Here is a 71,699-nt window from a genome sequence, read left to right as displayed (position 1 = left end):
TTTGCTTTTTCTTTTCTTGAGACAGAGCCTTGATCTGTCGCCCAGACAGGAGTGCAGTGGTATGATCTTGGCTCACTGCAGCCTCTGCCTCCCGTGTTCAAGTGATTCTCCTGCCTCAGCCTCCCGAGTAGCTGGGATTACAGGCTCAGGCCAGGTAGGGAGAGAGATGCTACATGCCCACTGGCATAAAATATCACATATGTCCCTCAAAAAGAAAAATGATAATCTGTTAGTTTGGGGACTTAAAAAAACAACCTGACATCACTGTGTATTACCAAATCATGAGATGAGTTATACATTAAGCTACAGAGAATCATATGCCAAATGTTATTCAGGTAAAGTTTTATTTTGAAATAATTTTAGACTCACAGAAAAGTTGCAGATTTTACAGAAAGTTCCATATACCCCTCACCCAGTTCCCTTTATAATAACATCTTATATTACCATGGGACATTTGTCAAAACTAAGAAACCAGCTCTGGTATGTTCCTTGTAACTAAACCTAAGACTATTTAGATTTTCACCTATGTCCCTTTTCTGGTCCAAGATGCAATCCAGTATACTACATTGCATCTAAGTAATCATCTCCTTAGTGTCCTCTGAACTTTGACAGTTTTTTGGTCTTTTTCATGACCTTGACAATTTTGAGGAGTAATAATGGGACATTTTGTAGAATGTCTTGTCAGTTTGTATTTGTCTGGTGTTTTTCTCATGATTAAAGTGGGGTTATGTATTTTAGATAAAAATAACTGTATATTTTAATCCCAGCTCTTTGGGAAACCAAGGCAGGAGGATTACTTGAAGCTAGGAGTTTGAGACCAGCCTGGGCAATATAGGGAGACCACCCCCATCTCTACAAAAATACTTAAAAGTTAGCCGGGCGTGGTGATGCACACCCGTAGTCCCAGCTGCTCGGGAAGCTAAGGCAGGAGAATCACTTGAGCCCAGGAGATCAAGGCTGCAGTGAGCTATGATCATGCCACGGTATTTCAGCTTGGGTAGTAGAATGAGACCCTGTCTCTAAAAAATAGAAACACAAATACCATATAAATGAAGCTCTCTTCTCATCTATCAGCAGGTACAAGATACTCACTTAACTTTACTTAGTTAAGTTGGTGTTTGCCAGGTTTCTCCACTCTATAGTTAACTTTTCTTTTCCCCCTTTCTTACTCTAGTCTGTTTGAAAGCCAGTCACTAAATCCAGCCCACACTTGGGAAGAGAGGTGGGAGTAGGAGAGAATTAAGCTTCACTTCCTTTCTAGAGTGGGAAGCGTCTACTTACATTATTTGGAATTTTCCCACAAGGAAGATGTCTCTCTTCTCCATTTGTTTATTTAGTCACTCATATGTATTTATATGTATGTATAAATGTACACACGTGGCTATGTATCTGTCAGTATGGACTTGTGTATATTTCACACTTTGAATTATAACCCAATAGTACATGATTTTATTGTTCAGATTGTTCCAGCTTTAGCCATTAGGGGCTCTTTCAAGTTGGCTTGTGTGTCCCTTGACATTCCCTGATAGTTTTGTTTTTTAGAGCATGTACTTTCTGACATCACATGATGCCACAGACATACCTTATATTTTCCCTGCCTCAGTCCTAGAATCAGCCATTTCTACAAGAATCCCTGGTTTCTTTTAGGAGAATAGGATTTAGAAACCAAGATTTTACTCACTGGGTTTGCATGTTGCTATTGGGGCATCTCAGCCTGTTGGTCTGCCAACATTTTAAACTTCATTTTTTTGCCAGGTGAGTAAGCTGCTTTCACATGGAGCACTATGACCTTTAGAAAACATAGTTCTGGGCTGGGCACGGTAGCTCACCTCTGTAATCCCAGTACTTTGGGAGGCCATGATGGGTGGATCACGAGGTCAGTAGATCGAGACCATCCTGGCCAACATGCTGAAACACCGTCTCTGCTAAAAATACAAAAGTTAACTGTGTGTGGTGACACATGCCTGTAATCCCAGCTAGTTGGGAGGCTGAGGCAGGAGAATCATTTGAACTAAGGAGTCGAAGGTTTCAGTGAGCCAAGATCGCGCCACAGCACTCCAACCTGATGACAGAGCAAGACTCTGTCTCAAAAAAAAGAAAACATAGTTCTGGTGTGTGTGTGTGTGTGTGTGTATTACTCTGGGCCGAACGCAGTGGCTCACACCTGTAATCCTAGCACTTTGGGAGGCCAGGGTGGGTAGATCACATGTCAGGAGTTTGAGACCAGCCTGTCCAACATGGTGAAACCCCATCTCTACTACAAACATACAAAATTAGCTGGGTGTGGTGGCGGGCACCTGTAGTCCCAGATACTCGGGAGGCTGACGTAGGAGAACTGCTTGACTCCGGGAGGCAGAGGTTGCAGTGAGCCAAGATCCTGCCATTGCACTCCAGCTTGGGTAACAGAGCAAGACTCTGTCTAAAAAATAATAATAATAAGATAAAATACTTTGGTACCCAAAAGACTCAAGCCTATAGATACCTCATTCATTTTCTGCTCATCTTACAGGAGAAGAAAATAGAGGGCCAGCCACTGGGGCTCATACCTGTAATCCCAGCACTTTTGGGAGGCCATGGTGGGCAGATCACTTGAGGCCAGGAGTTCAAAACCAGCCTGGCCAACATGGCAAGACTCTGTCTCTACTAAAAGAATACAAAAATTAGCTGGGCGTGGTGGCACATGCCTGTAATTCCAGCTACCCAGAAGGTTGAGGCACAAGACTTGAACCTGGGAGGCGGAGGTTGCAGTGAACCAAGATAGGGCCACTGCACTCCAGCCTGGGTGACAGAGTGAGACTCTGTCTCAAATAAATAAATATTGAACTGTTTCTTTCCCCATTGTCATGATTTGTTTTAATTTCCCTTAGTAACATTTAGAGTCTACTAAGGTGCGAATACAGAGCAGTGTTAAAACGTTAACTCGGTTAAATAATAATGGAAATTGTGAAATAATGAAAAGTTAACTGATGATAAAAGCACTGCATGTCAAAACTTGAGATAAACGTAAAGTAAGCCCAAGAGTTTGAGGTTACAGTGAGCTTTGATTGTGCCACTGCATTCCAGCCTGGGTGACAAGAGTTGAGACCCTGTCTCTTAAAGCAAAAAAGCTGAGTAATACTTTTAGGTAAATGTAAAACCTTTAAATACATCTATTTAGAAACCATACAAGTTTAAAGTAGATGAGTTAGGGTATCAGAAGAACCAACGGGGGGTGGGGAGATGCCAGCTAAGTGAATATCAAGAGTTCACTCTTCTTTCTGTAGGAAGAAGTTGTGTGCTGTAGTGGAAGGAGGTATAGACTAGAATTGGGAGATCTGTGTTCTAATGCTAACACTGCTGTTCACTGAATATTTGACCACCCGCTTGGTATGGGCCTTCCTGTCTTCTCTAGAAAGGGTTCACTCTTGCCAACCATATGAGCACCTCCAGAATCACCTTAAATACTGCCTACCAAGCTTAACAAAGATACAAGGTTTTGGTAATAATAGGATATTACCAGCTTTTCAATGAAATAAAAATATCAAGAATTTCTGAAATTTCAAATCCCCATGAGTTGAACTTGTACTATCAGTATTCCTTTTCAATCCTCCTGTCATATTTACCTCTTGTTGGTAAATACATGTCCTCTGACCTGAAGTCCTAGGAAACGATCTTGGCCAAATTTCAAAAAGCCACCCTGCCATAGCTGCTTCCTACAGTGTGGAATAAATAGTGCTCGCCATCGGCTGCATGTTAGAAGTACCTGGAAAACTTTCAAAAATACCAATCCTGGAGCCCCACCTCAGACTCATTATTTCAGAATCTCTGGGGACGAGACCTGGGCATCTCTTTCTCTTTTTTTTTTTCTTTAAATTCCCTAGGTGATCATAATATGACCCAGGGTTGAGACGACATTGGAATGGTGAAAATAACCTGATTCAGCTAACAATATAGAGAACGATTTCTATTTTCAGGTATTTCAGAAATATATTTTAACTGCAATGTGTTGGACAAACAAATGGACTTACATATGGCACATATTTTGAAAATACAGTGTTAGGAGAGCATATAATGGGGACCCTGTATGCACTAGGGGATTAGGGAATGCTGCCCTTAGGAGGAGAATTTTAAACAAAAATCTGGAGAATCAAATAGTTAAGGGGGTCTAGTCAAGTAGAGGAGATCTTGTTTGCAAAGTCCATGGTTGGGTGATGCATGGTGTATTTGAGAATGAAGAAAGGGTGACAGTATGGCAACAGTTCATTCTCACATGCAAAAGTCGAATCTGAACGTGCCCAGTGACAAATTAATCCAGACAAACTTTTTCTGGACAAATAGAGGGAAAGAACCTTTTTTTTTTTTTTTTTTTTTTTTGAGACAGAGTCTCGCTCTATCACCCAGGCTGGAGTGCAATGGCACAATCTCAGCTCACTGCAACCTCCACCTCTCAGGTTCAAGTGATTCTCCTGCCTCAGCCTTCCAGGTAACTGGGACTACAGGCACACACCACCACGCCTGGCTAATTTTTGTATTTTTAGTAGAGACGGGGTTTCACCATTTGACCAGGCTAGTCTTGAACTCCTAACCTCAGGTGATCCACCCGCCTCGGCCTCCCAACGTGCTGGGATTACAGGCATGAGCTACCGCGCCCGGTCATGGAAAGAACTTTTGAAAGTTGCCCTAAACTTTCACTTAGCAGAATTCACTGGAAATGAACTTTAGTTGGTTTTTTAATAGTTACTCAGCAAAAGGAATAACAATGCTTTCAGCCTTTTCCAGTTCACAGTTAGCCACACAGCATGTTGGAATAACTGTCGTCTCTTTGGAGTAATCAGTTATATCTAACCTCAGGGTGAGTGAAAGTGTGGGCCTTGGACTAGCAGCATCAGCATCACCTGCGAGCTTATTAGAATGCAAATTCACAGGCCCCAGCCTACTAAAACAGAATCTGAAGAGATGGAAGGATCCCAAGAAATCGCTATTAAGCTCTTCAGATGATTCTTAGGCACACTGAAGTTTAAGAACCACTGCCTAGGAGTATTTCACATCTCTGCCAGAGTATAATCCTCTTCAAAAAGCTAACACAAAACAAGTTATATGCTGCTTTTAGAACCTTTAGGCTTGTACTTTCGCATCTACAATACAGAAACCCTTCCTGTATCACAGTATCAGGGAAATGATACATGTTAAAACTAATTTCTGTAGTAAACGAATAGTAAATTAATTTCCTAGGCAATGCAGGATGGCATCTAATTGGTCTTCATACTAGGCTTCTGACATGTAAGGTGGTACTGCTTCCTTTTACCAGGTAGGGAACTGAGTACCACAGAAGTCATGTACCTAGCAAGTGTCAGAAGCAGGACTGGCACTTGTTTTCTCGGAGGCACTATTGTCCAAAAAATAACTCTCACCACCAAGAGCTTTCTTTTGGGGAAAATGATACAGTGGATATAGTTTGGAGTATTGGCATTGGAAAAATAGGGGCATTAGTATAGCCTGCCGGGGTTGCTGAAACCTCGGTTTCCTCTTATGTATGTATGTATGCATGTATTTTTGAGACAGGGTCTCACTCTGTCGCCCAGGCTGGAGCTTAGTGCTGTGATCTCAGCTCATTGCAACCTCTGTCTCCTGGGCTCGAGGGAGCCTCCAGAGTAGCTGGGACTGTGGCTAATTTTTGTATTTTTTGTAGAGATGGGTTTTCACCATGTTGCCCAGGCTGGTCTCAAACACCTGAGCTCAAGTCATCAACCCACCTTAGCCTCCCAATGTACTGGGGTTGCAGGCATGAGTTACTGCACCTGGCCAGTTGCCTCATCTATAAAACAAAAGTAACATTATCCACTTCGTGGGGTTGTCTTGAGGAATTAAAGGAGATCGGCTAAAGTGCCCAGCATTCTGCCTGAAATACCTAGGGCCCTACCGGTCTGTGTCCAGTGTTCTTTTTCTGCCACACTCTACTACCTTGGTCATAATCAGTTAGATACAGTTAGGCTACACCATCTTCAGAACTGTAGGAGATTATAGTTTACCTATCCACATTTCTTTTTTATTTTTCATTTTTCTTTTGAGACGGAGTCTCACTCTGTCACCCAGGCTGGAGTGCAGTGGCACGATCTCGGCTGAATGCAACCTCCGCCTCCACAGTTAAAGCGATTCTCCTGCCTCAGCCTCCCGAGCAGCTGGGACTACAAGCATGCATCACCACGCCTGGCTAATTTTTTTGTATTTTCAATAGAGATGGGATTTCATCATATTTGCCAGGCTGGTCTCGAACTCCTGACCTCAGGTGATCTGCCTGCCTCAGCCTCCCAAAGTGCTGGGATTACAGGCGTGAGCCACCATGCCCGGCCCACATTTCTATTGATCAAATTTTTAAATTTGTTTTACTTTCCCTAGAAAATACTATGAAGTCTTAACTGTCTATCCCTACTGCTAACAGACCTGGGAATAGAGGCTTTTAGCTCCCACTTTTCCAGGGATTCAGTAGAACATTGCAAAATCCTGGGGGTTTTTTGTTTTTGTTTTTTAACACAAGGATCAATGCTTAGTGTCCTTTTCAAGTTGTTTATTGCCCTACCTAGAAAGAAAATGACTATTTTCCTACAAAATCATAATGAACTCCCAAAAATACCAGGTAGTTACAAATGCATGTTCTGTCACATCCAGCTCTGGCTTTGTTCCTAATTTAGGGGATGCCAACTACTTTGGGCAAAGAGAGAGCTATATCAACCAAGCCTGCTGGCTGCTTAGAATACATTCCAGGCTGGGCGCGGTGGCTCATGCCTATAATCCCAGCACTTTGAGAGGCCAAGGCAGACAGATCATGAGGTCAGGAGATCAAGACCATCCTGGCTAACACGGTGAAACCCTGTCTCTACTAAAAATACAAAAAATTAGCCAGGCACAGTGGTACGCAACTGTAGTCCCAGCTACTCGGGAGGCTGAGGCAGGAGAACTGCTTGAACCTGGGAGGTGGAGGTTGCAGTGAGCTGAGATCACACCACTGCACTCCAGCCTGGGCGACAGAGTGAGACTCCATCAAATAAATAATAAATAAATAAATAAATAAATTCTGGCTTTTTCTTATTAAGTGTCATAGACTTAACCAGCAGAGTGTAAAACAGACACAAAGATTAGGATAAATTTGAATATAATCGTGGGGTTTTTTCTTGCTCAAAATGTTTTTATCTTTTGAGAAGAGCAGGAATATCACCAATGAAATGTCAGTTTTTAAAGCTGAACAACCCTGGGTCTTGATATATATGGTTCTTAAGAATTAGGCTACTAATTCCAAAGTTTGGATGGTTGAAACTTTTACAGCCTTGTGCAAGTATATTAAGAAAACTCAGAGCCAGCAGGGTGCGCTGGCTAACGCCAGTAATCCCAACACTTTGGGGGACTGAGGTAGGCGGATCACGAGGTTAAGAGATCAAGACCATCCTGGCCAGTGTGGTGAAACCCCGTCTCTACTAAAAGTACAAAAATTAGCTGGGCGTGGTGGCATGCGCCTATAGTCCCAGCTACTCAAGAGGCTGAGGCAGGAGAATCCCTTGAACCCGGGAGGCAGAGGTTGCAGTGAGCCGAGATCTCGCCACTGCATTCCAGCCTGGCGAGAGAGCGAGACTTGTCTCAAAAAAAACGAAACAAAACAAAACGCAGAGCCAGTATGTATTGGTTTCTTGAAAGTTTGCATTTTCTCATCACCATGCAGTTGCGTTTTGATTTATAAAATGAAATGATCCTTTTCATCACCATCTTTTTGAAACTCTTCATCTATTTTTTTAAATAAATGGATCCAATTTCATGATTCTAATTTTTAAAATTCCATCTTATTCCCAACCACAGATTTTGACTCATGTTTTCCTTTAATTTACTGGGGGTTTTTTGTTGTTGTTTTTGTGTCTTTTGGTTTGTTTTTTGTTTTTTGAGACAGAGTCTTGCTCTGTCGCCCAGGCTGGAGTGCAGTGGCGCAATCTCGGCTCACTGCAAACTCCGCTTCCCGGGTTCACGCCATTCTCCTGCCTCAGCCTCCTGAGTAGCTGGGACTACAGGCGCCTGCCACCACGCCCAGCTCATTATTTATTTTTATTTTTATTTTTTAGTACAGACGGGGCTTCACCATGTTAGCCAGGATGGTCTCAATCTCCTGACCTCATGATCTGCCTGCCTCGGCCTCCCAAAGTGCTGGGATTACAGGCGTGAGCCACCACGTCTGACCTGTTTTTTTGCTTCTTTGAAACAGAGTCTTGCTCTGTCATCCAGGCTGGAGTGTAGTGGCATGATCTCTGCTCACTGCAACCTCCGCCTCCCAGGTTCAAGCGATTATCCTGCCTCGGCCTCCCGAGTAGCCGGGACTACAGGCATGCACCACCATTCCTAATTTTTTATTTATTTATTTTGGAGATGGAGTCTCCCTCTGTCACCCAGGCTGGAGTGTGGTGGCATGACCTTGGCTCACTGCAACTTCCGCCTCCTGGGTTCAGGAGGCTAATTTTTAAATTTTTAGTAGAGACGGGGTTTCACCATGTTGGCCAGGCTGGTCTTGGACTCTTGACCTCAGGTGATCCGCCCACCTCGACCTCCCAAAGTGCTGGGATTACAGGTGTGAGCCACTGAGCCCGGCGAATTTTTGTATTCTTAGTAAGAGACGGGGTTTCAACATGTTGGCCAGTCTGGTCCCCAACTCCTAACATCAGGTGATCCACCCATCTCGACCTCCCAAAGTGCTATGATTACAGGCGTCAGCCACCGCGCCCAGCCCAAATTACTGGGTTTTATTGAAAAGAAAAATATTCCCTTTACACTTAAACTTTCTCAGACTACTCCGTATCTACAAAACAAATGTCCTAGGGTAGCCAGCTTGGTTTGCCGGGACTTTTCTGGTTTAAAAACGGAAAGTCTGGCTGGTCGTGGTGGCTCACGGATGTAATCCCAGCACTTTGGGAGGCCAAGGTGGGTGGATCACAAGGTCAGGAGTTCAAGACCAGCCTGGCCAACATGGTGAAACCCTGTCTCTACTGAAAATACAAAAATTAGCCAGGCACGGTGGCGCGTGCCTCTAGTCCCAGGTAGGAGGCTGAGGCAGGAGAATTGCTTGAACCCAGGAGGCGGAGGTTGCAGTGAGCCAAGATCATGCCAGTGCACTCCAGCCTGGGTGACAGGGCAAGACTCCATCTCAAGGAAAAAAAAAAAAAAAAAACTGAAAGTCCAACCCCCACCCCTACAAACTCCCCACCCTACCCTCAATGGATAAACTGGGACAGTTGGTCACCCTGGATGTCACTGAGCTGACACTAATTTCTGGCCACCCTCAGAGGCCTGGTTGCCCTGCAAAGAAGGAAATCCTCCTGCAAAGATTTGCCTGTAAAGCCACAAAGCAGGAGTAAAAGGGGAGGAACAGTGCTGTTAGTACATTTACTTCACATGACACTGTCAAAACAAAACTGGATATATTCTGCTTTTAGTACATCTGGCAAGTAGGGTGTCTTCAGTCTGAAAAGCAGCTGGTTTGCCTCTGGCATTGAAAGCAGGAAAAGACCTATCAACACAAATCCCAGAACCTGACATGAATACAGGCTTGGAAGCAAGTTCCCTGAAGTTTCCCTGAAGATGGCGGGACTAAGTACTTTACTCACCTTGGTTTTAGATTCTATCCCTATGGAAAGACTCTTGTAATAACATTCTCAAATGTTTATGTTCCCTTGCGTGCTGAATTGTAACTCTACTCAGTATGTCAGATGCTACAAACTCAAAGATAACTGTTATTTCAAACCTTTATCCTCAAAATGATATGAAACGTTTGGCACACTTTTCAGACTCCCTCAGGTAAGAGCTGTAGGTAGAAATGTTGACTCCCACTGAGCGCTGGGCGGAGGCTGCTGACACCTATAGGATAGAGTTTCTCTAACTGTGAATGGCAGAATTAACTTTTAAAAATGCAGTCGGCATTTTACAAAATAGAACATACAAATACACCTTAAGGTAAATGTTATTTAGTAAAACATTTTGGCTTTTATATACAGTAGTACCCCCGTATTCGTGATTTCACTTTTCGAGGTTTCAGGGACCCCACAGTCAAAATTCTTTGGCAGAGACCTAGAGTTTCACCACGTTGCCCAGGCTGGTCTTGACTCCTAGGCTCAAGCAGTCTGCCAGCCTCAGCTTCCCAAAGTGCTGGGATTACAGGCATGAGCCACCACGCCTGACCACAGTTCAAAAATGTTTTCAGAGAACCACATCCACATAACTTTTTTAACAGTACATTGTTATAATTATTCTATTACTTATTGTTGTTAATCTTAACTGCACCTAATTTATAAATGAAACTTTCTTACATGTATTTAGGTATAGGAAAAAACACAGTGTGCATAAGCTTTTGTACTATCCATAGTTTCAGGCATCAACTGGGGTTCTTGGAAGGTATCCCCCATGGGCAAGAGGCGATTACTGATTCATGATCCTTTATCCAAAACTGTTGGGACAACATGTGTTTCAGAATTCTTCAGTTTAAGAAAATGTTTCAAAGTTGGATGACTGCTAGGCTAAGTGGAGTTCAAACTATTGTCACCAGTGAATAAAGAAAAGTGCAGCAATGGCAAGGGAGGTTCCAAGGGTGTTCCTGCCTTTAAACCAACATCTTGACCCTCAAGTAACACTACAAACAGTAAGAGAAAATCACTGGGAGTGGGAGAATCATATTAAATGTTTTTATCAGCCTCCATTTCTTGTTAAGCAGCATACATTGTTCCTTCTCTTACCATCCCTTTCCATGCTGCAGCTAAGTTAGGGGCTGTTTCCAGTCCTTCTGGCTGGAAACCACAAAAGTCCAGTAACCTTCAACCCTGCCAAGACCATACATTCTTTTTTTTTTTTTTTTTTTTTTTTTTGAGATGGAGTCTTGCTGTGTCGCCTGGGCTGGAGTGTGGTGGCCGGATCTCAGCTCACTGCAAGCTCCGCCTCCTGGGTTTACGCCATTCTCCTGCCTCAGCCTCCCGAGTAGCTGGGACTACAGGCGCCCGCCACCTCGCCCGGCTAGTTTTTTGTATTTTTAGTAGAGACGGGGTTTCACCGTGTTAGCCAGGATGGTCTCGATCTCCTGACCTCGTGATCCGCCCATCTCGGCCTCCCAAAGTGCTGGGATTACAGGCTTGAGCCACCGCGCCCGGCCGACCATACATTCTAATGAGATCCAAGCCCTGGCCTGTTTTTTTTTTGTTGTTACTTCTGTGTGAAATTGCAATCCCTCAGACATGACTCATGGAAAGAATAAAGATCAGCTGGGCTAGGAACAGAACCCTCCTCTTCCCACCAGCCAATCAAGAATTATTCTTCAAGTGTTGGCCAGGCACAGTGGCTCACAGCTGTAATTGCAGCCAGTTACAGCTAGGAATATAGGAGGCCAAGACTGGAGGGTCACTGGAGCCCAGTTCCAGACTAGCCTGCGCAATATAGTGAGACTATACAAAATAAAAAAAAAAATTTAACTGGGCATGGTGGTGGGTGCCTGTAATCCCAACTACTCAGGAGGCTGAGGCAGGAGGATTACCTGAGCCCAGGAATTCGATGCTGTGATTGTGCTACTGCACTCCTGTCTGGGCGACAGAACAAGACCCTGTCTCCATAATAAATGTTTTAAAATTATTTGACTGTTAACAGCTCTTCTAGAATTTGTTTTCTGATTTTTACCAGAAAACCCCCATGGGGAGAATAATTCTTCAAACCTCTCCTTGTTAACACAAGGTGGAATGTAAGTAAAATAGGTAGATATGTCTTTTGATGCCCAGCCCAGTGACTGTGATGTCATAGCTCTGGTCTGGAATATTCCTAGAATCTGAATCTGCAGTTGCTTTGTCTGGGCACAGTGGCTCATGCCTGTAATCCCCGCATTTTAGGAGGCCAGGCAGGTGGATCACCTGAGGTGAAGAGTTCAAGACCAGCCTGGCCAACATGGTGAAACCTCATCTCTACTAAAAATACAAAAATTAGCCAGGCGTGGTGGTGCGCGCCTGTAATCCCAGCTACTTGGAAGGTTGAGGCATAAGAATCACTTGAACCCAGGAGGTGGAGGTTGCAGTGAGCCGAGATCCCGCCAGTGCACTCCAGCCTGGGCGACAGAGCGAGACTCTGTCTCAAAAATACATGCATGCATACTTACATACATACATACATAAAATAAATTTGAGGAACAGGAAGAAAACAAAAACAAAAAGCAACCAATCTATTACCTTCACAACAGGCTGTGAAGTCTGCAAAGCTAGTCTCATGCTAAAGTTTCAACAGGGACTTGGCTTCTGAAAAAGTGGGTGTTGAAAATTAGAGATGATACAGTTAGATTGTGAGGACTTCTTAACACTTGCACTCCTAGTTCACAAACTACTATGTTTCCTCATCTTTCTGGGACTCCCTAGGCAAGGACTCCCTGAGAATGGATAGCCTTGGGCAGAACTGTGAAGTCATCACAGATGGCCCCTCATTTACTCCTTTCTCTCCCCAGAAGTTCCTACCCTAGTCAGACCTCCAGGGTTCTTATCTTCTGATCCATCCGGAAAGAGGTTTAAAGTAGGAATTCTCAATTATCACTTGAAAAGTGCTATAGAAGAATGGCTGGGAGAGGTGGTGTGCCTATAGTTACAGCTGCTTGGGAGACTGAGGCAGGAGAACTGCTTGAGCCCAGGAGTTTGAGTCCAGTCTGGGCAGCATAGCAAGACCCCATCTCTAAAAAAATTCTTTTAGGTGCTGTAGAAGAAAGTGAAGATTAAACCAAAGGAATGAATCTCTGAGTGGTAGAACTTCAGGGACTTTGATGAGTGTGAGAGGTCTCTGAGTGAGAGGGTCTTCCCAGTGCCTGGAAGCTCAGTCTTTGATGGCAGCCTTCTATAATACACCCCGTAAGAACTGACCTGCTCTTCTAAACTTTTCAAGGTGGGTCTTTCCACCAATGCAGTTTGTTTACGTTTAAGTAAATGGTACAAAAATCATCATGTAATTGTTGGCTGGGTGCAGTGGCTCACACCTGTAATCCCAGCACTTTGGGAGGCTGAGGCAGGTGGATCACCTGCGGTCAGGAGTTCAAGGCCAGCTTGGCCAACATGGTGAAATCCCGTCGCTACTAAAAATACAAAAATTAGCCAGTCATGGTGGTGCACGTCTGTAATCCCAGCTACTTGGAAGGCTGAGGCGTAAGAATCACTTGAACCCAGGAGGTGGAGGTTGCAGTGAGCCAAGATCCCGCCAGTGCACTCCAGCATGGGTGACAGAGAGAGACTCCATCTCAAAACAAAACAACACCTGTTACATAACACACTTCAATGATCTGTGACTAGTATAGCTTAAAGAAAGCCAAGTGAAATAAACTATACAACTATACGCCTATGGAATCTTTTGATTCAGAGGCAGGTACCTACAAAAATCAAAACTGGCCAGATATTAAATATTACATTGAGCAAAGGTAAAGTGCTTTAATAGACATGTATAATAAAAATTTCAGATCCCTAAGTAGAAAACATTCAGCTTCAGTCTTCAGTAAGTGGTACCCTCAATGCCTGCCTCTGTGTGTGTGTGTGTGTGTGTGCGCGCCGCACTCTTGTAGAAAAAATTTGTTTCAGGACTTTTCCTTCTTTGGTGTTCATGTCGTGAACAACAAAGTAAGATTGATTTTTTGTTGTTGTTGTTGTTTCTGAGACAGAGTCTTGCTCTGTCGCCCAGACTGGAGTGCAACAGCACGATCTCTGCTCACTGCAGCCTCCGCCTCCCAGGCTCAAGGGATTCTCCCCCCTCAGCCTCCTGAGTAGCTGGGATTACAGGCCCCCACCATCATGCCCGGCTAATTTTTGTATTTTTGTAGAGACAGTGTTTCATCATGTTGGCCAGGATGGCCTGAACTCCTGACCTCAGGTGATTCGCCTGCCTCTGCCTCCCAAAGTGCTGGGATTACAGGTGTGAGCTACTATGCCCAGCCTTGATTTTTTTTTTTTTTAAGACAGGGACTCGCTCTGTTGGACAGGCTGGAGTGCAGTGGCACAATCTTGGCTCACTGCAACCTCCGCCTCCTGGGTTCAAGGGGTTCTCCTGCCTCAGCCTCCCGAGTGGCTGGGATTGCAGGCACGTGCCACTCGCCCGGCTAATTTTTTAATTTTTAGTAGGGACAGAGTTTCACCATGTTGGCCAGGCTGGTCTCGAACTCCTGACCTAGGCCTCCCAAAGTGCTGGGATTACAGGCATGAGCCACGACACTCCAGCTTGATTGATTTTTGGAACACCTTATTGCCCACGCTGAAGTGCAGTGTCACCACCACGGCTCCCTACAGCCTCAACCATTTGTGCTTAAGTGATCCTCCCATCTCAGCCTCCCATGTAGGTGACCACAGGTGTGTGTCACCACACCCAGCTAATTTTTTTTTTATATATATACAGAGTCTCGCTCGGTCACCCAGGCTGGAGTGCAGTGGTGCGATCTCGGCTCACTGCAACCTCCTTCTCCTGAGTTCAAGTGATTCTCCTTCCTCAGCCTCCTGCGAGTAGCTGGGACTACAGGCTCGTGCCACCATGCCTGGCTAATTTTTTGTATTTTCAGTAGATACAGGCTTTCACCGTGTTAGTCAGGATGGTCTGGATCTCCTGACCTCATGATCTGCCTGCCTCGGCCTCCCCAAGTGCTGGGATTACAGGCTTGAGCCACCGTTCCCGGCCTAATATTTTTATCATGTATAGAAATGGGGTTTCTCCATGTTGCTCCAGGGTGTTCTTAAACTTCCTGGGCTAAAAAGATCCTCCTTTTGGGAACCTAAACCCCCCGAAGTGCTGGGATTACAGGCATGAGCCACCGTGCCCCACCAAGATGTTTTTGAGACAGGGTCTTGCTCTGTCAGGCTGGAGCGCAGTGGTGATCATAGCTCACTGTGGCCTCAAACTTCTGGGCTTCAGCCATCCTCCTGCCTCAGCCTCCCAAGTAGCTGGGACTAAAAGCCTTTGCCACCATTCCTGCCTTATTTATTTATTTAGAGATGGGGTCTAAGTATGTTGCCCTGGCTGGCCTCGAACTCCTGGCCCCAAGACTCATGCAATCCTCCCACCTAGGCCTCCCAAAGTGCAGGGATTACAGGCATAAACCACCATTCTAGGCCTAAGTTTATTTTATTTTTTTTAGCAAAAATCTGTGGAGGAGGAAACATCTCCCAGTTTGCTCTCTTCCGAGTCTGCTTCTTACATGAGATGGGGTTAAATACATTTTAGGGTAAAAGCAGAATGGTAGGATGTTTTAAATGTACGAATACATAAAAATGGAACAGAGTCTTTGAAAAGGGAGACAACAGAAACGTTAACAACAAAGGGAGTGAGCAGAATGAAGAATGGCATAAAAGACCAAAACCTCTTCTGAACAGCTGGAATATCACACCAGAGTACTAAACACTGGTAATGCCATCAGGATATGATTATTCATCATGATTATTCACTCACCTCGTAAAACATTTTTTATAGTGGCTGTGAAATTTGAACCAATAGAGTGGGGTGGCTGTGGCAGGGAAAGCTGGTGACACAAATCATGCTAATGGCAAGGCCAGGTGAGTGCTTAAATGGTGTCGTCTTTATAAACCTTGGCACATACGTTTGGGTACTGTAAGCTTAGGGCAATTCTACTGGTATTTCCCTACATTTATTACCAGTCCCTCCCCTGTCCCCCAACAGCTGCAACTTTAAAAACAATCTTTCCAAACTAGCTTTGAAGAGCTACACTTTTCCTTCGTATGTACGTTGCTTAAGTACGCTGATAGCAACGTAATATGACAATTCAAAGGGAATCCCGTCTTCTGTTTTTTTTGTTTTTTTTTTCTTTTTGAGACGGAGTCTTGCTCTGCCGCCCAGGCTGGAGTACAGTGGCCGGATCTCAGCTCACTGCAAGCTCCGCCTCCCGGGTTCACGCCATTCTCCTGCCTCAGCCTCCCGAGTAGCTGGGACTACAGGCGCCTGCCACCTCGCCCGGCTAGTTTTTTGTATTTTTTAGTAGAGACGGGGTTTCACCGTGTTAGCCAGGATGGTCTCGATCTCCTGACCTCGTGATCCGCCCATCTCGGCCTCCCAAAGTGGGGAATCCCGTCTTCTAATCTCAGGGTTTTCTTCTGGGGAACTCTCCCTGCATGTGCGGATTAGGGAGCTCGGAAAGCCCGTTTCAACTTTTCAGTTCCGACTCCCGAGTCACTACTCTGCCCTGTACTGTCTGGAGACTTAACGGGAGCTAATGCGAGGCAGTGAATTCTCCGCTCTCTAGTTTTCCAATTCTTCTACGGTCTTCAAAAAAGGTTGTCTGCTCCTGAGCAGCGCCTAAACTGAGAAGCGGAAAAGGCGAGACCCGCTAAAGGCGGACGGGTGGCCGAAGCGGAAACCCAGTTAAGAGCAGGGACTGCCCTGGAGAGCATAGAAAGCGAAGGTTGCGGGGGAAAGCAGCGCCCCTCCGAGGAAACCGACACCGCCCCGCCACGCCAAGCCAAGCCAATGGGTGCCACCAAGCAGCGCCGGGAACGCGCGCCGACGCCCCGCGCTCCGCCGGCGTCCGCCCGTCCCCGCGCGCCCCCTCGTACCCCACGCGCGGGGGGCGGGGCTGGCGGGGGCGCGCGCGGGGCCGCGGGCAGGGGGGCGGGGCGGCAGAGCTCGGCGGCTGGGACTGGAGGACAGCGGCGGCGGAGGCGACTAGCGGCGGCGGGAGCGGCGCCGAGAGGCCGTGCGGGACGCGGGCGCCAGGACCGGCCGAACGCAGAGGTAACGCAGGACGGAACAGGCGGCTGGGGAGTGGGCGCGGGCTCGCTGAGCCCCGAAGGCGAGTGGCGGAGGCCGCTCGCCCGGGGCGCCGACGCCGCTCCCTGAGAGGAGGGGGCGGGGCGCCCGGGTCCCCGGAGGTGGCGCCTTTTGTCTGCCTGCCCCGACCGCTCCGCCCCCCTCCCTTCCCCTCCCCTGCGACCTAGCCCCCTGCCCTTCTGGCGGACTCCTCCTCAGGGGCCCTCCGGCGCGCGCGCTCCCGCCCTTGTTTTGTTTGGACTTGGGGGAGGAGGGGGAGCTCTTCCCTGGCCGTGCGACCCTGCGTCCCAGCGCGCCTGCGTCGGCGTCCTCTGCCTGCCCCGATTGGCTGAGGGCTGCGCATGCTCCGAGGCCCGCCGCGGTCCGGCGTCCGCCCGCGCCCTCCCCTCACCCCACTCTCTCAGCGGTTTTCGGAGCCGGTTCGAAAGATGCCGGCGGCGGTGACTGGCTGCGGCGGGCCCGCCCCCCGGGTTCTCCGCCCCCGCCGCCGCCATTACGGAGCTCCCAGTGGTGAGTGTGCGGAGCGCTGAGGCTCGCGTTCCGCCGCTGCTTCCGTCGCCGGGGCAGGCGCCGCGGTGTCCCTACCGAGCGTGAGCCCCGAACTGTCACCGCGCCGATCCCCAGCCTCATCCGTCGGTGTCCGCGGTCCGAGCTTTCTCCGCCTCGCTGGCGGCCCGCGCTCTCCCCCGCCGTGCGCGTTCGCCGCTGTGGCCTGTAGCTGCCTCGCCTCGCCGCTTTGTCTCCGCTGCTCTTGCCGTCCTTCCCGCGGCCCTCTGCGGGCGGGGCTGTTGGCTGTCGCTTTGCTGCTCCGCGACGGCGGCCTTGAGTCTTGCTCCCCCGGTGGGAAACATAGAACTGGTTACTGGCCACCTTAGGCGGTGGGGTTTGAATGAGAGCAGTGCCTCGGTAGGTCGTCAGAAAGTTACAGTCGCCCATCTGAGCGTTTGTAAGAGATGGAGGCAGGAGTGGTGAGGTGAGAGCCCCAGATCTGAGGGTTGGTACTGAATTGACAGCTGTGATCGGGGACAGCCACTTAACCTTTTTGAGAAAGAATTCTCTCCCGTACGGAGACCGAACCGGGTGAACTGTGCTGCCGCCTCCGCGTGCACGTTCTCTGTGTTATTGCGCTTCCTGACTTTGCATTGCATCGAAAGTGAGAATCCAATTCGAAATAACGTCTAAAAATCGCCTGCGGCTTTTTGAGCACGCTGTCTTGTCTTAAGAGTGAAATTAGACGTGACTAGTCATTTTTGAAAGATGCTTTAATTTTGTTTAACCTGGCATAGGCAAAAAACTTACTAGCTTTTAAATTTTTCATTGCTCTTCTCAAAAGTTTAGTGTAATTTGTTTCAAAATAGAAGTAACATTTTAAAATTTGCTGGGTTGGTTGGTTGGTTTTGGCTTTGTTTTTAAGCTTACTTGGAAGATGGTAGGGCTGAAAGTTAGTGGAGAAAGTATGCTGAACACTCCATATCCAGATGAAAGTTTCAGCTCCTTACCCAGTTAGATTGTGATTTTGTTGAGATGAGACACTCTAGTGTCCTTAGCATCTATGCCAGAGACAGACACCGAGTATATGCTTGCTTACATAACTTAAATTTGAAAATGAAAAACAAATGGTGCCAGCAATCAAATTACAGGCATTCTTTTTGTGACATGACTCGTTAAATCTGAGTATAATGAATGACTTTAGATTGGGAACAATGTGAGGTGTTCAGTGCATTACTAATAACATGTATTACATATATTTTATGGTAAAATGTGAAATTATAGTACTTTCCCTAAAATGCATATTATCAAGGGTATCAGTAAACTGAAATACGTTGTTAAACTCCTTGCTTTTCTGCCGCTTTCTCTTAATATAGAGGGAATAAATTAAAACTGAAATTTGGGCTTTTTATTTCTACAATCCTTTTTTTTCTTGCTTGCATTCAAATAATTTAAAGCCAGGCATGGTGGCTCACACCTGTAATCCTAACACTTTGGGAGGCCAAAGAGGAGGATCTCAAGTCCAGGAGTTAGAGACCAGCTTGGGCAACATAGGGAGACCCTGTCTCTACAGAAAATAGAAAAACTGTCGGGTTGTCGTGGCGCATACCTGTAGTCCCAGCTACTCAGGTGGCTGAAGTGGGAGGAGATCGCTTGAGCCCAGGAGGTCGAGGCTACAGTGATCCCTGGTCATGTCACTGCACTCCAGCCTGAAACCCTGTCTCAACCGATTTAATTTAAGTATTTCCCTTGACAAAAAACAAATCTTTGTAGTTGTTCAAACACTAACTTTAAACAAACTGATGCTCATAAGAGGACCATGTAAACCACAGGTAAACTCAGACTGGTTTTGGCACACGTAAGAACCAAGATGAAAAACATGAATAGGTCAGACGCGGTGGCTCACGCCTGTAGTCCCAACACTTTGGGAGGCCGAGGCGGGTGGATCACGAGGTCAGGAGATCGAGACCATCCTGGCTAACACGGTGAAACCCCGTCTCTACTAAAAATAGCCGGGCGTGGTGGCGGACCCGGACGCCTGTACTCCCAGCTACTCAGGAGGCTGAGGCAGGAGAATGGTGTGAATCGGTAAGCGGGGTTTGTAGTGAGCCAAGATCGCACCACTGCACTCCAGCCTGGGCAACAGAGTGAGACTCCATCTCAAAAAAAAAAAAAAAGAAAAAGAAAAACACAAGTTTCATTTGTTCATCCTTTAGTTTAACAAATATTAATTGAGCATCTATTCTGTCCCTGGTATGTTCTCAGGCATCAGGTATGCAGCAAGTGAATCAGATCAGATCTCTGCCAGGAACAAGTGTGACAGCCTAAAAATCTGATCATTCACAAATGCAATAGTAAAAAGTTTAGTTAATAGGTACACTGGGTCAAATGCGGTGGCTTACACCTGTAACCCCAACATGTTGAGAGGCCGAGGCAGGTGGATCGCTTGAGCCCAGGAGTTTGTGATCAGCCTGGGCAACATGGCAAAACCCTGTCTATACAAAAAAGAGAAAAATTATCTAGGCATGGCGATGCATGCCTGTAGTCCCAGCTACTAGCGAGACTAAGCTGGGAGAATTGCTTGAGCCTGGGAGGTTGAGACTGCAGTGAGCTGTGATACTGCAACCTGGGCATCAGAGTGAGACCCTGTCTCAAAACAAACAAAAAAAACATAGGTACAGTGATGTTAGCAGTGTGAATTAACCTTGCATATACTTAGCTCTGTAATGAACAGTGAATTTATTAAATAGCCAATTAACCCAACTATTCTAAAGCAAGTACTACAGGTTGAAGCTTTGAAGTTATGTGACTTTGACTTTTATTAAGGAAATGCAGAGCTGAGGCTAACATCTTTTTTTTTTTTTTAGACGGAGTCTCACTCTGTCACCCGGGCTGGAGTGCAGTGGCGTAATCTCAGCTCTTTGCAACTTCCGCCTCCCGAGTTCAAGTGATTCTCCTGCCTCAGCCTCGCGTAGTAGCTGAGACTAACCCAATATTCTAAAGAAAGTACTACAGATTGAAGCTTCAAAGTTCTACAACTTTTACTAAGGAAATGCGGAGATGAGGCTAACATCTCTATTTTGTTGAGATGGAGTGTTGCTCTGTCACCCAGGCTGGAGTGCAGTGGCATGATCTCAGCTCACTGCAACCTCCTCCAGGTTCAAGTGATTCTCCTCCCTCAGCCTCCGGAGTAGCTGGGACTACAGGCGTGCGCCACTGCAACTGGCTAACTTTTGTATTTTTAGTAGAGATGGGGTTTCACCATGTTGGCCAGGCTGATTTCGAACTCCTGACCTCAGGTGACCCCTGTCTCAGCCTACCAAAGTGCTGGGATTACAGGCATGAGCCACTGTACCCGGCCCTAACATCTCTTAATATTTGTCCCAAATAACTGGGTTTTAAGTGTTCTTCAGACATAATGAATATAGTATTAAGTACTACATTCTTGAACTTGAGTACATACTTGAACCTCCGCCTCCCAGGTTCAAGTGATTCTTCTGCCTCAGCCTTCTGAGTAGCTGGGACTACAGGCGCACACCACCACGCCTGGCTAATTTTTGTATTTTTAGTAGAGACGGGGTTTCACCATACTGGCCAGGCTGGTCTTGAACTCCTGACCTTGTGATCCATCAGCCTCAGCCTCCCAAAGTGCTGGGATTACAGGCATGAGCCACCATGCCTGGCCCTTTTGTGTGTGTGTGTGTGTGTTTTTAATAATAATAATTATTACTATTATTTTGAGGCAGGCTCTGCTCTGTCAGCTAGGCTTGGAATGCAGTGGCTGGATCTCAGGTCACTGCATCTTAAACCTTCTGGGCTCAAGCAATCCTCCCAATCTCAGCTTCCCAAGTAGCTGGGACTGTAGGCACATGCCACCATTCCCATTTGTAATTTATTTTTTAGAGACAAGGTCTGTATTGCCCAGGCTGGTCTTGAACTCCTGGGCTCGAGTGATCCTCCTACCTTAGCCTCCCAAAGTGCTGGGGTTACAGGTGTGAGCCACCACACCTGGCCTGTTTTTAAATTTTAATTTGTTTACTTTTGGTAAAGACCAAGTCTAATGTTGCCCAGGCTAGTTTTGAATTTCTAGCCTCAAGGGATCCTCCCACCTCTGCCTCCTAAAGTGCTGGAGTTGCAGGCATGAGCTACTGTGCCAAATGGGAAAATACTTTTTTAAAGATTCCTATGAACGGATACTCCTGAAGGTTGTTGACTTCACTGTAGCATTTTCAGCCTAGCTAGTGTTATCGTGGATTAAGAAAGATGAATTCATTAGCAATATAACTTTACTAAGGATAATCTGATTGTGATACTCTTTTATTTCCGTATCATGTTTGCATGTAAAAATACCAGCAGATTTGCGTAAGGCTTTTTATGATTAAGAAAAATAGGCCGGTCGTGGTGGCTCACCCCTGCAATCCCAGCACTTTGGGAGGCTGAGGTGGGCAGATCATCTGAGGTCAGGAGTTCGAGACCAGCCTGACCAACATGGTGAAACCCCATCTCTACTAAAAACACAAAATTAGCTGGGCATGGTGGCGCATGCCTGTAATCCCAGCTACTCAGGAAGGTGAGGCAGGAGAATCGCTTGAACCAAGGAGGCAGTGGTGGCAGTGAGCAGAGATCGTGCCACAGCACTCTAGCCTGGGCAACAGAGGAAGACTCCGTCTCAAAAAAAGAAAAAAAAATTTTAATATTAATGGATATTCTAGTTCACTATGTATGAGTGTGTTACACTGCACTGAATTCTTTCAGCTGACTGAAAGATTTGCTTGCAGCTGACTGACAGTTGACAAGTCTGGTATTGCTCTTGGTGTTCCTGTAAAGATATTTTCCCTGTAAATGTGAATGCATCCTCTGTGTTTCAGTTTTCTGGATTTATCCTAGTTATTGTAGGTTGGGACTGTTACTTGCCAAGTTGAAAGCTCTTAAATTCTTAGACAAGGTTAGAGCTTAATGTAGAAGTTGAATGACTGTCATTCCCCCACTCATTGTTAATAGTTCATTAGCACAGAGATCTAAACACTTAAGTGGTCTTTTTTTAATAGAGGAATTTTTGTATGAAATGTCATTGAGTCTTAGATGAGATTTTTGGGGAAGAGAGGGTGTTAGTGATCAGGTAAACTTGGGTGACTGCATGGGATTTTGATCTTTGAATATTTAATTATATTCTTCTGTAGTAGTTTTCCTTACGTTAAAAATATGACAGTCTTAGAAGCATACGTTTATTCTCCTAGGTGATGGTCTAAATTTGCTTCTGTGGGTCTGGAAGTTACTAGAATGTTGGGTTATTCAGCAGTATTTTTGCCCTTGTGTTTTCCCTTAGCAGAGAAAAATAAAAGTACTTTTCTAATAGAGATAGAGTTTAAGATTACAGTTAATTTTCCTACCCTTTTGAGAACAGTGACAACAAAAGCCTTCTCTTTGTAAACTGATCTTTGACTAACATTTGACTGACTGTTCCTCAGTCTCTCTATTCTGTCCTCCTCAGTTCCTGATGGTGGCAGGAGGGGATGGGGCTAGGTTCCATATGAGCTGCCTTGCCCTTGTCTTTGTTCATGCGGAAGGTGCAACAGCTGCTGTGGCTTATGCATTCGTCTTAGTTGCTGCTTTATGTAGTCTATATTTTAGTAGTTTTATCTTTCTGAGTAACCAAATCATCTGTCACTTAACTATACATTTTATAGTTATATTTTTTCCCTTTGGATATGTATTAAATTTAGAAGTTTTAGTTTAGTTTTGTTTCTGTTAATCTTCACACCAGGTCTTTTCTGTGCTTTAGGTTGATTCTTCACCACACTGAAACCATTAGGAAAAATCCTTGTGGTTAACAGCAGAGGCTTCAGAGTGTAACCTGTACTCGGGCCTAGAAATTATTTAAAATGGCGACTGATACGTCTCAAGGTGAACTCGTCCATCCTAAGGCACTCCCACTTATAGTAGGAGCTCAGCTGATCCACGCGGACAAGTTAGGTGAGGTAGGGGCTGACACATTCTTGAAGCTCACTCTTGGATCAATCCCTGACTTCAGGCCCTGCTGGGTCCTCCTTCTTGGTACATGCTCCTTCCCTTACTTTGGGGAGTCTAGGTTGTGAATTTGAAACAAAATCAGATTCTTTTCATCTTCCCTTTCCCCTCAAATTCCTGAGAAAACCTCCAACCTTCTAAATTTATAGCAAGTCAACTATAATTATGTGTTTCCATTTGAAATTCAAGCTAAAATAACATACTTTTAAAAAGTGTATCTTAAAAATCATATTTCACTTCAAAAAAACTTGTTAAAAGTAGTTTGCATCAGATCCTGGAGTCGACTTGAAGAATTCTCCTACATCTTCTGACACCCAGTTAGGCCCTTTGAGAAAGAGATAAAACAGAATTTTTTAATGCATGTTTGATTATGGCCATCTCTTTTCTTAGAAGGTAGAAGATAGCACCATGCCGATTCGTCGAACTGTGAATTCTACCCGGGAAACCCCTCCCAAAAGCAAGCTTGCTGAAGGGGAGGAAGAAAAGCCAGGTAAAGTAAAATGGTGACACAACTTAAAACATCAAAAGTTATACTGCAGTTTGGAGTGTCCCATAAATTCCTTTGAACTTAATTATTCTTTTTTCATGGCTAAGTGTTTTGGGGAAACATTTGGAGAGAGAATCAGTAGCTATTGGTATGTCATTGCCAGACCATGAGGGCAAAGTAAGATTTCATCTTCTCTGTAAAGATTTTTGGAAGGTGAAAATGATATGTTGGAATTAAAAACAGAAAAATGGTTGGGGATGACAGGAATGGCCAAAGAGTAGCATTCTGGACATAAAGTGTCATGGGGATGAATGCAGTGTGGGAGAATGGAAAACGTGGGCCTTTAGGATAGACGTGGAAAGTTCATCCAGAAATCATCTGGAGGCCTTAAGAGAAGCAAATGGTGATCTGTTGATCTGTAACAGGTATCGGTAGAGAAAAGTCAGTGGTGGGAGCATAACAAATGGAAAGAAATATAAACCCATCAGTATGGAGTGCTGGTGCTCCTTTATGGCGTCTATAACCATCTCTTCTCCTTTTCCCGTCTTTATTTTTCTTCTCATGATCTTTTTGTTTTTTTTCTTTGTCTTTTCCCTTTTTGCCTTTTTCTCTGGCCTTTTATCTCAAGTTTTTCAGGGATGAGCACACTGTGCTGCCTCTGTTGTGGCTGTTAGAATCAATTATTTGCTGACTAGCATGTATTAGGAATAGAGGGCCGGGCACAGTGGCTCACGCCTGTAATCCCAGCACTTTGGGAGGCCAAGGCGGGTAGATCACCTGAGGTCAGGAGTTCGAGACCAGCCTGGCCATCATGGTGAAACCCCGTCTCTACTAAAATTACAAACATTATCTGGGCATGGTGGTGCATGCCTGTAATCCCTGCTACTCAGGAGGCTGAGGCACAAGAATTGCTTGAGCCCAGGAGGCAGAGATTGCAGTGAGCTGAGATCACGCCATTGTATTCCAGCCTGGGCAACAGGGGAAACTGTCTCCAAAAAAAAAAAAAAGGAATAGAAAATACGTGCATCCTTGTTTCCTGTATCCCTTGGTGCATCAGGACAGACATCAATAATGAGTCAATATACTCTTTTTTCTGGCTGAGCCTGGATTTTTTTCTCTAAATCTTTTGATGAATGCTGTAAGCAATTTGGGCACCTAGCCTAAGGCAGTTAAGAAACATGAGAATCCGAATATTTGAAAAAGTAAATGGGTGCTGGTGAGTTGAAGATAGGTTATCTTGTCCAGCAGTGGGATAAGGCGCTTGGTGGTCCATCTTTTTTTTTTTTTTTTTTTTTTTTTTTTTTTTTTTTTGAGACGGAGTCTCGCTCTGTCGCCCAGGCTGGAGTGCAGTGGCCGGATCTCAGCTCACTGCAAGCTCCGCCTCCCGGGTTCATGCCATTCTCCGGCCTCAGCCTCCCGAGTAGCTGGGACTACAGGCGCCCGCCACCTCGCCCGGCTAGTTTTTTGTATTTCTTAATAGAGACGGGGTTTCACCGTGTTAGCCAGGATGGTCTCGATCTCCTGACCTCGTGATCCGCCCGTCTCGGCCTCCCAAAGTGCTGGGATTACAGGCTTGAGCCACCGCGCCCGGCCTTGGTGGTCCATCTTAATCCATGTTTAACAGCCAGCTGAAGCCCCTAAATCACTAATAACATCAGTTTTCAGAATACGTGCCAGAGGGTTCAGAGGTAAAGTATTAGAAAAGTCAACCAAGAGTTTATGAAGAAACAGTGTCACTTCACAAGTTGTATGTTTGTTTAATCTTCTCTCTATCCCATTTTGTACATAGTATTTTGTACATAGAAATTAGACTTCACTCATTTTAAATTTTATAAACTCTACATTTTACCCAGAAACAGACAGTAGTTCAGTGAGTTGGAAACAGTCTTATACAAACTACATATTCAGTATCCGTTGAGTGACTGAACTTTAAGCCATAACTCTTGAGCAGTTACTCTTGAGAAGAGAAAATAATGTAAAATTAAATTTATAAGTCTTATTGCAGTAAAACCCGTGAATGATTCTTAGCTTTTCATCTTTTTTAGAATAAGACAAAGTATAAATAAACATGACTAACTAATAGTAAATTCTTGCCCGTGCAGCCATTTAGGTCAAGTTGTTGATGTGAGGGGCAGTACAAGATATATCATGATGAAAAATACATTTTATTTTGGAAAACCTAAATGCAGTTACTATCTTTATCCCCAGATACCATTGTTACAGTGAAGTTCTATCCATAATACTTTGTGATCCTAAGCATATGGAAAACAATTTTAGAAGCAGAGAAGGCCAAATGAGGATGGAAATCACTCGCTTAGTATAAGTGTTAGAATTGTACTTATGCGATTTGGTTTTAAGAAAGAAGTGGCATTTTAAAATTCTCTTTATGTGTAGGCCACAAAGAAGTCCTTGTCATTATTGCAATAAGTAGTTCACATAATTTAAATGATCAAATTCTTCAAGCATATACTTTGGTTTGAAGTATATGCTTGCCACTGGAGTCCTTTTTTTTTTTTTTTGAGACGGAGTCTCTCTCTGTCGCCCATGCTGGAGTGCAGTGGCGCGAACTTGGCTCACTGCAAGCTCCGCCTCCCGGGTTCATGCCATTCTCTTGCCTCAGCCTCCTGAGTAGCTGGGACTACAGGCACGTGCCACAGCGCCCGGCTAATTTTTTGTATTTTTAGTAGAGATGGGATTTCACCGTGGTCTCAATCTCCTGACCTTGTGATCCGCCCGCCTCGGCCTCCCTGGAGTCCTTTTTCTTTTGTGTGTGTGTGATTGTTTGTTTGTTTGTTTGTTTGTTTGTTTTTGGGAGTTCTCTGAAGTCCCTGCATAACCAGTGCCTGGGGTTCTGTGTTTTATAGTAGCTGCTCAGGGACATGCTGTGAAGGAAAGGCACAAATAACAGCAGACCTCCATGTTCCCCTCTCATATTTCTACTCTTGCTTCAGTCATCCTCTTGGAGAATACATGAGTTTTTTATTACTTATTCTCTGAGATTTGATTGTTGAATTATAAAATGGCTAATTTCTTAATTATAAGTCTCATGAATATTGCAAAGTAGAATAATTAAATCATTTGGGATGAAATGAGTTTTCCTTTCTGTGTAATTTCCTGGTCTATCTATTTTTCTAATAATAGATAACCACCTGACCAGGCAACTTGAGTGACATAAAGAATGTAAGAAAACTGCATTAGTGGTCATTTGTTTTCATTCTAGAATTCATTTGTTAATTGGAGACTTCGGCTGGTCCGTTTAATAAGATACTTTTACCCTTTTATTGACTCAGATTGGAATACATCTGCTTATGCAATTCTGCTCACCTGATTTTTTAGAACCAGACATAAGTTCAGAGGAATCTGTCTCCACTGTAGAAGAACAAGAGAATGAAACTCCACCTGCTACTTCGAGTGAGGCAGAGCAGCCAAAGGGGGAACCTGAGAATGAAGAGAAAGAAGAAAATAAGTCTTCTGAGGAAACCAAAAAGGAGTAAGGAGTTATGTCTTCTCGCTATTTGTATTTGAAGAAGGTGTAAAAGGACTTTAGATCAGATTGTTTTAAAGTGTTATAACATTGGCTTATGCTAGGTATTTGCTATTTGGATTTAATTTTTAGAATTACCATTTGAAATAGGTTTATTATATAGTTGTATGACCTGTTAGAATATGCTGTAGTTAGCAGAACACAATGGTTTGAATGATCCAAAAGTCATTGTCATTGACTTTGGAATATGTTTTTGAGCTTGTAATTTATTGTGGGAGTATCTGATATTTTAAGCATTGGCAAGACTTCAATAAGAAATGAAACATAATTATAAAAATCTGACCTAGAAGACACTTCACTATTTTATTCCTACCTCTGTGCCAGGAGTGGGTTGCTTTTGCGTGCTTATGTTAGAAGGCGTTAGTCTGTATCAAGCTATTGGTTAGTGTGACCTAAAAGTCTATATATGTTTGATGAAGTATTCAGTTGGAGAATTGACTTTGAGAATCTGAAAGTAAAATTTGCTGTTGATATGTATCTATATAAGGTGATGGCAGTTACTTTTTAATTTTTAATTTTTTTTTTTTTTTTTGCAGGAGAGCTGGTAGTATTCATTCCACTCTTTTCATAATTGGTCAAACAGTTAGAAATTACTTTTAAATAGAGTCATGCATTGCTTAACAATGAGTATGCATTCTGAGAGATGCATCTTTAGGCGATTTCATCATTGTGCCAACATCATAAAGCGTACTTACACAAACCTACATGGTACAGCCTACTACATAACTAGGCTTTATGGGATAGTCTGTTGCTCCTAGGCTGCAAACCTGTACAGCATGCTACTGTACTAAATACTGTAGGCAGTTATAACACAGTGGTAAGTATTTGTGTATTTAAACATAGAAAAGGTACAGTAAAAATATGATATAAAAGATTAAAAAAAAGGTATACCTTTGTAGGACACCTGCCATGAATTGACCTTAAAAGATTGGAAGTTGTTTGGGTGAGTGAGTGTAAGTGAATGCAAAGGCCTAGGACATTACTGTGTGCAACTGTAGACTCTGTAAACGCTGTATGCTTAGGCTACACTAAATTTATAAGCTTTTTTCTATTTTTAAAAGTTTTTATTTTTTAAAACTTTACTAAAAACAAAGACAAAAGCCAGATTCAGTGGTGTACACCTGTAGCCTTAGCTACCTTAGCTACTTAGGAAGCTGAGGTAGGGGGATTGCTTGAGTCCTGAAATTTGAGCCTAGATTGGGCAACATTGGGAGACCTTATATCTATAAAAAAAAACAAAACTAAGACACACACACACACACCTTAACCTAGGCCTGCACAGGGTCAGGGTCATCAGTATCACTGTCTTCCACCTCCACATCTTCCACTGGAAGGCCTTCAGGGGCAGCAACACACATGGACCTGTCATTTCCTATGATAACAATGCTGTCTTTTGGAATACCTTCTGAAGGACCTGCTTGAGGCTGTTTTACAGTTAACGTTTTTTTTTAAGGTAGAAAGCATATATACTGTAATGATAAAAAGTAGAGTATACTAAACACATAAACTAGTAACATAGCTGTTTATTATCAAGTATTATGTATAATGGTAATGTGCTTTTTCTTTTTGAGGGGGAGACAGAGTCTCGCTCTGTCACCCAGGCTAGAGTGCAGTGGCGCGATCTCGGCTCATTGCAACCTCCACCTCCCAGGTTCACACGATTCTCCTGCCTCAATCTCCCGAGCAGCTGGGACTACAGGCATGCGCCACCATACCCAGCTAATTTTTGTATTTTTAGGAGAGACGGGGGTTTCACCATGTTGGCCAGAATGGTCTCAATCTCTTGGCCTTGTGATCTGCCCACCTTGGCCTCCCAAAGTGCTGGGATTACAGGCATGAGCCAGTGTGCTGTATTTTTATGTGACTGGCAGCACAGTAGGTTTGTTTACACCAATGTCTCCACAAACAAGTGAGTAACTTGTTGCGCTGTGATATTACCACCACTATCATGTTAACCAGGTAATAGGAGGTTTTCAGTTCCATTATAATCTTATGGGACGACCATCGTATATGTGGTCTGTTGACCAAAATATTGTTATGCAGCACATAACCATAAAAGAATAACTTAGTAATAACTCTACCTTCTAGCTGTAATATTCAGGGTATTCTTTATCTGAGTTTCATAAGTATAGCTAAGGTCTGTGGAATTTATAGTGACTGTCGTGTGTGTGTGTGTGTGTGTGTGTGTGTGTGTGTGTGTGTGTGTGTGTTTAATAGAGATGGTATCTCACTATGTTGGCTAGGTTGGGCTTGAACTCCTGGCCTCAAGCAGTCCTCCAACCTTAGCCTCCCAAATTGCTGGGATTACAGGCATGAGCCACTGCACCCAGCCTATCCTCTGTTGTTAAATGTTCTAATGCATCTATTAGGTGCACAGAGCACTATTATATACTCAGAATAAAATTTATATAATTCTTTAAATCTTACAAAATTGCTTTGATAAACATACTCTTATAATTCTTGCAACACCTTGGGAAGTAGTTGGTTTTATATTACTATTTTATAGCTTAGGAGAAAGACTCACATCATATACTGAGATCATATAGGTAGCTAGTAAATGTTTGAGTGAAAATGCAGACAAAGGTTTTCTGACTTAAGAGCTTGAGTTTTTCCACTATACCATATTGCATCTGTTGTAGTTGCTAACTAATATGCATTTTAAAATTCTCTTTTATATACTGAGCCCTTATACCAGTGCTAATTTATGTGACTCCTCTCTTCTGCACCTAAGAGAAAAATACCTTTTTAATTCATTTATGGTACCCAGTTTTTAAAGAAAGACTTGTTTTGTAAAATTTTGCTTATGGTACATATCACCTTAGCCTGTGAATAAATTAAAGCATTAATTTTTATCCCTCCCTGGTCTTTTCCTACTTCTGACTTTATACGTCTTTCTAGAGAGTTTATTTTCTATAATAACAATTCTTTGTTTTAAAGTGAGAAAGATCAGTCTAAAGAAAAGGAGAAGAAAGTGAAAAAAACAATTCCTTCCTGGGCTACCCTTTCTGCCAGCCAGCTAGCCAGGGCCCAGAAACAAACACCGATGGCTTCTTCCCCACGTCCCAAGATGGATGCAATCTTAACTGAGGCCATTAAGGCAAGTTTTTATTTCAAGCAATTCATCCTAGATTTATTATGTTCTTTTTTTTTTCTTATTTGAAAATGGCATATTTCTGTCTAGACATAAATCTTGCTCTGCTTCCTAAAGGAGTTTTAAAGAGAGGAAAGTCATTATGAGTTCATGTTTTTCTAATATAATCAGATTTGGTGAACACTTAATTTTTTTTAAAAATATACATTTGCTATAGCAAATATTTTTAACTTTAGAATTTTTAAATTCAGCTTATCGATTAAGTACAGTTTTTATTTGAAGGCTGAAAATGTTAATTCATTGAACAAACATTTAAGGACTACCTTCCCTCTGTCGGGCGCCCCTGCTAGTGGTATAAAACTAACTAAGGCTAGCAAAGTCCTTGCCCTTATTAATCTAATTGTGACTCAGTAACTGAAAAATACTGAGAATTTTTGTTTAAAAAATATCTCTAGGTTCATTTGTAAAGCTAAGTGTCTGATCTTGGTAGTAGATATCTTTCACACCTGAACGCTGTTATAAACACTGCTTTATCACCTAGACATTCCAAAATGCTTACAAAAATTGTCCTCCTTACATAGATTTATGATTTGCTATAATCCATTGACTTTCGTTAGATGTGGTTTTTCTATTTTAATTTTTAAAGGTTATCTTCTAATCTGACATTGCCTTTATTGTATAAGTTTTTTCATTTAATTTTGCCTTGTTTAGTTCATATGATCAGATGATAAGAGGAGTTCAAACAGACCCATCTTTCAGGGACCCTGTTGTTAGGATCTGAGGCAGGATTGGGGAGACAGGGATACAGATGATTTTTAACCAGAAAAGGAGGAATGTGTATAAAAAGGAGCAGCCTGGTTGTCATTCTTAGAATGCGAGAAGATAGCACTAACATAAACTGGAAAACGGGTTTGCCTTCAGACTTGTCCCTTTACTCCTTCAAGACTTCTTATGCTCTTGTCTCATTAAGAAAACTTTATTGGTCTAGATCACCTCACTGTAGTGAAATCTCTGTTCTTTGTATAGCCTTTCTTCAAGGATTTCACTTGACCACTCAGCCTGGGTTTGAAGGAGCAGCATCATAGTGAGGATGGAAAAAGGACTAAAACTTTAGAATAGTGAAATAAAAAATTAAAACGATATCAATTTGGCTTAAAGAATGGTTTGAATATAACTGTGCATATTTATGCAGATGATTGATTTTATATAGATAATGTGTATTCCATGCAATATGACAAATTATTGCAGACCATGGATACCATTTTCTGTATCAAACAGGAGTCATGATACCTACTGCCATCTCACTGTCAGATTGGTGGAGCAAAAGATTATTTGTTTCAGCGTTAGTGTTCTTTTCTGCTTGAGTTTATTTGCTTTGTGTTTTCTTGTAAGATCAGGAGTAAACCTCAGTAGGTCATTAATAGTTCAGAGACATAGACTTGAATTACATGACTCATATTAATACAGCTTGTTTCATGTTGTACAATCTTTTCTGGACCATGTACCTGTGAGTTATTTTTCTTTGTTGTCAAAGTGTTTAAAAACATTCAATTAAGTTCTTATTCAGTGAGAATGAATAAGTGCTACATTCATTTAATAGACACCGTGGCAGTACAAAATTGATGGACTGGCCCATTAGATAAATGACAGATGCTACTTCTGTGTGCTTCAAAATTTAAAGCATTTGATTTCAAGTCAGTGACCAGTTGGAAAACAAAACTTTAAGCATTTGAAAAAATTAAGTATTTGCTGCCTTTGTGACATAATGAGCTACTTCATTCTTCCAGGTGCATTAGTCAAATGGAGTATAAGTAAAATAGGATGGAAATAGAAGAGGGCACATTAAATTCAAATAGAACACCTTCACTGTTAACCAAAATTCTCCTTCAGGACTTTGCCATGTGTAAACCCAGTTTTATGCCATTTGTTTAGATTATCTTTGATTCTTCTCTCTGCTGACATTCATACAGAGCCTTCAGGAAAATGTCCTGGCATGCTCATTCCTTAAGCTCATGCCTTAAAATGGGCCAGATCTGTGATCCTGTAAGTGATAGGTTTGTTCTGCTTTTCTCATTTTGATGCCAAAGATCCATCTTCTAAATATAGAATGGAATTAAAATGGAAAGAGGTTCTTCATTATACATAGAATGTTGTTCATGTTCAGTATGATCTTTTAGGCTGTTTTGAACAATTTAAAATTGTAGTAGAAATATTTAGTAATTCTGTTATTTCTCTACAGCCATTATGAACTGAAGTCTTCTGAAGTTCATTCTTCCCTACCATTTTTGTCATCCATTATCAAGTTCACTTCCAAAATAATTTATTTTGAAAATATATGTCAGGCTCTGTATCTAATTAAAAAAAACTGGTTTAATGTATATGGTTTGATAAATCTTTTCTAGGCATGCTTCCAGAAGAGTGGTGCATCAGTGGTTGCTATTCGAAAATACATCATCCATAAGTATCCTTCTCTGGAGCTGGAGAGAAGGGGTTATCTCCTTAAACAAGCACTGAAAAGAGAATTAAATAGAGGCGTCATCAAACAGGTATTACACAATTAGTAGTAGTAAGATCATTTCACTGTGTATTAGCTTTAAGTCTACAGTTAGTAACGTTTAGGCTTTTTGTGTCTTTTTTGTTAAAAAATAAGTTGCATAATGATGAAATTCCTTAAGTTTAACCTAGTTGAATTATCTGAGGCTAGGTTTCGAAAACATTGGTGCCATTTAAATAGTGTAACTTTTTTCTAGTTTGTTTTGTTCTTAATTAGATTTTTCTTTGGGGGCTGCTTGTGCTTGAAATCATGTAGCACTGAACATGAGAAAGGTAAGGAATCCTACTACTGAAATAGCAAAAATGAGACTAGGCATGGTGGCTTACACCTGTAGTCCCAGCACTTTGGGAGGCTGAGTTGGGAGGATCACTTGAGCCCAGGAGTTCGAGACCAGCCTGGGCAACATAGCAAGACCCCTTCTCTAGAAAAAATACAAGATTAGCAGGATTTGGTGGCATGTGCCACTAGTCCCAGCTACTCTGAAGGCAGAGGCGGGAGGACCACTTGAGCCTGGGAGGTTGAGGCTATCGTGAGCTGTGATCTCACCATTCCAGCCTCGGTGAGAGTGAGACCCTGTCTGAAAAAAAAGAAATAACAAAAATGATAATTGCCCTTGTCTTAGGTTTGTTTCCATTCAAGCCTAACTTACATGATAGACTTGTTAGTATTAATTTTTAGCTTCATAAATATGCTCACTTTAACTGATCAGTATCTAAACCATTAAAGCCTATTAGGAGTATCAGAGAAGCCTGAGTGAAATGTGACTAGCAGTAGAACCAATGTTGATTTCAGGCATAAGTCTACTTTACCTTGCATAGTGCATGGAGGCTTAGAACCATAGAAATCTAAAGCTATGTTACCCTCTTCAGAGGTCCAGAGTGATGAAATAACTACTAACGTCTTAATTTTAAAAACCTAGTTCACCACATTCCTAGAGTCTGGTTACGCTTTTTCTATACCCACTGCCTGTTTGATCAGAATAGAATTCTGTGCTACTCAGGCATTTAAACTCTGCTTAGGGACTTTGAACTAGTACTTAATTTCACAGATATGTCTTATCTCCTATGTGCCAGTTGCCTGAAGGTCTGTTACTGAATAAAACAGATTGCTGCTGTGTGGAGCTGAGAGTCTAGCTTTCTCAAAATGTAAAACTGATATTTAAATGGCCTTTAAAATTATCACTGATGCCCAGGCGCAGTGGCTCTTGCCTGTAAGCTGAGGTGGGAGGGTTGCTTCAGGCCAGGAGTTTGAGACCATCCTGGGCAACATAGCAAGGTGAGACCCTCTCTCTACAAAAAAAATTATTTCTGTATTCTATTTTACTTTTTGAGACAGAATCTCACTCTGGCTCAGGCTGGAGTGCGGAGGTGCAGTCTTGGCTTACTGCACTCTCTACCTGCTGGACTCCAGCAGTCCTCCCACCTCAGCCTCCTGAGTACCTGGGACTATAGGTGTGCACCACCACACCCAGATAATTTCTGTATTCTTTGTAGAGACAAGGTTTTGCCATGTTGCCCAGACTGGTCTCAAGCTCCTGGGCCCAAGTGATTCACCCACCTCAGTCTCCCAAAGTGCTGGGATTATAGACGTAAGCCACTATGCCCAGCTTTTACAAAAAATTTGAAAATTAGCCAAATGTAGGGGTGCATGCCTGTACTCCCAACTCAAGAGGCTGAGGCAGGAGGATTGCTTGAGTCTGCAGTGAGCTATGATTGTGCCAGTGCACTCCAGCATGGGTGACAGAGTGAGACCCTGTCTCTAAAATAAAACAGAATGATCATTGACTAAAAGGTGTTAACCTAGTTAATATGATTATCAGAGCCAAGGACCTGTTGTGTAACATAGTATATGTCAGCAAAGCTTATGTGATGGCTTCACGTTTTAGTTTATGACCTGCTGTAGCCTACGTAGCCTGACCACCCTTGGTTGATGCCTAAACAACTCTTAGTAGGCTAAAAGCATTCCAGCTTGATTGCTCATTGATAGCAGTGTAGGTAAAACTAAGCTGTGGAAGACTTTAATTATTGTGAATCAACTTTTTTTTTTGAGATGGAGTCTTGCTCTGTTACACAGTGGCACAGTCTCAGCTCACTGCATGATCTCAGCTCACTGCACCCTCTGCCTCCCATGTTCAAGCAATTCTCCTGCCTTAGCCTCCTGAGTAGCTGGGTTTACAGGCACCCGCCACCACACCCAACTAATTTTTGTATTTTTAGTGGAGACAGGATTTCACCAAGTTGGCCAGGCTGGTCTCAAACTCTTGACCTCAAGTGATCTGTCCACCTCGGCCTCCCAAAGTGCTGGGATTATAGGAATGAACCACCATGCCTGGCCTATTGCAAATCAACTTTAAAATTTTATGAAAGTGCTTTGTGAACTGGAAATATGTGGTAAAACTTAGCATTGTGTGCAGTGGCTAAAAAATTGTGGTTTTTTTTTTGAGATGGAGTCTCGCTCTGTCACCCAGGCTATAGTGCACTGGTGTGATCTCAGCTCACTGCAAGCTCCGCCTCCCGGGTTCACACTATTCTCCTGCCTCAGCCTCCTGAGTAGCTGGGACTACAGGTGCCCGCCACCACATCCGGCTAATTTTTTGTATTTTTAGTAGAGATGGGGTTTCACTTTGTTAGCCAGGATGGTCTGGTTCTCCTGACCTCGTGATCCACCCACCTTGGCCTCCCAAAGTGCTGGGATTACAGGCATGAGCCACTGTGCCCAGCCAAAATATTGTTAGATAACCCTTCCCATAAGGAATAATGTATCGTTGGTAAACTATGGGAAGTTATGTGGCCTGAGACTAATTAGGGTGTAAACTTTTTCCAAGGAGCTTTTAAGATAGTGAGGGCTTTTCTTATTTTCCCTGAGAGATTATGTCCCTTCCTTCTGTGAGATATTTTTATTTTGCTTTTTTATTTCGTTTTCAAAGTTTTTAATAGACAGTTTAACCTAGTATCACAGTAGCATTCTTCTCAAAATTTTGTAGATGAGAAAACAAAAAGCTCAGAGGGTTAACTGGGTTGTACAGTATTACTCAACATCAGCTAGATGGTATGTAAAGGACCTTTCATCTGAAGTCTTTTGACTTTTCATTGACTGTTTTTTTTTTCTCTGAAGAAGTAAACACCACTTTACATTAGCTCTTGCATTACCATGCCCTGTAATTTCCTTAGCCTAATGTAAAGTTATGAATACTGGAATAACAAAAATTAATTTACTTTAGGTTAAAGGAAAAGGTGCTTCTGGAAGTTTTGTTGTTGTTCAGAAATCAAGAAAAACACCTCAGAAATCCAGAAACAGAAAGGTAAGACAATGTATACCACAGTTTGAGTGCTGTGGAGCTGTTACTGCTACCAAAAATAGCAACATTCATTGAGTGTTTGCTGTGTGCCTGGCAGTATGCAAAGTTCAGCCTTTGTGCTAAAGTCTAGGGAAGTTACAAATAATTTGTTCATCTAGTGAGTAGAATAGCCAGGATGCAGATCCAAGCAGTCCAACCTGGTTAAGTCTATGCTCTTAAGTGCCTTACATTAAATTATGGGCAGCTATATGAATTACACTGCTTTTTGTTTTGAGATGGAGTCTTGCTCTGTTGCCTATGCTAGAGTGCAGTGGCGTGATCTCAGCTAGCTGCAGCCTCCACCTCCTGGGTTCAAGCAATTCTCCTGCCTCAGCCTCCTGAGTAGCTGGGATTGCAGGCACTCACCACAATGCCCGGCTAATTGTTTTGTATTTTTTAGTAGAGATGGAGTTTCACCATGTTGGCCAGGCTGGTCTTGAACTCCTGACCTCAAGTGATCTGCCCACCTCGGCCTCCCAAAGTGCTGAGATTACAGGGTGAGCCACCGCGCCCGGCTGAATTACACTGCTTTTTGTGAAGTATCTTTTAAACTAGAGAAGATACAGGAGTTTTTTTGTTTTTGTTTTTTTTAAGATAGAGTCTTGCTCTATTGCCCGGGCTGGAGTGCAGTGGCACGATCTTGGCTCACTGCAACCTCCGCCTCCAGGATTTAAGCGATTCTCCTGCCTCAGCCTCCCCAGTAGCTGGGACTACTACAGGCATGTGCCACCATGCCCAGCTAATGTTTGTATTTGTAGTAGAGACAGAGTTTCACTACATTGGCCAGGCTGGCCTCCAACTCCTGACCTCAGGTGATCTGCCTGCCTCGGCCTCCCGGCATGCTGGAATTATAGACGTGAGCCACTGTGCCCGGCCTAAAAGTACATTTTTACTGAATACTAGACCCAAAAACTACCCAGATCCAATTTTTCTTCCGGTTTTTGTAAATACTAATATTCTTCTCCCCAACACATATCATTTGTGTAAAGTATTTCTGCAGTAATAAAGTGAAATGTCTTGTACTCATTTATATCAGAAATTGAAATAATGTTTTTCTAAACTTTTTTTTTTTTTTTTTTTTTTTACAACTCTGAAGCTTTTTATCCTTTTTTCATAGAGTTTTCAAACACTTTCAAAATGAACTTTATGCATTACTTTCTGGTGCTTCATAAATTAGGACCTTTAAAGTCTACACTCCTTTTTACTTTTATGTGTTTTTTTTTGTTTTTTGAGACGGAGTTTTGCTCTTGTTGCTCAGGCTGGAGTGCGATGGCGCAATCTCAGCTCTCTGCAACCTCCGCCTCCCGGGTTCAAGTGATTTTCCTGCCTCAGCCTCCCGAGTAAATGAGATTGCAGGTGCATGCCACCAGTCCTGGCTAATTGTGTATTTTTATTAGAGACAGGGTTTTACCACATTGGTCAGGCTGGTCTCGAACTTGTGACCTCAGGTGATCAGCCCACCTCAGCACCCCAAAGTACTGGGATTACAGGCATGAGCCACCACGCCCGGCTGTTTTCTTGTTTTGTTGTTTTTTTTTTTTTTTTGAGACGGAGTCTCACTTGTCACCCAGGCTGGAATGTGGTGGCTCTGTCTTGCATCACTGCAATCTCCACCTCCTGAGTTCAAGCAATTGTTGTGCCTCAGCCTCCCGAGTAGCTGGGATTACAGGCTACCATGCCTGGCTAATTTTTATATTTTTAGTGGGGGGGGGGTTACACCATGTTGGCCAGGCTGGTCTTGAACTCCTGACCTCAAGTGATCTGCCCACCTTGGCCTCCCAAAGTGCTGGGATTACAGGTGTGAGCCACCACACCCAGCTTTTATATGTATTTTTAATGCTCTCAGTTGAAAATTTTATATCAAAGAAGTTGCCACAAAATTGACAAATTTGATCATCAACTTAGGAAAGCCTTTGAGTTGTATGTAGAAGCATTTACATTCCATAATGATCATAATTTTTGATAATTACTTTTCAGAATAGAAGTTCTGCAGTGGATCCAGAACCACAAGTAAAATTGGAGGATGTCCTCCCACTGGCCTTTACTCGCCTTTGTGAACCTAAAGAAGCTTCCTACAGTCTCATCAGGAAATACGTGTCTCAGTATTATCCTAAGCTTAGAGTGGACATCAGGTATGAGCCATTGGCCTGGCCTTTAAAACATGATGTGTTACTTCCTTTAGCTGCCTTTTCATGGGAAAGGAGATAGATTAAATACTGAGGAAGGATTACTTTTAGCTAAGAATAAACCTTTTTTGTTGGTCTTATTTTTTTTGCCCCATTATGTGTTTCTCTTCATATCTCCATGTGTAGTTTTTTTGTTTTGTTTGTTTGTTTGGAGACAGGTTTGCTCTTGTCATCCAGGCTGGAGTGCAGTGGCACCATCTCGGCTCACTGCAGCCTCTGCCTCCCAGATTCAAGGGATTCTCCTGCCTCCGCCTTCTGGGTTCAAGCGATTCTCCTGCCTCTGCCTCCCACGTAGCTGGGACTACAGGCGCCCGCCACCATACCCAGCTAATTTTTGTATTTTTAGTAGAGTCAAGGTTTCATCATGTCGGCGAGGCTGGTCTCGAACTTTTGAACTCAAGTGATCCACCCACCTCGGCCTCCCAGAGTGCTAGGATTACAGGTGTGAGCCACTGTGGCCGGCCTTTTATTTTATTTTTTTTTTGAGATGAAGTCTCACTCTTGTCCAGGCTAGAGCGCAGTAGCACAATCTCAGCTCACTGCAACCTCTACCTCCCGGGTTCAAGCAATTCTCCTGCCACAGCCTCCCGAGTAGCTGGGATTACAGGCACCGATTACTATTCTTGGCCTACTTTTGTTTTTTTTGTGTGTGTGCGTGTGTTTTTTTTTTTTTCCAAACCCAAATCGTATGTTTCTTTGTAAGAGCCTGGTAGAGTAACTCTTTTAATATTGTTAGCTGTTAAGATATTTAATATTGAACTCTGTGTCTTCTCAGGTTTAAAAAAAAAAAAAAAAAAAACTAGGCCGGGTGTGGTGGCGGACACCTGCAATCCCAGCTACTCAGGAGGCTGAGGCAGGAGAATTGCTTGAACCCAGGAGGTGGAGTTTGCAGTGAGCACCATTGTACTCCAGCCTGGGCCCAAGAGCGAAACTCCGTCTCAAAAAAAAAAAAAAAAACCACATAAAAGTAAAAAGGAGTGTAGATTTTAAAGGTCCTAATTTATTCTTAGCCTTTAATAACTAAAGAATGAAGTACAGCACCAGAAAGAAATGCATAAAGTTCATTTTGAAAGTGTTTGAAAAGTCTATGAAAAAAGGATAAAAAGCTTCAGAGTTGTAAGAAAAAAAAAGATGTAGAAAATACTATTTCAATTTCTGATATAAATGAGTACAAGACATTTCATTTTATTGTAGAAATACTTCACACAAATGAAATCGTATGTGTTGGGGAGAAGAATGTTAGTATTTACAAAAACAGGAAGAAAAATTGCATCTAGGTATAGTTTTTGAGTCTGGTATTGGGTTAAAATGTACTTTTAGGCTGGGCACGGTGGCTCACGCTTATAATCCTAGCACTCCAGCCTGGGTGACAGAGTGAGACTCTGTCTCAGAAAACATTATAGATGTATGATATATACATACATACATATATATCATATATATATTTCATGAGAATTCAGGCTTCAGTAACACCTTTACACAGCAATAGCAGAATGTTTTCATCATTTAAACGTGGCTTAAAGTTCTGAGATAATTTTGTTAGTAATTCATATGTAAAATTTGCCACTTAACGTCTTGACAGATCATTTAGATTGTCCCATTTGCTCAGTTGTAGATTCATGCAGATATATCAATTTGTTTAAATTTGTAATTCGCAGACTCTGAGAGTGTTTGTGTGAGATGACTTCTAGAAAATTATGTTTAATCCAGATTTCTGTCTACAGAAGACTACTATATTGAGTGCACAATGTCCTGATACAGTTTAGTACCAGTATTTACTTGCATTACTAAGGCATACATTTAGAATTGCTGAGGTTTCAGTCCAGAAGCCACATTTTCAGAAAATCAGTAGTGGTCATCAGAGTGCCAAATTAAAGAGCTAGTGAAATAGTGCAAAAGAAAAGGGAATCATTGAAGCAGAAAGTTCTAAATTAATGAATTAATGTGCTGATGTTTTCATGCTTCTTACATGCTGAGTGTAGTGGTAGTAGGCAGACACAATTATGGATCAAAAATGCATTGTAGGCCGGGCGCGGTGGCTCAAGCCTGTAATCCCAGCACTTTGGGAGGCCGAGGCGGGTGGATCACGAGGTCAGGAGATCGAGACCATCCTGGCTAACATGGTGAAACCCCGTCTCTACTAAAAATACAAAAAACTAGCCGGGCGTGGTGGCGGGCGCCTGTAGTCCCAGCTACTCGGAGGCTGAGGCAGGAGAATGGCGTGAACCTGGGAGGCGGAGCTTGCAGTGAGCCGAGATCGCGCCACTGCACTCCAGCCTGGGTGACACAGCGCAAGACTCCGTCTCAAAAAAAAAAAAAAAAAAATGCATTGTATGATGCATTTAAAGATGGAAACATTTCACTGTTCTTTAATAAAGAATAAAGTTTATTTGGCTCATAGTAACTGCAGGCTGTACAAGAAGCATAGTGCAGCCATCTGCTTCTAGTGAGGGCTTCAGGAAACTTATAATCACGGGGAAGGAGGAGCTATCGTATCACATGGCAAGAAAGGGAGCAAGAGAGGAGGGAAAGGTGCCACACTCTTAACCAGATCTCACACTCTTAAAACAACCAGTTGTTTTAAACAACCCGCTCATTACAACCACGAAGACACGAAGCCATTCATGAGGGATCCATCCTTGTAACTCAAACACCTCCCACTAGGCCCCACCTGCAACACTGGGTCTCACATTTCACTTTTATCTCCCTTGTGTGACCCCAAATTATCTGAGAGAGATCTCAGTCAATTTAGAAAGTTTATTTTGCCAAGGTTAAGGTTGTGCCCGTGACACAGCATCAGGAGGTCCTGAAAACTTGTGCCCAAGGTGGTCTGGGCACAGCTTGGTTTTACACTTGGAGATGTGAGACAGTAATAATGTAAGGTGTACATTGGTTTATTCTGGAAAGGTGGGACAACTCAAATCAGGGAGGGGGCTTCCAGGTTATAGGTAAATAAAAGACAGTTTCATTCTTTTTGAGTTTCTGATTACCTTTTCAAAGGAGACAGATATGCATTTATCTAGGTGAGTAGATGAATGACTTGGAGTTCTGTCCTTTGTCTGCAAGGATTTTCCTTTGTGGACAAATTGTGAGGGAAGTATGTAGCTTTTTTATCTTAGTGGCTATCTTTTTTTTTTTTAGGAATAGAATGGGAGGCAAATTTGCCCTAAGCAGTTCCCAGCTTGACTTTTCCCTTTGGTTCCTGATTTGGGGATCCCAAGCCTTATTTTCCTTTCACACCCTTTATTCTCTGCCTTTTGGTGAGTGGAGACCGTATCCTCCCCCATTTTTTTTTCTTGTGGTTCTACTCTACTTAGGTAAGGTGGTGTGTTGCTACCAGTGTGCCTTTGCTCCACTTCTTTTGAAACATATTGTCATGACCTTATGCTGAAACAAAATTTACCTGATAATAGATGGGTTGTCAACCCAAAGGTGCTAATGAGCCTGAAGACCTTTTCTCATGGCCTTTTTAATGGTAATTTTTTCCATTGAAACTTTTTTCTTTTACGTGAAGCCATATTGATTTTCTCTAATTCTTGATTATAATGGAGTCCTGTCATATACACATTTAACTTGAAAATTCAGCCATTCTTGCTTGGCCAAAGAAAAGAGGAAGAAAAATACAGTTTCACCAAAATGTAAGTTGTCTGTACTTGGTATCTCCAATGTCTTCCCTTCCACTTTCCCCACTTTAGTCAGACTTTACCCCACCACTTTACCTGAATATTTTCTCAGTCTCACTTTGCAGATTTCAGTGGTCAATTCATAGTCCTTACCAGCTGCCCTCTCAATGGCATTTGACACAGTTGATGACTCCTACCTGCTTGAAACATTTTCTTTACTTGCCTTCCAGGACACCACACCTTTGTACCCCTCCTTTCTCAATCTTCTAAGGATTTCTGCTTTACCTCTTAATGTAAAGGTGCCCTCAGGGTTATACCTTAAGCCTCTCATCTTTTATGTCCACATTTGCTTGGTGATTCCTTTCACTTGCAAAGCTTTAAATACCAGCTATAAACTATTAATTCACAAATTTATGAATCTAGCCCATACCTCCCTTGTAACTTCAGATTCGTGTATATGGATGCCTGTTCAACATCACCACTTGGATGTCTGATTTAAATGTTGAAAACTGAACTCTTGATCCCCACTCTGCTCCCGCTCCCCCCCAAAATCCCTGCATTTCCCACGTTATCTTCATTTTAGTTCATGACAATATTATCTCTCCACTTGCTGAAACCAAAAACCCTGGCTTTGTGCTGGTCTCTTCTCTTTGTTACACACCTTTCTCTAATCTATAAGCAATTATTTTGCTCTGTCTTTAAAATATATTAGTAAACAGGCTGGGTGCTGTGGCTCATGCCTGTAATCCCAGCACTTTGGGAGGCAGGTGGATCACATGAGGTCAGGAGTTCGAGACCAACCAGGCCAACATGGTGAAACCCTCTCTCTACTAAAAATACAAAAAAATTAGCCAGGCATGGTGGCACGCGCCTGTAGTTCCAGCTACTCAGGAGGCCAAGGCAAGAGAATCACTTAAACCTGGGAGGCAGAGTCTGCAGTGAGCCAAGATCACGCCACTGCATTCCAGCCTGGGCAACAGTGAGGCTCCATCTCAAAATAAAATATAAAATATAAAATAAAATAAAAAAATAAAATAGTAAACATACTACTTACTCATCACCTGCACCACTACCATTCTCTTCCAGGCCACCATCATCTCTCACCTGTATTAGAGCAATAACTTCCTAACTGCTTTTTTCATGCTCCCTTTCAGTATGTTCTTACCATCATAGTGAGAGTGAGACTTTTTGAAAAATGTAAGTTCTGTCACTTTTTAAAATTTATTTATTTATTTATTTATTTGAGAAGGAATCTTGTTCTGTTTCCCTGGCTGGAATGCAGTGGTGTGATCTCGGCTCACTGCAGCCTCTACCCACTGGGTTTAAGTGACTCTCCTGTCTCAGCCTCCCGAGTAGCTGGGATTACAGGCTGTGCCACCATACCCGGGTAATTTCTGTATTTTTAGTAGATTGGGAGTTTCACCATGTTGGCCAGGCTGGTCTCAAATTCCTGGCCTCCAGTGATCTGCCCGCCTTGGCCTCCCAAAGGATTACAGACGTGAGCCACTGCGCCCAGCCTGTCACTTTTTTTTGTTTTTTTTTCAAGCTGGGGTCTTGCTCTGTTGCCCAGACTGGAGTATAGTGGCAAGATTGCGACTCGTGGCAACCTCAAACTCCTAGGCTCAAACAGTCCTCCCACTGCAGCCTCCCAAGTAGCTGGGACTGCAGGAATGTGTCACCACATGCAGCTAATAGTTTTTAAGTTTTTTATAGAAACAATTTCCCTACATTGCCCAGACTGGTCTTTAACTCCTGGCCTCAAGTGATCCTCCTGCTTTGGCCACCCAGGTGTTGGAATTACAGGTGTGAACCACTGTGTCCAGTGTCATGTTGCCTTTCTACTCAAACATTCATGTCTTCCCAACCCCCTCACAGGTAAAAAATCAGTCTTTAGGGTTGGGTGTGGTGGCCCACACCTGTAATCCCAGCACTTTGGGAGTCTGAGGTGGGTGGATCACGAGGTCAGGAGTTCGAGACCATCCTGGCCAACATGGTGAAACCTCATCTCTACTAAGCATACAAAAATTAGCCGGGCGGGCCGGGCGCGGTGGCTCAAGCCTGTAATCCCAGCACTTTGGGAGGCCGAGACGGGCGGATCACGAGGTCAGGAGATCGAGACCATCCTGGCTAACACAGTGAAACCCCGTCTCTACTAAAAAAATACAAAAAAAACTTAGCCGGGCGAGGTGGCAGGCGCCTGTAGTCCCAGCTACTCGGGAGGCTGAGGCAGGAGAATGGCGTGAACCCGGGAGGCGGAGCTTGCAGTGAGCTGAGATCCGGCCACTGCACTCCAGCCTGGGTGACAGAGCGAGACTCCGTCTCAAAAAAAAAAAAAAAAAGAAAAATTAGCCGGGCGTGGTGGCCATGCCTGTAATCCCAGCTACTCAGGAGGCTGAGGCAGGAGAATTGCTTGAACCCGGGAGGCAGAGGTTGCAGGGTTGCAGTGAGCCAAGATTGCGCCACTGCACTCCAGCCTGGGCGACAGAGCAAGACTCCGTCTCGGCGGGGAAACAAACACAAACAAACAAAAAAATCAATCTTTAAAAGTGCCTTTAAATACAAGGCACTACATTCCCTTGTATCTCTGACCTAAACTACTACTCTTCACTCCCTCGTTGGTCTCACAGCCTTTCTGCTGCATTCCCTTTACCTGAATGGCTTTTTCCCCATAAGCCACTTTGCCAGTTCCTTTACTTCCTTAAGTTTTTAGTCTAATATCATCACCAAAGATCTGCCTTGACTATTTTTATTATTGTTGTTACTTTGGCATGTAAACAAGAGAAATGTATTTCTCACAGTTGTGCAGACTCGAAGTCTGAGATCAGGGTGCCAGCATGGCTGAGTTCTGTGAGGGCCTCTTCTGGGTTGCAGATTGTCTTCTTCTCATTGTATCTTCATATGACAGAAGGAGCCCTTAATACTTTCTTAAATGTTTTATCTTGGAAATTTTCAAACATGTACAGAGAAACATAGAGAACATTAACCATCATACTTAAATCGTTCTTTTTGTTGTTGTTGTTGTTGTTGTTGAGATGGAGTTTTGCTCTTGTTTCCCAGGCTGGAGTGCAGTGAGTGGCATGATCTTGGCTCACCGCAACCTCCACCTCCCGAGTTCAAGCGATTCTCCTGCCTCATCAACCTTCCAAGTAGCTGGGATTATAGGCATGCGCCACCACACCCAGCTAATTTTGTATTTTTTGGTACAGATGGGGTTTCTCCATGTTGGTCAGCCTGGTGTCGAACTCCCGACCTCAGGTGATCTGCCTGCCTCAGCCTCCCAAAGTGCTGGGATTCCAGGCATGAGCCACCTCACCCGGCCACTTAAATCATTCTTAACAAAATTAATAATTTATTATTATCTAGTACCCAGTCCGTGTTCAGGTGTCCCTAGTTGTCTCCAGAATGATATTTTACAGTTGTTTTTACGAACATGGCCCACACGTTGTATTTGGTTGATAATGACCAACCAAAACCTCTCTGCCGGTCAGGTGCTGCGGTTCACACATGTAATCCCTGCACTTTGGGAGGCCGAAGCAGGAGGATCGCTTGAACCTACAAGTTCAAGACTAGGCTGGGCAACATAGTGGAACCCACTCTGTACCAAAAAAATAACAAAAATTAGCTGGTGTAGTGTCATGTGCCTATAGTACCAACTACTCGGGAGGCTGAGGCAGCAGAAGGGTTACTTGAGCCTGGGAGATCGAGGCTGCAGTGAGCCGTGATCATACCACTGCGCTCCAGCCTGAGTGACACAGTGAGATCCTCTCTCAAAAAAAAAAAAGGGCCAAGTGTGGTGGCTCACGCCTGTAATCCTGGCTCTTTGGGAGGCCGTGGCGGGCAGATCATGAGGTCAGGAGATCGAGACAATCCTGGCTAACATGGTGAAACCCCGTCTATTAAAAATACAAAAAATTAGCTGGGCGTGGTGGCAGGCACCAGTAGTCCCAGCTACTCGGGAGGCTGAGGCAGGAGAATCACTTCAACCTGCGGGGCGGAGGTTGCAGTGAGCCAAGATCGCACCACTGCACTTCAGCCTGGGTGATGAGCAAGACTCCATCTCAAAAAAAAGAAAAAACAAAAATGTTTAACTCATAGGGTTTGAGTTTCTTAGTCTGTGCTAAGCACTTAGAATAGTCCTTGGCACCTAGTAAATGTTCAACTAATACTATTCTTATTAGTCTCAGTACCAACTTCTCATAGTATGACCATCACACCATGCTAAACAGGATTCTAATATTTAAAGACATCATGTTTTTTGTTTTGTTTTGTTTTTTATTTTATTTTTTTTGAGACAGAGTCTTGCTCTGCTGTCCAGGCTGGATTGCAATGGCGCAGTCTCAACTCACCGCAACCTCCACCTCCTGGGTTCAAATGATCCTCCTGCTTCAGCCTCCTGAGTAGCTGGGACTACAGTTGCCTGACACCACACCCGGCTAATTTTTTTGTATTTTTGGTGGAGCCACGGTTTCGCTGTGTTGGCCAGGCTGGTCTCAAACTCCTGACGTCGTGATCCGCCAGCCTTGGCCTCCCAGAGTGTTGGGATTACAAGCATGAGCCACCATGCCCGGCCAAGACATTGGTTTTTTATATAACATGCAAGTTGCCTTCTTAATTTGGTAATAGTGATTTTTTTGCAACTTAGAAGAAGAACTGGACATATTGGGTACATAGAGACACTGAGTTGGCCTTGAAGAAGGTGTCTTTCGAAATTTTCTAGGTCTGTCATGTGGCGTTAGAAGTCAAATGTTAAAATCTAATCTTCAGCCAGGCGTGGTGCCTCATGCCTGTAATCCCAGCATTTTGGGAGGCCTTAGTGAGAGGATTGCTCGAGGCCAGGAGTTGAAGACCAGCCTGGGAAACATAGTGAGACTCCACCTCTACCAAAACAGCAACAACAACAACAACAAAACAATTTAGCCAAGCATAGTGGCACACACTTATACACCCAGCTAGTCCCAGCTACTTGGGAGCCCAAGGCAGGTGGATTGTGTGAGCTTAGGAGATCGAGGCTGCAGCTCGCCATGGTTTGCCACTGCACTACATCCTGGGCAACAGAGCGAGACCCTGTATCCAAAAAAAAAAAAAAATCCTCATGTAAGATGTAACTCATACTCTGTTTTTGGCTTTTCTCTATTTACATCAAAAAGTGAGCACAGCCCAAGATGCAGTATTACACCCTATACTTTTCTCTAAACATACTAATGTATTTGGAGACCTCTTAGATTCTTAATTTTCAACTCTTAGTTATTTCAAGAGTTCTCTTGATTTTCTTAATTTCATGTATGCATTTCTGACAGACCAGTGTTCACAGTTGGCCTCAGAGAATTCCAGAGTTGAATGAGACTTTTAAGATATCCATCCCTTGCTTGATTACTCAGTTTGATCATGGTTGTGGTCCAATGGCAACCAGTGGTGGGTGGGTTTTTGGAGTGTCTTGGCAATTTAGAAATTGGTTCTATATGGTATGAGATTCTGTATGTATAAATAATGACTTAGCTTCTTTACTTGAAAGAAAAGAGTACCTCTTGTTAAGGATGCCAGCAATTTGTTACTACTTTTTTTCATTTTAACAAAGCTAATACATATACTAGTAATCAGAGGCTGGGCATGGTGGCTCCCGCCTGTAATCCCAGCACTTTCGGAGACCAAATTGGGCAGATCACCTGAGGTCAAGAGTTCGAGACCAACCTGACCAACATGGATAAACCCCGTCTCTACTAAAAATACAAAATTAGCTGGGCGTGGTGGCGCATGCCTGTTATCCCCCAGCTACTCGAGAGGCTGAGGCAGGAGAATTGCTGAACCCGGGAAGTGGAGGTTGCAGTGAGCCAAGATTGTGCCATTGCACTCCAGCCTGGGCAACAAGAGTAAAGCTCCATCTCAAAAAAAATAATGATGATAATAATAGTAATCAGAACTCTAGATCTGGGAATAACCCTCTATCTATTTCTTTACATTTTTTTTTCATTAATGTATTTATCACTGTTTTTTTGTTTGTTTGTTTTTCTTTGCAGGCCTCAGCTGTTGAAGAACGCTCTGCAGAGAGCAGTAGAGAGAGGCCAGTTAGAACAGATAACTGGCAAAGGTGCTTCAGGGACATTCCAGGTTAGAAATCAGAGGCCTGGTTGTGGAGAAGTGCTTTTTAAAGTTTTTGGTTTCAGGACCTCCTTCCTTATACTGTAAAAATTTATTGAGGAACCTCAAATAATTTTTGTTTATGTGGGTTGTATCTGTCAACATTTACTATGTTAGAAACACTGAGGTCTGGGTGTGGTGGCTCACATCTGTAATCCCAGCACTTTGGGAGGCTGAGGCGGGTGGATCACCTGCGGTTGGGAGTTCGAGACCAGCCTGGTGAAACCCCGTTGTCTCTACTAAAAATATAAAAATGAGCTGGGCGTGGTGGCACGTGCCTGTAGTCCCAGCTACTTGGGAGGCTGAGGCAGGAGAATCACTTGAATGCGGGAGGTGGAGGTTGCATTGAGCTGAGATCGCACCACTGTGCTCTAGCCTAGGTGACAGAGTGAGATTCCATCTCAAAATTTAAAAAAAAGAAAATTAACTGAGGAAAAATTTAATTATTTATTGATTTACTTTAAAATAATAGTAGAAAACCCATTACATGTTAACATAAATTACATATTTTTTAGTGAAAAATAACTGTCCTCCCCCTTCACCTCCCAGCCCTTTTTTTGAGACAGCGTTTCGCTCTGTTTCCCAGGCTGGAGTGCAGTGGCACAATCGCAGCTCACTGTAGCCTCTATCTCCCAGGTTCAAGCGATCCTCCAGCGCCAGCCTCCAAAAGTGCTGGGATTGTATCTGTCTCCCCCAATTTTTTTTTTAATGAGAAGTCGTCAGGCACTGTTTACATTTTTGCAAATGTCTTTAACGTCTAGCATAACAGAAGACAGCTAGTATCTGTTCCAGTTTATTTCGGGTTACTTATTTGAAGAAAATCTAACCTCACACAGAAATACAGTTAGAAAATGATGGAATATTTTAAGATAACTTTCAGATAGTTGTAGAAATTATTATTTCATACTACACCAAAACTCAACAAATTGTTATTTTTTAGCAGCTTTATTGAGGTCAATTTACATACCATATACAATTTAATTTATATAATTACAATTTATAACCCAGTGATTTTTAGTAACTTTATAGAGTTGTACAACTGTTACAGTCCAATTTTCAGACATTTCTGTCACCCAAAAAAGATCCCTTGTAACCATTTGCAGTCACTCCCTATTCCAAAAGCAACCTCAGGCAACCTCTAGTCTGTTCTCTGTCTGCACATGTGCATTTTCTTCATGTTTCATGTGGATAGAATCATGTACTATGTGATCTTCTGTGTCTGGCTTCTTTTACCTTGATGTTTTTGAGTTTTATTCACATTGCAGCATGTACCAGTACTTTCATTCTTTTTTATTGTCCAATAGTATTTCATTCTATGGATGTCACATTTTGTTTATCTATTCATGAGATGATGGTGGACATTTGGATTATTTCTACTTTTCAGCTACTTATGAATAATACTGCCTATGAACATTTATGTTCAAGTCTTTGTGTGGATATGTTTTCAGGACTTGCTGGGCCATATGGTAAATTTATGTTCTAAGAAACTGGCAGTGTTTATAAGGGCTCAAGTTATTTTGTTTTGTTTTGTTTTGTTTTGAGATAGGGTCTCACTCTCTCACCTAGGCTAGAGTGCAGTGGTGTGATCTCAGCTCACTGCAACCTCCACCTCCCTGGCTCAATTGATCCTCCCATCTTAGCCTCCCTAGTATATGGGATTATAGGACACCACCATGCCTGATTAATTTTTCTGTTTTTTATAGAAATGGGGTTTCGCCGTGTTGCCGAGGCTGCTCTTGAACTTCTGGGTTCAGTGAAGTAGTCTGCCTGCCTCAGCTTCCCGAGGTGTTGGAATTACAGGTGTGACCCACCTGACCAGGGCTCAATTTTCTCCATATCCTCTTCAACGTTTGTTACTCTTTTTTATTATAGCCATACTAGTGGATATAGGGTATCTCATTGTAGTTTTGATTGGCATTTCCCTAATAGTTACTGATGTTGAGCATCTCTTGTGCTTAAGGTCATTTGTTTATTTTCTGTAGTGAAATGTGTATTCAGATCTTTTGCCCATTTTTAAAATGGAGTTATTCGCTATAAGAATTCATTACTCTAGATATAAAGTCCCATCAAGTTTTTTCTCCTGTGACTTTCTCAGTAGTATCTTTTGAAGTGTTTAATTTTTGATGAAGTCCTATTTATCATTTTTAAAAATTGCTTTTGCAGTTTTATGGTTATCTAAGAAACATTGCCTAAGTAAATTTACTCCTATGTTTTGGAGTTTTACAGTTTTGGCTTTTAAATTTAGGTCTGTGATCTATATTGTTTTGTTTATAGTGTGAGGTAAGGGTATAATTTATCTTTTTGCATGTGGGTATCTGATCATCCTAGCACCTTTTATTGAAAAGACTGTCCCTTCCCTATTGAATTGCCTTGGCATCTTATGAAAATCAATTGACCATAAATACAAGGGTTTATTTCTGGATTCTGAGTTCTTTTTTGTTGTTCTATATGTGTATCCTTCATGCCAGTACTCCACTGTCTTATTGGCTGTAGCTTTATAGTGAATTTTGAAATTTGGAATTATAAGCCCTCTAACTTTTTCAGGAATGTTTTGACTATGCTGGGTCCTGTACAGTTCCATACAAATTGTCCATTTCTGCCAAAAAACAAACAGCTGGAGTTTTAGTAGGAATTGCATTGAACCTATAGATAAATTTGGGGAGACTCACTATCTTTACAATGTTGAGTTTTCCAATCCATGACACAGAAGGTCTCTTTATTTAATTTCTCTCAGTAGTCTTTTGTAGTTTTCGGTGTACGAGTCTTGAATTTTTTTTGTTAAATTTATTGCCAAGTATTTTATTCTTTTTCCATGCCGTCATGAGTGGTGGAAGTGTTTTTTAATTTTCATTTTCAGGTTGTTAATGCTAACCTATAGAAGTACAATTGATTTGTCCATTGCTCTTGTGTCCTTCACCCTTGCTAAACTCACCAGTTGTAGTAGTTTCTTTGTGAATTCCATACAGTTTTCTATATACAGGATCCGTTATCTGCAAATAAAGAGCATTTTACTTCTTCCTTTCCAGTCTGGATGTCTTTTACTTCTTCTGATTGCCTGATTGCTCTAGATTAACCTCCATTACAGTGTTGAATAGAAGTAGTAACAGCAGACATCTTTGCCTTGTTCCACATCCTGGAGAGAGAACATTCAGTCTTTCACAAGTTAGCTGTAGGTTTTTCATAGATGCCTATTGTCAGGTTGAGCAAGTTCCCTTTTATGCTACTAGTTTCCTGGGAGGTTTTTTTTTTTATCATGAATGGCTGTTGGATTTGTCAAGTGCTTTTTCAGTGTCTGTTGAGATGATTGTGTGGTTTGTGTCCTTTGTTCATATGGTCTGTTAACATTATTTGTTTTGTGGTGAATTCTTTAAAGTTTAGTTGCCATGTGGAACCTGAAACCATAATCAGTGAATTTCTTGGACTATGTTACCTTAAAATTTATTGAACTTTGAATAGATATTTTAATCCAACATAATTTTGTAGCACAATACATTGGTCATTTGAAAAACAGTGGCTCGCAGTTATGTAGATTTTCCAAATGTTGGCATTTCATTATATACGATAACAAAAATCACAGTCATTGGTATCGGCCACTGATCTTATAAGAACAGTATTTAAGTATTGGGAAAATAACAAACTCACAGTGATAGACACAAGTTTTTCAGGATTTAAATTTTCTCTTGAAAGTTTGAATTTTATCATTGGCAACAAATACTATTGTTTTTTGACATGGCCGGCTCTTAGTTCATTTTCAAGATACTGTCTACCTCATAACCAGTAGGTTAGCTGTCAGTTATTTTTTCAAGTAAAAAAAGTATTCCAGGCTGGGCGCGGTGGCTCACACCTGTAATCCCAGCACTTTGGGAGGCTGAGGCCGGCGAATCACGAGGTCAGGAGATCGAGACCATCCTGGCTAACACGGTGAAACCCAGTCTCTAGTAAAAATACAAAAAATTAGTTGGGCATGGTGGCACACACCTGCAATCCCAGCTACTTGGGAGGCTGAGGCAGGAGAATCGCTTGAACCCGGGAGGCGGAGGTTGCAGTGAGCCGAGATCACACCACTGTACTGCCTCCAGCCTGGGTGACAGAATGAGACTCCGTCTCAAAAAAAAAAAAGTGTTCGAAGAAAAGTGCAGCTAATCCAGCTCATAACTCTAACAATTACACAAGTGCTTTTCCTGGATACCATCATGTCTGCATATGTAGCAGATACGGATTATGTGTTCTTCCTGTTTCATCACATAAAATATTCTAAAGACACATATTCAGAAGTTGAGATAATTTTTAGAACTTTATCAAGGGCATTCTAAGTGAATTGGTGCTCTTTTTTAAAACCATAAGTACATAGCAGTAAAGAAGACAATAACCACATTTTTGTGCCTCTACCTTTATCTGTGGTAAGCTGACAGCAGTTTTACTCACCATTGCTTCTGCACCATCAGTGCAAATGTCAAAATAGTGAAAAGGCCAGGTGTGGTGACTCACACCTATAATCCTAGCACTTTGGGATGCCCAGGCGGGCGGTTTACTTGGTCAGGAGTTTGAGGCCAGCCTGGCCAACATGGTGAAACCCCGTCTCTATTAAGAATACAAAAATTAGCCAGGTGTGGTGGCGGGTGCTTGTAGTCCCTGCTACTCTGGAGAAAGATGCAGGAGAAGCTCTTGAATTCGAGAGGCGGAGGTTGCAGTGAGCCCAGACCACGCCATTGCACAACAGAGTGAAACTCTGTCTCAAAAAAAAAAAAAAAAAGACAGTGAAAAAGCAAATCACATTTTAAGTTTTTGTTTGTTTTTTGAGATGGAGTCTTGCTGCAATGAGTACAGTGGCTTGATCTCGGCTCACTGCAATCTCCACCTCTGAGGTTCAAGCGATTCTCCTGCCCCAGCCTCCCAAGTAGGTGGGATTACAGGCATGTACCACCACACCCGGCTAATTTTTGTATTTTTGGTAGAGACAGGGTTTCACCATGTTGGCCAGGCTGGTCTTGAGCTCCTGACCTCAGGTGATCCACCCGTCTCAGCCTCCTAAAGTGCTGGGATTACAGGCATGAGCCACCACGTCTGGCCTATCTTAGTTTTATTATACGAATAGTTTTGATTTTGCAGATCCTCTGAAAGGGTTTCAGGAACCCAGACGGTTGTAACCAGACCATTCTTTAAGAACCACTAACCAGTTTTGTAGAGCATTTCTGGTTTTCTCCTTTTCCCTTTTTGCGTATTATTGCTAACCTTTGTTCCCACACCTTTCATTTTCAAAGTATGCTATGTAATTTTCTTTTGTATGATACTCTTTTTTTTTTTTTTTTTTTTTTAGTTAGTTTATTTATTTATTTTTAGAGACAGAGTCTTGCTCTGTCACTCAAACTGGAGTATAGTGATGTAATCATAGCTCACTGTAGCCTCAACTTCCTGGGCTTAAGCCATCCTCCCGCCTCAGCCTTTCATGTAGGTAGGACTACAGGCACGCCACCATTCATAGCTAGTTTTTTAATTTTTAGTAGACAGAAGGTCTCGCCATGTTGCCCAGTTTGGTCTTGAACTCTTGGCCTCAAGCAGTCCTCCCCCATTAGCCTACCAAAGTACTGGGATTACTGTGCTCCCTGATACCCTCAATATTTATCAAAATTTTTCATTGCTATTTTCCTCATAGGATTAAAAGGGCTATTTATTATTTTTTATAACTACAGCTGACCCTTGAACAACATAGGGGTTAAAGGTGCAGATCCCCCATGCATTAAAAAAATTTCATACATAACTTTAGATTCCCAGCAAACTTGACTTTTAATAGCCTACTGTTGACCGGAAGCCTTACAGTTAATACACATTTTGTGTGTTGTATGTATGATATAATGTATTACCCTTACAATAAAGCTAGAGAAAAGAAAATATTGAGAAAATCATAAGAAAGAGGAAATATGGCCAGCCACGGTGGCTCACACCTGTAATCCCAGCACTTCGGGAGGCCGAGGCAGGCGGATCTCCTAAGGTCTGGAGTTCAAGACCAGCCTGGCCAACATGGTGAAACCATGTCTCTACTAAAAATAAAAAAGTGAGCCAAGCCTGGTGGTGGATGCCTGTAATCCCAGCTACTTGGGAAGTTGAGGCAGGAGAATTGCTTGAACCCAGGAGACAGAGGTTGCAGTGAGCCGAGACCACGCCATTGCAATCCAGCCTGGACGACAGAGCAAGACTCCATCTCAAAAAAAAAAAAAAAAGAAAACAATAAATTTACTCTTCATTAAGTGGAAGTGAATGATCGTAAATGTCTTTATCCTTGTCATCTTCGAGTTAAGTAGGCTGAGGAGGACAAGGAGGTATTGGTCTTGCTGTCTTGGGGTGGCAGGCAGAGGCAGAAGAAAATCCACATGTAAGTGGACCAGCGGCCGGGCGCGGTGGCTCACGCCTGTAATCCCAGCACTTTGGGAGGCCGAGGCGGGTGGATCACGAGGTCAGGAGATCGAGACCATCCTGGCTAACACGGTGAAACCCCGTCTCTACTAAAAATGCAAAAAAAAATTAGCCGGGCAAGGCGGCGGGCGCCTGTAGTCCCAGCTACTCGGGAGGCTGAGGCAGGAGAATAGCGTGAACCCGGGAGGCGGAGCTTGCAGTGAGCCGAGATCGCGCCACTGCACTCCAGCCTGGGCGACTAAGCGAGACTCTGTCTCAAAAAAAAAAAAAAAATAAGTGGACCAGCACAGATAAAACTGTGTTGTGTTCAAGGGTCAGATGTACTTCATTTTTCAGATTCAGAAAAGTGAAATATTCTCAAATAAAATAATGTTTATTTATTTATTTATTTATTTATAGACAGAATCTTGCTCTGTCGCCGAGGCTGGAGTTCACTGGCATGATTTCGGCACACTGCAACCTCCGCCTCTTGGGTTCAAGTGATTCTCCCGCCCCAGCCTCCCAAGTAGCTGGGACCACAGGCACTTGCCACCAAACCTGGCTATTATTATTATTATTATTTTTTTTGTATTTTTAGTAGAAACAGGTTTTCGCCGTTGTTGGCCAGGCTGGTCTCGAACTCCTGGCCTTAAGTGATCTGCCTGCCTGTTCCTCCCAAAGTGCTGGGACTATAGGTGTGAGCACCCAGCCAAAAGAATCTTAATTTTTAGGGACCTAACTGGTTAACCTGCTTATTGGGGTACAGTTGTCGGTATCTTTGGGTTAGGTTGGCTATCATTTTAGGGTGGATGGAGGGTAGATGGAAGAAGAAAATATCCATAGGAGGGTTGGGACTTCTCAGTTAGATTGAATACCTGTTGAATGGGAAGAGAAAGTCCCTAAGCTGACAATTTATTGTAAAACATATCTGTGCTAATAATGCAGGAACTCCGACCCACCTGGTGCAGAGGAGTCTTGTCTTGACCTGCTTTGGGAGAGTGTTGTCTTGATGCTTTTCTCTTCCTCCTTGGAAAACAGCTGAAGAAATCAGGGGAGAAACCCCTGCTTGGTGGAAGCCTGATGGAATATGCAATCTTGTCTGCTATTGCTGCCATGAATGAGCCGAAGACCTGCTCTACCACTGCTCTGAAGAAATATGTCCTAGAGAATCACCCAGGAACCAATTCTAACTATCAAAGTAAGTCTTACTTTGTATATATTTAACTGGGATTAGGAGAATTTTCTTTTGAAAAAACTATAGAAGTCCAGGTGCCCCAGCACTTTGGGAGGCTGAGGTGGGCGGATCACGAGGTAGGGAGTTCGAGACCAGTCTGGCCAACATAGTGAAACTCCGTCTCTACTTAAAATACAAAAAAATTAGCAGGGTGTGGTGGTTGTGCGCCTGTAGTCCCAGCTACTCGGGAGGCTGAGGCAGGAGAAACGCATGAACCCAGGAAGCAGAGGTTGCAGTGAGCTGAGATCACACCATTGCATTCCAGTCCAGGCGACAGTTGCAAGACTGTGTCTCAAAACAAAAAAAAAAAAAAGAAGAAAAAAAACATAGAGATCATGCTATTAATGTCAAAGTATTAACTACTGACTGTGAAAACCAAGAGGGAACAGCCTTACAAATTTAATATTTACAAAAAGAAAAACAAATAATCAAAACTGAATTCTTAATTTAAAGCATATCCTTGTAAGAAGTCGATTTTGGCCGGGCGCGGTGGCTCAAGCCTGTAATCCCAGCACTTTGGGAGGCCGAGACGGGCGGATCACGAGGTCAGGAGATCGAGACCATCCTGGCTAACACGGTGAAACCCTGTCTCTACTAAAAAATACAAAAACTGGCCGGGCGCGGTGGCTCAAGCCTGTAATCCCAGCACTTTGGGAGGCCGAGACGGGCGGATCACGAGGTCAGGAGATCGAGACCATCCTGGCTAACACGGTGAAACCCCGTCTCTACTAAAAAAAAAAAATACAAAAAAATAGCCGGGCGTGGTGGCGGGCGCCTGTAGTCCCAGCTACTCGGGAGGCTGAGGTGGGAGAATGGCGTGAACCCGGGAGGCGGAGCTTGCAGTGAGCCGAGATCCAGCCACTGCACTCCAGCCTGGGCGGCAGAGCGAGACTCTGTCTCAAAAAAAAAAAAAAAAAAAAAATACAAAAACTAGCCGGGCAAAGTGGCGGGCGCCTGTGGTCCCAGCTACTCGGGAGGCTGAGGCAGGAGAATGGCGTGAACCCGGGAGGCGGAGCTTGCAGTGAGCTGAGATCCGGCCACCGCACTCCAGCCTGGGCGACAGAGCCAGACTCAGTCTCAAAAAAAAAAAAAAAAAAGAAGTCGATTTTACTTTACTGTAAATTTTATTTTTTTAACTGATTTTATTTTTCTGATTTTTATTGTAATTCAGATAAATCTCTGGGTTCAAAACAACTCTAAATTATAGTATATTTTTTCCTACTTCTGGATGTTCACCAAAAACATCTAATTTTACTTTGAAACAAAGCCAGGATTTTAGAATACTTACTACTTACATTATTTCTTATTAACCTAAGCCCCACAACAGAAAATACTTTATTTCAGTAAAGTATATTTACTCTAGGAGGTGGTGGTTTGAGATGAGACACCCTGCCTTATCAGCATTATCATGTATGGATTGGTAAGACTGGGTGACTTCTCAATGAACTATTAGAAGAGACACAATGTTGTAGGGTGAGGGATATGGAAATTAAGTAACAGAAGAAGGCAATCCAGAATATATTATTGTAAATTAAAAGGTAATTTTGAAGTCTTTTTTTTTATTTAGAGGGAGTCTCACTCTGTTGCCCAGGCTGGGGAGCGTAGTGGTGCGATCTCTGCTCACTGCATATTTCGCCTCTCCTGGGTTCATGCCATTCTCCTGCCCCCACCTCCTGAGAAGCTGGGACTACAGGCATCTTTAACACACCCAGCTAATTTTTTTTTGTTTGTTTTTGTTTTGTTTCTGTTTTTTTTGGCAGAGTCAGGGTTTCACCGTGTTAGCCAGGATGATCTCGATCTCCTCACCTCATGATCTGGGCCACCTCGGCCTCCCAAAGTGCTAGGATTACAGGCATGAGCCACCGCGCCCGGCCTATTTCATGATTTTCTGTTTGCCAAATGTTTTAAGAGAAGATGAATTTGATTAACAAGCCTTTCAGTTTCATTGATATTTGTAGCTGTTTTTTGGATACTGGATCACCATAAAATATATTTTGGATATGTCTCTGTAAGGAAGATGAGAATGAAGGACTTCAGGAACCATGATACTGTTTTGTTACTGTTTACTGACTTATGAATAATTCGTTCTGTTCCTCTTTATAAGATATTCTCCTAGATGATTATCAATACCTATAGGTAGATGTTTAAATGAATGGAAATAATTAAATATTTAATTTTAGGTCTGCTGTTTATGTGCTACCTTAGAGCAAGTCACTTAACTACTTTGAGCTCAAGTCACTTAACCACTCTGGAGTTTTTTCTTTTCTATGAAATAAGGTATTTGACTCAATGGTCTCTAATGTCTCTTTTCATTATAACTCTTGCCAGGTATGGTGGCTCATACCTGGAGTCCCAGCTGTTTGGGAGGCCAAGGTGGGAGTATTGCTTGAGCCCAGGAGTTTGAGACCAGCCTGGGCAACATAGTGAGACTTTGTCTCTATATTTTGCAAAATTTTTAAATACATATATGTATGTATGTATATAATTTAACTCTTGCCAAACTTATAGGCATTAAATAAATGTTTAATGAATTAAATACCTTTGAACACATAGGATTCGCTTAGTGTTTGTCAATTACTATATGTGACAGGATATTAAATTGATGGGCATCTGTTTGTGGTTGAGGGGTTGAGGAAATTATCTGAATAACTAGATAACTTTCATTTCTGAATTTTTTTGTTTAGTGCATTTGCTGAAAAAAACCCTGCAGAAATGCGAAAAGAATGGGTGGATGGAACAGATCTCTGGGAAAGGGTTCAGTGGCACCTTCCAGCTCTGTTTTCCCTATTATCCCAGGTGAGCACTTAGCCTGTAATCACTGTAAATTTATAATCTGATTCTAAGTTACACATTTAGTTTAATTTATTTTACCCTCATTACTGTTTTAGTGAACTGGAAATACAGTCATCCTTTGTTATGTGTGGGGCACTGGTTACAGAACTGCCCGCATACCCAAATGCACATGTATTCAGCCCTGTGGAATCCATGTATCTGAAAAGTCTGTCCTCCTTGTATGCAGGCTTTGCATCCTGCGAATGTTATATTTCTCATCTGTGTCTGGTTGAAAAAAAAGTCCACGTATAAAGTGGACTCATGCGTTTCAAACCTGTGTTGTTCAAAGGTCAACTGTATTTGAAAATAAAGATGACTTAAGGCAGTATTATTTTGGAGTAAAAGGTTTTTGTTTAAAAATAGGGATTTTAGCCAGGCATCAGGTTATTTGAGATCCTTGGATGGTCACTTTGATATTCATTCCTCCTTTATCAAGTAAATGATAATGACAGATTCTTAGAGGATTATGAATGAGTTTTTGTTTTTGTTTTTTGAGACAGGGTCTCACTCTGTCATCCAGGCTGGAGTAGTGGTATAATCTCAGCTCACTGCAACCTCCGCCTCCTGGGCTCAAGGTATCCTCCCACCTCAGTCTCCCACGTAGCTGAGACTACAGATGTGTGCCACCACACCCGGCTAATTTTTGTGTTTTTTGTAGAGATGGGGTCTGGCCATGTTATCCAGGCTGGCCTTGATCTCCTGGGCTCAAGCAGTCCTCGCGCCTCAGCCTCCCAAAGTGATGGGATTATATGTATAAGTTTTAATTGTCCAATACCAAGTGGGGAGAACATTGACTGTTTCCAAGAATCTTAACTCTGCCTTCATACTGTAGAGACAGGGACACTTTTACTTGAAAATTTGTCTCTTGCAAATACCTTATTTATTCTTTGAAACAAAAAAATGTATTGAGCACCTCCTGTGGTCCAAGCATTGCTTCATGCACCGGTGTTAAAGCCTTTTGATTTCCAGTAAAGTACATAACATATACCACTAAGACCCTGTTTTAGCAAGACTATTGTGTAGCTTTCTTATATTTTTCTGTACAAACATAAGTTACTTGGCTGAATACATATTATATGAATGTTTCAAACATTAAATTAAATTCCCAAAGTCACACATACAAAATGTTACATTCTGCCAGGTGTAGTGGGATGCACTTGTAGTCCTAGCTACTTGGGAAGGTGAGGTGGGAGGATCCCTTGAGCCTAGGAATTTGATTCCAGCCTGAGCAACATAGCAAGACCCTGTGTCTGAAAAAAACAAGAAACACACACACATATATGTATGTATATATGTTACCATTTAAGGACATGTTAATCAAAGGAATCAAGGTTTATACCACCAAGGACAAAAAAGAGTTTAGGAGATCCTTGCTGAATTTCTGTAAAGCTTTGAAGAGATTTAGGCCTTTGAGGTCTTCTGTTAAGACTTGGAGGTCTTTTGCCAGTATTTATTATGAGGCTGAAGTGTGTATTCCATGCAGACTGTTCATTGCTGTGTACTCATTGGCTAATACAGTGCCAGACACATATTAGGGGTTTAAGTAGTTGTTTACTAAATAAATGATTATGGGTTAATTTTATTAAATAGTGGGTATAGAATTAGGCATGGTACAGGACTTTTATAGATTTGGCATAACTTTATATGTATGTTCAAAATACGGTAAATTGTAACCTGATACATGTAACCTAACTTGACATTTTTGGGAAGGGTGGGAAGAAGTGGGAAATGTCCAGGTAAGAGCATCTAGGTTCACATTATTTTTCTTGTCTTATATGGGACTTGTGTTTTAATCTAATTTTTCCCCCCATAGCCCAGGAGTTCTATTTCCGAAGAAAGAGCCAGACGATTCTAGAGATGAGGATGAGGATGAAGATGAGTCATCAGAAGAAGACTCTGAGGATGAAGAGCCGCCACCTAAGAGAAGGTGAAAACCCCTTGTGGGGAGGACACTAAATACCTCAGAGCTGAAAAATAGTACTATAGGAGGGGCTGAAGCTAAAAAGTGTTTCAGAAACTCAGGACCCCTCTCAAGTTCTTTATATAAATTTGGATTGATCTTCTCTCTTGAAAATCAAGGGCTCCAAACTTTTAGGGCAAGCCTGTGTGTATCCATAGTTTAGTTATTCAAAGAAAGATAATTCCACATTTCCCTAGGAAAAACGTCATGAAATTATGTCTAGACTTCATGAATTGGTTGAATTTTATTTTAGTAAAATCTCTAGTAAAAAAATTGTCACATTCCTATTCTTAACATAAGTGACCGCTTCATATGCCATTTCTCTCTCTCTCTCTCTCTTTTTTTTTTTTTTTTTTTTGAGACAGAGTCTCGCTCTGTCGCCCAGGCTGGAGTGCAGTGGCCGGATCTCAGCTCACTGCAAGCTCCGCCTCCCGGGTTTACGCCATTCTCCTGCCTCAGCCTCCAGAGTAGCCGGGACTACAGGCGCCCGCCACCTCGCCCAGCTAGTTTTTTGTATTTTTTAGTAGAGACGGGGTTTCACCGTGTTAGCCAGGATGGTCTCTATCTCCTGACCTCGTGATCCGCCCATCTCGGCCTCCCAAAGTGCTGGGTTTACAGGCGTGAGCCACCGTGCCCGGCCTGCCATTTCTCTTTAGAAAGCTTCTGGTTGTCCCAAGAAAACAAATCTCTTAAGAAGTGATGGTCTTTGCTCTTTGGTTCTCACAGGTTGCAGAAGAAAACCCCAGCCAAGTCCCCAGGGAAGGCCACGTCTGTGAAGCAGAGAGGGTCCAAACCTACACCTAAAGTCTCGGCTGCCCAGCGGGGGAAAGCTAGGCCCTTGCCCAAGAAAGCCCCTCCTAAGGCCAAAACTCCTGCCAAGAAAGCCAGACCCTCACCCACAGTCATCAAGAAACCTAGTGGTGGCTCCTCAAAGAAGCCTGCAACCAGTGCAAGAAAGGAAGTAAAATTGCCGGGCAAGGGTAAATCCACCATGAAGAAGTCTTTCAGAGTGAAAAAGTAAATTTTATAGGAAAAAAGGGTATCATGATGAAATTCAAAATCTTATTTTCTAAGGTCAGTGTGCATTTGTTTAGTTTTGATGCTTTTCAAATTACATTATTTTCCTCCCCTATGAACATTGTGGGGAGGGACTATAAATAAACCAGTGTAGGCATTTGCTAGCTTTAGGTGCTTTTCTTGGTGCCTGCCCTTTTCCTTGTTCATTTTAATTTCTGCAATAATCCTGGACTTTCCTCAACTATGTAATCTATACTTGTCCTTTTTTGCCCCCTCCCCCAACCCCTATTGTTTTTATGGTCAGCTTTGCCTTTTTTTTTTCCTTCCAATTTTATCTGAACAGTTGCAACGATTTTTATATTTGTAGAAAGCATCAAGAATGGTATGTCAGTCAGGTCCTGGAAGTAAAATGGAGGTGAAATATAGCACTGACTGAATTGTAAAGCCTCCTGCCTGGAAACTTCAGTGATAGCTGTAATAATTAATCTTATTTATAAAAGCCACTCCACTAACCTTTTCTCTCCAACTATAAACACAGAGACAGCTTTGGGAATAAGCCAAAAACAGTGTGATCTCATTAGATTTTGAAGATATATGACTTCTTTGGGTTAGTTTTCATATTGATCAATTTCCATGTATTTTTCACTGGCCCAAAGTATTGCATTCCCTTAACAGCAAGCACAAGTTCTCTATATCACTTGTTTTTGTTGTTGTTGTTGTTGTTATTGTTATTTTGAGACAGAGTCTTGCTCACGTGCCCTGGAGTGCAGTGGCACAATCTTGGCTCACTGCAACCTCCGCCTCCTGGGTTCAAGCAATTCTCCTGCTTCAGCCTGCCAAGTAGCTGGGATTACAGGTGTGCTCCACCACGCCTGGCAATTTATTTGTATTTTTTGGCAATTTATTTGGGGTTTCACCGTGTTGGTCAGGCTGGTCTCGAACTCCTGACCTCAGGTGATCCACCTCCCAAAGTGCTGGGATTACAGGAGTGAGCCACCATGCCCGGCCTATCCCACTTGGTTTTTGACTGAAGGGGAAGTATAGAAATATGTTGATTTGTGATTTCTGGTGTCACCTGTGTTACCAAAAACCAAAACAAATCTTTTTTTTTTTTTTTTTTTTTTTGAGACAGAGTCTCGCTCTGTCACCCAGGCTGGAATGCAGTGGCATGATTTTGGCTTACTGCAACCTCCGCCTCCCAGATTCAAGCAATTCTCCTGCCTCAGCCTCCCGAATTGGGACTACAGGCGCGTGCCACCACACCCAGCTAATTTTTTGTATTTTTAGTAGAGATGGGGTTTTACCATGTTAGCCAGGATGGTCTCGATCACCTGACCTCATGATCTGCCCACCTCAGCCTCCCACAATCCTGGGATTACAGATGTGAGCCACTGCTCCCAGCCCAAATCTTCTTGATCATACGTTTAAATATATTTTTTAATATTGGGAGCATGAGTTGTCACTTCTTGTTTGCCTTTTTTATAAGGAAATGTTGGAGAGTTACATCATTGCTAATGTAGAAATGTTAAGTGGAAAAATATACAGTTTGGTAAAATAGATTCCACATTTATTTGTGGGTTTTTTCCCCTCCTTTCTTTCCACAGCACTTTTGATATCAAGCAAGTGGCTTCCTTTTTGAGATATTAAAAAAAAAAAAGGAAGAAAAGTAAATGAAGCCCAACTACCTAACTCTTTCTTATTTGTATTTGTTTTAGTATTGTGAAGTTGTGTTAAATAGTACTAGCTAGAAATACCAATTTCTGGTTATCATTTCTCTTCCCTGTGGCACTTGACATTTTAATTGTCTTAAACTTTTTGAAGTATATCTTCTGGCCCCTTGAGTACTGCCAGAGGCAAAAGATGTTTGTTTCTTACTCATTCCACTTTTGTCTCCTGGGATCCCTTCTGTAGCCTAAAGTATGGCTGGGAAATGGACTTGAGAAGATTGGCTTGAATTAGATCATGATCATGTGTGATCCCATCATGAGTTCATTGGAATTTGTGTTGCATGTAAGGCAATCTTTCCTGTTGTAAATCTTCCTTTTTTTATGTACATATATTTTGAAAAATATGAATAAACATGAAATTTTAAAAGCTGCTGAACCGTAGCTTATATTTAAAGGTTTTGAGTATAGTATGTCTTCAGAAGTAGATAAGTGCTAAGTGTCACCCTCACTTCAAGTCTTTTCTACTCCTTGAAATGAACACCATCATTTTCCTTTTTAAATACAAGCTCCAGTTCATGTGCTTTGGAATTCTTAGAGAGGGTAAATGATGTTTCCAGATACATTGAATGCTAATTACTTAATGAATCAAAGGTTTAAAAAATCATTTTGTGTTTTATTAAGGACTGCTTTCAAGATCATAGAGTACAATCTTTCATGTTCAATAAATGTTCAATGTTCAGATAAGTCCTTGGACTAGAAAAAATTAACAGTACTGCAGAAGATAACAGATAAACCCTAGACATCAAATTCTAGAAAGTAATTGTAGTAATTTCTCTTGTGCTGTCTAGCAAGTAATGATTCTTAATAGTATGGATGTTAGGTACCTGTGCTCAGAATTCTATACTCGTCTGGAATCAAAAGTTGGGAGATTTTGGTTGGTTTCTTTGCTTTATGATACTGCTTTTTAAAAGACTGAGTAATCACCTGGTGGCTGTATTGCACACCAGGCACTTAAGCACAGGCTGAGAAGTTTAGAACATTTAAAGTTTCTTCCAACTCTAACATTCTGTTAACTGTAAGGACAGTTTGTTTCAACATGATGTAAAGGGAAAAAACAGGAGGGTCATTGCACTCTTCCATGAACATCCACAGCTGTCAAAGACATACACCTTACTTACATTGAGATAAAAGAATGTTTGATTTTTCCCTTCCAGGCATTCCAAAGGAGCAGAACACGTTTATAGTTTTTATTTCTCTGTTCAGAAAGGGGAACAACAAACCCCAGAGGTAATCCCAGAAATCTCTAGCATGGATCAATAGCTTCAGTACTCTGTTGGTGGCTTAGTGACCTCATTTAGAGTGTTTCATACACTCTGAAACTACCTACAAGCTACCTTTGATAAATGAGTCTCAGAAAGTGCTGGGAGAGAGATTGTTGGCTTTTTTTTTTTGGGGGGGGGGGACGCGTCTCGCTTTGTCGCCCAGGCTGGAGTGCAGTGGCGTGATCTCGGCTCACTGCAAGCTCCGCCTCCCGGGTTCACACCATTCTCCTGCCTCAGCCTCCGAGTAGCTGGGACTACAGGCGCCTGCTACCACGCCCGGCTAATTTTTGTATTTTTAGTAGAGACGGGGTTTCACCGTGTTAACCAGGATGGTCTCCATCTCCTGACCTCGTGATCTGCCCGCCTCGGCCTCCCAAAGTGCTGCGATTACAGGCGTGAGCCACCACGCCAGGCCAATTGTTGGCTTCTTAACCTACAAAATGAGGAAGAAAAGACACCATTGCTGTGAAATGTGGAGACCTTTCCTTAGCACTGACACAAGCATTCATTGCAGATGGATTCTGATTAACCATCCACATGGACTTAATTAAAGGAAACCTGATCCTGTATGAATCTTAGGAAACAGGTGTATGTTTTAATCATGTCTTTTGGGTATAATTAACAGGAAAATGACATGAAAACAAAACTAAACGATATGCTAATATCTTTTGACATTTGTTTTTTCTTCATTCCTGTTTTTCCAAATTTTGTTAGCCCTTGTCAAGGTTTGCTAACCAATTCTTAATACTTACTTTAAAGAGCCTATGAAATTATTCTCTCAGGCTGTGATCCTCTTGCCATCTTGATATGTCATGAGAACGAAGCTCACCACCCATGTTCATTAAATACTGCATTTAACTAAGAGAAACTAAAAATTTAGGATTATAGTTAAGGTCTCCTATCTTTGGAACCTGATTAATTTATCTTTCTTTGGATTAAGCAAAAATTCTAATTTTAGCTATGAAAGAAGAGAAATTCTATTCTTAATTGGAAAAGACCATTAAACTGTTTCCCCAGAGGTTCTGGTTGACATTACTCTCTAGCATGTAGATTTTGCTTTTGCATTTTCATGGTGGAACAGATGGTCACTCACTTCTGCAGAGCCAAAGCCAAGGAACCAGAACTGTTGAAGCTCTTGGCTTAGGAACCACTTGACAAAGATTTGTTTAGAAGCCATTACAGATGGCTAAACAGTACCCCTATTCAGCTACATTATTTTCTTTTTTAAAGAAATTAATCTCTATCATCTTTATAGCTGTATTCTTTTACTTATTTTTTTGAAATGGAGTTTGCTGTGTCACTAAGGCTGCAGTGCAGTGGTATGATCTTGGCTCACTGCAGCTTTGAACTTCTGTGCTCAAGCAGTTCTCCCCATCTCAGCCTCCCAAGTAGCTGGGACTACAGACAAGCTAAGAAATGCCTGGCTAATTTGTCTTTTCTAGAGACAGGGCCTCATTATTTTGCCCAGGCTGGTCTTGAACTCCTGGCCTCACACGGTCTTCCCACCTGGGCTTTCCAAAGTGCCAGAATTATACGTGTGAGTCACCATACCTGGCCCTATTCTTTCTTCTGTTCTTTTCCACAAGATTGCTAATTTCAGTGGCTTTTTTCCTGTTGGAAAAACTTTCTACCTTTGATGATTTAATTTTATCAACTTTTTGACTGTTTTAACTGTTCTTAATTCTGTCTTGTCAACCACTGGTATGGCAAAGGAGGCCTCAACAGGCTGAAGCAATTTTCCTCAAAAATTACAACTCTTTTTTTCTCCTGATATTGTGTATAATGTATAATTAACACTGTTCACTATCAAATCTTTGCTTGGCAAAAGAGAACTCTGTGGTGCCTCGAGTATGTCTCATAAAGTATAGTCTGGCTTATTAATGTAACTAGTAATAGTCATAACACCTAACACTAGCTGAGCTTCTTCCACATCAGGCTCTGTTCAGATATTATTTTTATTTTATTTTTGAGATAGAGTCTCGCCCTTTCACCCAGGCTGGAGTGAAGTGGTGGGGTCTTGGCTCACTGCAGCCCCTGCCTCCCTGGTTCAAGCAGTCCTCCCGCCTCAGCCTCCTGAGTAGCTGGGACTACAGGCATGTGCCACCACACCCATCTAATTTTTGTATTTTTAGTAGAGATGGCGTTTCACCAAGTTGGCCAGGCTGATTACGAATTCGTGACCTCAGTTGATCCTCCTGCCTTGGCCTCACAAAGTGTTGGAATTACAGGTATGAGCCACTGCGCCCAGCCAAGCACATGTTTAAGAGAGCAGAGGGCTTGGAAATGAAATTATTGTCAACTTTGCCAGTAGTCAAGTCAGTGTGGCTGTTAATTTTGATAACTGTCAAAATTAGACCTTGGATTACTGGAGGATACTATCTTGGCTACACTTTGGGGGTTTTTTGTTTGTTCATTTTTATGTCACAAGTTACTAAGCAATCCCTTAAGTCTTTTTTTAGGACACTTCAGGTATTTGGTCATTCTCATATCCTGGTTGTGGGACACTCTGGTTTCCTCGCGGTGTACTCATTGTAGGAAAATTCATCCTGTGAATTCGTCCAGTTTGCAGGACGCTAATACTCGTGAGAGCTTTTCCCCACCAGGAGCCACAGCTTCTATCAGAACTTTATGTTGCTAAATGAGCAGCTTGCTTTTATAAACTGTGAACTTATATTCCAGGAAGCAAGAGAAATTCCAGAATGGGGATTTTCTCAGAAAACTGAATTTTTTGGACATGGGATCTGCTTAGTAATCATGACCTGGAATGTTCGAAATTCTTGCTCTTTTATTTATGATTCTGAAAGAAACCTTAGTCATTCAGTCTCTCCTATCTTTGTGTGCTTTGTCTAATACCAACAAATAAATACTCTTTTTCCTAATTCCCAGAGTTTCACATCCTGCTCATACGTTCTACTGTTTTGAGAACTTTTGCTCTGATGAATTTATTCTGTCAGACCTAAATTCCTTGTTACCTGTTTGTGTAACTCAAACTTGCTGATATAGTCTATAGAATAATAAATGTTCTTCTGTTGCAAATTGAGATTGACTCCCGGTCAGAGTATACCGTTCAGTCCAGTGTCCTAACATCTATGGCTGTGGTCCTGCACAGTGGTCCTTGAAGACTGCGTCACTTACCAGATGTATGACCCTGGCCACCACTTAATCTCCCTGAGCCTTGATTTCCTCATCTTTAAATTGATGGGCTTCACATTCACAATCCTTGTTTTTTTAGAGTAATACCTAGAAGCAATGTGAGAGTCTTCAATTCCAAAGAGATACTGAACTATGTTCACTACACTACAGTTAGTAATGCATTTAGTATCTTAGGAAAGACTTTAAAAAAATAAGAGAGCCAAAACATCCAATTTCACAAAAGTTCTGTTTTGTTTAAACTACATTGTAGTTTCTTATTGCTAGATGCTTTAAATCACATTATCTCAAATTCTCACAGATATATTTTCAAAGATATATGAAATTATCCTCAATTTTCAGAAGCAAATAAATTTAGTTGATTTCCCCCAAATTCAGGATGTAATAAGTGAAGGAGTTAGATTGAAGCCAGGCTTGACCACTCATCCTCCTTCGGTGCCTCCTTTAGTGGTTTTGTACACTGATAGTTCAAGCAGCAAACTCTGACAGCAAGAACGAGAGGGTCATGCCATAAAATTAATGGGCATTGGTTAGCGTATTTTTTTTTTGATTCGCAGATTTTTAAATCAGATTATTAAACTGTTAGAAGCTTACTTGGTAAAAGAGGAACAAGAATGAAGTATATACAGCCTCGAGTTTCAAAAGCCAGGGAGCAGGGAAAAGAGAAGCCAGGTGAGCAAGAGATGTGAATTCCTTCTGAGCTGTGGCCACCAGATGCCTAGGTAGCCATCAGTTGCCACCGGGGTCAAACCTGGTGCCTCATTTGGCTCACTTGTCCGTGTAGATGAAGAACAGAGCTGCAGAGAAAACTGAAACTACTTGATGTGCAATCTTTATTTCTTAAAATCTCCATTAAAGAATACCAGCTTAAGTCTTTCAGCATAGACATTATTTTAATACTGGTTAATACCTGCCTTACCTTACTTTCTGGAATGCATTTCAAGACCTCCTGTTTTGTCTGTGGTAACAAACTTTGTAAAAAGCATTTCTGGGAAGGAGCCATCTTTTTCCAGACCTGTGCTTTTCAGTTGGGAAGGTACTAGAAACCATTCCTCGTTTCTCTGCCTCTCAAATGGGATAAGCGTAGGAACAAAAGAAATATGGTGCCTCTTTCTGGGGCATCAGTTTTATTCAAAGATACTGCAGGGAATGGCTTCATGGTAATATTGACACAAATGGAAGGTAGTATGGAGCCCACAAGAGTTGGTAAGATGAAACGAGATTTCCCAGAAACAAAGCAGCAGGAGTGCTTCAGGTAGGCTCTGCTGTCTGATCCCCAAGACATGTACGTTCACTCACTCTCCTTGGAAAACACGAGAAGCCGTGCCTGGGACCCTCCGAGAGTGTACAGCTACCTGTAGTCTGTGTCCACTTTGGAACCAGGACTAGCAGTGCTACCTTGGGCAAGTCACTTAACCTTCTGATTCTCTGGAAAAGTGAGTTGAACTCAAATCATTTGTTGCAGCCCCTCCAGCTCTGACATTTCTCTGTATAACCTCCACACTTTCTGCCAACCAGAAGAATATACAGGGAAGAAGAGCCAAGCAATACTGTGTTGTGGCCCATTTCCTGATGGATAAGGAGCCTTATGTTTCTTAGAGATGGGGGTCTCACTGTGTTACCTAGGCTAGACTCAAACTCCTGGCTCAAGCGATTCTCCTGCCTCAGCCTCCCAAGTAGCTGGGGTAGGCATGTGCCACCATGCCTGGCCGGTAATCTTATTTTAATCACTGTATTAGTTTTCTAGGGGGGACCATAACAAAGTACCACAGACAGGTTTAAACAAAAATGTATTAATATTTTCTCCAGTTCTGAAGGCTAGAGGTCCAACATCAAGGAGTCAGCAAGGTTGGTTTCTTTGAGGCCCCTGAGGGAAGGATCTGTTCTAGGCCTTTCTCCTTGGCTTATAAATGGCTGTCTTTTCCCTGTGTATTTATGTCACCTCACCTCTGTACTTGTCTGTGTCCAAATTTCCTCTTCCTATAAGGACATCAGTGTTACCAGATTAGGACCCACACTAATGAACTCTTAATTTATCCCCTTAAAGACCCCATCTCCCAATATGACTCTGAGGTACTGGAGATTAGGACTTCAACATAAGAATTTAGGGAGGACAGTTCATGACATTGTCTCCGAATTTCTTTTTTTTTTTTTTTTTTAATTTCTGGAAACGGGATCTTGCTCTGCCACCCAGGCTGGTGTGCAGTGGCATGATCATAGCTCACTGCAGCCTTAAACTCCTGGGCTCAAGCGATCCTTCCACCTCTGCCTTCCAAATAGCTGGGACTATAAGTGTGTGTAACCACACCCAGCTAATTTTTAACTTTTTTTAAAAATTATTTTGGTAGAATCTTGCTCTGTTGCCCGGGCTGGTTTGGAACTCCTGGCCTCAGGTGATCCTCCCATCTCAGCCTCCCAAAACATTGAGATTACAACAAGTATGAGCCACTGTGCCTGGCTCGGAATTTTTTTTTTTTTTGAGACGGAGTTTCACTCTTGTTGCCACTCTGGAGTGCAATGGCGTGATCTCGGCTCACTGCAATCTCCGCCTCCTGGGTTCAAGTGATTCTTCTGCCTCAGCCTCCTGAGTAGCTGAGATTACAGGCACGCGCCACCACGCCCGGCAAATTTTGTATTTTTAGTAGAGACAGGGTTTCTCCATGTTGGTCAGGCTGGTCTTGGAACTCCCGACCTCAGGTGATCTGCCCGCTTCGGCCTCCCAAACTGCTGGGATTACAGGTGTGAGCCACAGCACCTGGCCGGAATATTTTTTTAAATCACTGTTCTAGGTCGCTTATTTTTGGGGGACAGTGTTGGTAAATTGCAGGGACGGCCGCCAGGACACATCTGAGAGAACAGAATGATAGTGTTCAAAGGTGAAACTAACTCAACATGTGAAGGTGTTGGAGACTTGAGATGGAGTGTGCACTGTTAAAAGTGGATGTGGATGACCTGTTACTGTGCTAAGCCTGTTGGGAGTTCACCATCTTGGCTCTGGTTTTCAGTCCTGTTGTTGGAGAACAGCTTCTCAGTGATGTGGTGTTACTTCCCACACATTCGTCAGCTGCCCACTCCAGCACCAGATTCTGGGATTTTAGAGAAGGGAAGATTGATAGCAAGCTCACACATGTGTGGTTTAGTCATTGTCATTGACGCATCAGGAAATACCATGACATGGCATGTGCACCAACATGTTCAGCAGTCATGACTCCTACCCCCACCCCAGCTTGCCTTTTTGGGTCCTTTGGGCTTCCTGCACACGTGAGTCATTAATCCAGTGGTTGAAGTTTTACACCTGGTGGCTCCCAAGAGCTTGTGTTGTCATGAATGTGAGATCACAGACATTTGGCAGATGACGCAGTGATGGCCTTTTTATGCTGCAATCCTGAGTGGAACCCAGGAAATGGCTGACACCCACTGAAGTTTGTTACATTTGATGTAAACCTTTCAGTTTGTACATCAAATGTACCTTTAGCGAGGCTGCATCTGTGGTACAAGTTTGGTGTTTCTGCGCTTTTAGGAGAGGCCGGAGAATTGCTTTTAGGACCAACTGAATTTGGTAACCTGGGGAAATAACTCAGATAAGCAGTTACATTATTTCTATGCATAAATTAAAACGAAGGCCGGGCACGGTGGCTCATGCCTATAATCCCAGCCCTTTGGGAGGCTGAGGCAGGTGGGTCACTTGAGGTCAGGAGTTCAAGACCAGCCTGGGCCGTCTCTACCAAAAATGTGAAAATTAGCCAGGCGTGGTGGTGTGCACATGTAATAGGCTACTTGGGAGGCAGAGGCAGGAGAATTGCTTCAACCTGGGAGGCGGAGGTTGCAGTGAGCAGAGATTGCACCCTAGTACTCCAGCCTGGGTGACACAGCGAGACTCCATCTCA

General features: G+C 42.7%; 1 protein-coding gene across 5 annotated transcripts; it reads left to right on the top strand.

Moving 5' to 3' along the window:
• Positions 1-16,610: 16,610 nt before the first annotated feature.
• On the top strand, positions 16,611-63,772 carry HP1BP3 (heterochromatin protein 1 binding protein 3). Of its 5 annotated transcripts, none has more exons than XM_025383368.1 (13): positions 16,611-16,731; positions 23,039-23,234; positions 23,674-23,773; positions 27,107-27,260; positions 30,252-30,411; positions 32,808-32,951; positions 36,180-36,260; positions 38,274-38,428; positions 48,120-48,210; positions 55,669-55,828; positions 58,549-58,660; positions 60,510-60,623; positions 61,383-63,772. In XM_025383368.1, exons 2-13 carry the CDS (start codon positions 23,139-23,141, stop codon positions 61,675-61,677), a joined length of 1,662 nt encoding a protein of 553 aa, XP_025239153.1. In that variant the 5' UTR covers positions 16,611-16,731; positions 23,039-23,138; the 3' UTR covers positions 61,678-63,772. The 5 variants fall into 5 exon arrangements, with proteins under 5 accessions (XP_025239153.1, XP_025239168.1, XP_025239178.1 ...); XM_025383393.1 differs by having other exon boundaries at positions 16,631-16,731; positions 23,039-23,229; XM_025383360.1 differs by lacking the exon at positions 16,611-16,731 and adding an exon at positions 16,945-17,277.
• The last annotated feature ends 7,927 nt before the right edge of the window (positions 63,773-71,699 follow it).

This window comes from Theropithecus gelada, chromosome 1 (genome assembly GCF_003255815.1).
Source record: "Theropithecus gelada isolate Dixy chromosome 1, Tgel_1.0, whole genome shotgun sequence".
Lineage (NCBI taxonomy): Eukaryota > Metazoa > Chordata > Mammalia > Primates > Cercopithecidae > Theropithecus > Theropithecus gelada.
This window is presented reverse-complemented; position numbering and strand designations above follow the sequence as displayed.

Excerpts from the sequence above, each read along its gene's own strand:
- HP1BP3 (XM_025383368.1), top strand. The coding sequence starts at position 23,139 with ATGGCGACTGATACGTCTCAAGGTGAACTCGTCCATCCTAAGGCACTC. Across the intron at positions 48,211-55,668 it reads GTGCTTCAGGGACATTCCAG|CTGAAGAAATCAGGGGAGAA; the intron begins GTTAGAAATCAG and ends CTTGGAAAACAG. Across the intron at positions 60,624-61,382 it reads GAGCCGCCACCTAAGAGAAG|GTTGCAGAAGAAAACCCCAG; the intron begins GTGAAAACCCCT and ends TGGTTCTCACAG.